Source organism: Heloderma suspectum, chromosome 7 (genome assembly GCF_057233095.1).
Source record: "Heloderma suspectum isolate Gila_16-S chromosome 7, 16-S_ref, whole genome shotgun sequence".
Taxonomy (NCBI): Eukaryota; Metazoa; Chordata; class Lepidosauria; order Squamata; family Helodermatidae; genus Heloderma; species Heloderma suspectum.
In genome coordinates this window covers 19690334-19762422 of record NC_139464.1, presented here as the reverse complement: position 1 = coordinate 19762422, position 72089 = coordinate 19690334, and the positions used below count along the sequence as shown (strand labels likewise).

General features: G+C 47.5%; 1 protein-coding gene across 1 annotated transcript; it reads right to left on the bottom strand.

Moving 5' to 3' along the window:
* Nucleotides 1-36675: 36675 nt before the first annotated feature.
* Nucleotides 36676-49515, bottom strand: RERGL (RERG like). The gene is made up of 5 exons (XM_084811702.1): nucleotides 49255-49515; nucleotides 44971-45027; nucleotides 42688-42761; nucleotides 40790-40938; nucleotides 36676-37776 (listed from the first exon to the last, which is right to left on the bottom strand). Exons 1-5 carry the CDS (start codon nucleotides 49304-49306, stop codon nucleotides 37494-37496), a joined length of 615 nt encoding a protein of 204 aa, XP_084667828.1. The 5' UTR covers nucleotides 49307-49515; the 3' UTR covers nucleotides 36676-37493.
* Nucleotides 49516-72089: the final 22574 nt, after the last annotated feature.

Here is a 72089-nt window from a genome sequence, read left to right as displayed (position 1 = left end):
CTCATATAGTTTGGGAGGCAGAAAATGTGGCATCTTCCAAGCACATCCTAAAAACACACCTTTTCACCCCGCCTTTCCCTGGCTTTTTACTGCTGTTGGGTTTTATTTTGGTTTTACATGGTACTTTAAAATTGTTACAGTCTTACATTATGTTTTATCATGTTGGATTTTATGGTTTTAATTGTTGTGAACTGCCTCAAGAGCCTGGGCTGTTGGGCAGTATATAAATGTAATAAACTAATTAATGAGATGCCATCTAATGTAAGGGTCAGGATTTTGCTCAAATGGATTCCATTTTAGGTTGCAGGATTTCTATGATGGTCCAGGAGACAGCTATGTGGGATGATGATGATGATGATGATGATGATGATGATGATTTACATTTCTATATGTTGGGAGAGACTCACCAGTGACCTTTTGCCTTGACCATCCCAACCAGAAGTAAGCATGGCTGGACCAGAAGTGATGAGGGAATGGAAATGCCAGTGGCAGGCTGTGATGTCCTCAGCATGCAACCCTGGCCTGCTAAGGTAGGACAGGGAAGAAAAAGCAGGAGTCTTGGGAAATGGGAAGACAATGCCAGGAGATATAGGACACCTGGCTTTTTCTCTCCTTAACCAACAGCGCCAGCCCAAGACATTTTGCTGCCTGAGGACGAGATGGCACCCCCTTCTCATTCCATGTATAAAAGTTGACTGGACTGGTCGTTGAATCTTTCCTCAACACTGGCAGTGGGAGAGCATCCTGCACCACACCTGAAGGCAACAGGCTAGCTTAGGTGGTACAGGGCAGGCCATGTGGCCCACAACTCTATCTTCCCAAAGCCTTGCTGCCGCCTCCCAGCAACTGCCACCTGAGGCAGCTGCCTAATGGCAGGGCCAGCCCTGTTAGCCAACCAGTGAGAAAGGGGGCACATCACCTCCTGTTCTTTCCTCCAACACACTTAAGAGACTGCTATAGGCAATTCCCTGTATAGGGGTCCCTTCAGGTTCTTGTGAAGTAATGGCAGCAGGACTGGGACATCATGGTAAGCAAGAAGAAGCCCAAGCCAAGTGCTAAGGGAAATTTTCACCTCCTAGGAAAGTAGCCCCAGGTGCTCAGGGACTAAAGCCAGACCAAGACTCAGGGCAGTCTCTTGCAATGGAGTAAACACCTTATTTGCATCTACCTGATTATTTGCAGCTCTGCAGGCTCTCTGCAGGTCTCCAGCTGATTTGGCCAATGCAGATTCTGTGGAATGAAATCCCTTCCTGGCATTACAGGCCCTGAAAGCATCCTTTTTGTTAAATGAGGTTGTTCATCAATGCTACCTATTGCCCCACTATTATTCTATATAACTGACAGTCATTGGAACGCCCACCCCACCCCCTTTCAAGGGGATATAAATTACAGTGCATATCAAACAGAAGTGAAATGGGACAACACTGCAAGATGCAAAGGCCAGGAAGGCTGCAGTTGGAGCTAATGTGGATGGCCACAATGGGAATATGTTCCTGAATAAGTGCACTGAAATTGGTACTCAGGTGATCACATTGTTACAAAGAGGGAGAGAGAGAGAGAGAGAGAGTTGTACTAAGGGCCATTCACTTAAACCTTTTTAGCATGGGCTCAGTCTTGTGCACAACAAGTACATTGGATTGAGCGCACTAGAAACACGTTCGCCACAGCAGAAGTGTTCTTTAAACAAGGATCATCTTGAACTGCTTAAAGCATGTACTCCTGAAGTGGCCAGTATACTGATGTAATGCATGATGCATATCGAGTGGAAGCTGGTACATCTTTCCAATGAACTTACATAAAAATAAACAAAAATGAAGCCACCTGGGTTAGGTATTGCCGGTAATGAAGCTCCCACAATTTGGGGAATGATAAGGGAATCCAATGCATTGTTTGACCTGACCCATACATTTTTCACAGCATCCTGCATGGAGGCTCTGAGTCAGCATGGCCCAGCCAGTGCATATGAGGGGGATGACAATGTATGGAGGGTGCAGCAGTGCAGCATATATATCATACATACATGCAAACAAACTAAATAGATACAGTACTGAAGGCCACCTTTTTACATCCCTTTATTACCTTGATTGCAACTGCCTCTTCAGGTATTCCTTCATCTTTCTATGTACGCTGATTGGAGACAAGAGATTTCCCAGACTGGAGGGAGAGGGGATGGGCCTGGGGGAGATGTTGGTGGGCCAGATAAGGACTCCCCCATGGGCCATATGTGGCCTACAAGCCAGAGGTTCCCCATCCCTGTTGTACATAGGGATGGATGGGTGCCCCCCCATCTGGGTTCTCCAGGTGGCCACCCAGCCCCTGCCCCTGCTCGTTTGCCCCTGGACCCATGCTTGAGCTCCCTGCTGCTCCCTGAGCTGCCTGCACTCACCTGGGACCTATCCTTCAGCACCACAATCTCCATTTTGCAAAAGAAGCCTACAAAAAACATGGCAATTGTGAATATATGCACATCGAGTTGCACACAAAATGACACCATGAATCGTCCATATACGCAAGATTACATGGCTCAGGGGTGCGGGGACTCCACCGGACTCCCGAACCCAATTGGGTGCCCACACCATCCTTAGTTGTACATTTTAAATTAATTGTATGTATATTACTTTTAGAATGCTTAATAGACTAAAATCTCTAAGCAGTTCACAATATCCTTGGTGTAAACACTTCTACCCACATGATTTGACTTGTACACTGACATAATACACACAAATGATGCCCAGACTCTTGGGAAGCATGCTGCTTTAGGACTGTGTAAACATGCAAGGAACACAAAGCAGGTGAGAAACTGCTGAGGCCGTGACAGGCAGTGACATGGGAAGCTTCCGTCTACCGAGTCACACCGTTGGCTCATCTGACTCAGGATTATCTGTATTCACTGGCAGAAGTTTCCGGACCATTTTCAAAGGTAGCCTCACGTATAACGCATTGCAGTAATTCAGACGAGAAGATATCAGAGCATGGATAACTGTAGCTAGGCTATCTCTGTCCAGATAAGGGTGTAGTTGGTATACCAGCCTAAGCTGATACAAAATGCTCCATGCCACTGAGTTCACCTGTGCCTCAAGTGACAGTTCTGGGTCCAAGAGCACCCCCAAACTACAAGCGTGATCCTTTAGGGGGAGTGCAACCCCCTCCAGATCAGGTTGAATATCACCTAGCCGGGCAGATGAACCACCCACTGTGAATGATGTGCATTCATTATTGTAATATTTGTGAACTGTGTACCATTCTTCATCTAACTTTCAGCTTTGCCTACACATTTATTTATGTGGCTTAAAAAAAAAAAAAAGACCACATGTCCACGGAATCCACCAGACCCACAGATGCCAGGCCGACATGGAATCTGCAGACCAGATTAGAAGAAATCCAAACTCATTTCAATCCATTTTGGATTTTTCCAACATCCCTACTTAGGATAACAGATTCATTTGTATATTCTATACACAAAAGTGGTTTAGTGACAACCTCATCCTAAGGGAAACTGCATCAGAGAACCATCTCAGAGGAAAGAGCAGCTCTGCTTAAAATTTAGTTCCAGATGATCTACGTATGTGGGCAATATATGATTTAGGACAGGGGTAGGCAAACTGCTGCCCTCCATGTTTTGGAGTACAACTCCTAGCAGCCCCAGCCAACATGGCCAATAGTCGAGATTATGGGAGTTGTAGTCTAAAAGATCTGGAGGGCACCACATTGCCTACCCCTGATTTAAGATTTGATTAAGAAATAATTTGATTAACCAGTTGGCTAGCCACAAATACCATTCACAGAGAAAAATAAAATCTAATGAAAGGTTTGACTTAACTGAGTTTATTGAAACATTCAGAGTATTGCATCTTTTATCTTTACAAAACTTCCTTAAATACAGTGATCTTGGTGTAAACTCCACGGCAGCCACTATAACGTTCTTAGTTGTGGCCCATCAATAACTTGAATCTTGAGGTTTGCCAATGAGCTCACATGATTCATGGTTAGGGATGGCAGAGAATTCCACCACAGACCCCAGTGAGGCCGGATTCTAAAGAATCCGGCCCCGTCAGAGTCCATGGTGGAATGGAGCACTTACCTCCGCCTCCCTGCGGAATCTTCTTCGGCCGGCTCCTCTGGCTCTGGACCACCAGCGATATGGCCACCATGCCATATCGCTGGCTGAGGGGGACTGACTGCAGATGCAAATGGCATCCAGTATGCCATTTGTGGCCGTAAAGGTCTTTACAGCTGCAAATGATGTAGTGGACGCCATTTGCATCCCTGCTTTTTTTTTCACGCGATAGGCTATGCAAATATTTTGAATTCTCCTTGGCCGGCTCTGGATATATTTGCGTAGCCTATCATGTGAAAAAAAAGCAGGGATGCAAATGGCGTCCAGTACGCCATGTGCGGCCATAAAGGTCTTAGCTTAAGCTAAATGCAGCCATTTACCTTCCCCCATGGGCGGATTCCCAAGCGGAAGAACAGGCAGGGATGTACAAAAGTTACTTACCATTTCGCGGATCTGCTTCATGGTGGGGGGGAGGCACTCTGTCCTTCCCCCAGAATCCTCGATGGGGGGCAGGCGCTCCATCCCTCCCGCCAGAGTCCTGCCTGGCCGGCTCCGCTCCGCAGGGTTTCTGCGGAGCCACCGGCCGGCTCCGCCAGCAGCCAGACATCCGGCCGCTGGGTAGCAGGGACGCAAATGGAGGCTGCCATAGCCGCCACCGTTTGCATCCCTGTTTTCAACCATGATAGGCTATGTAAAGACTTACGTAGCCTACCACATCTGGGTTAAAAAAAAAAAAAAAGTGTACGCGAATGGTGGCGGCTACGGCAGCCGCCAATTTGCGTTCCTTATTTTTGGCCGTCTTAGTCTACGTAAATATTTACATAGACTATTATGGCGAAAATAAAGGGGAATGCAAATAGAGTAGTGGGCGCTATTTGCGTTCCTTTTTGTTTCACCATTTTAGCCTATGTAAATATTTATGTAGGCTAAAAAGGCGAATCAAAAAGAATTCCCCTTTATTTTCACCATAATAGTCTATGTAAATATTTACGTAGACTAAGACGGCCAAAAATAAGGAACGCAAATGGCGGCCACCGTAGCCGCCAACATTTGCATACGCGGTTGTTGTTGTTGTTGTTTTAAACCCAGACGTGATAGGCTACGTAAGTCTTTACGTAGCCTATCACATCTATGTAAAAAAAAAAAAGACGAGACTGCAAATGGCGACGGCGGCAGCTGGTCGGAAGACCAGCTGCTGCCACCGCTGCTGCCAAAGTCGCCGCTGGAGCCTCCACCATCCAGAACATCCGCCCCAGGTAAGTCTCATCCTGGGCGGGATCCGTGGGGGGCAGGGGGGCAGGCCGTTCTGCCACGGATTTCGGGGGGCCGAATGCCAGTGCATTCGGCCTCACTGAAATCCATGGCGGAATTCTTCTCCATCCCTAAGAACAGGTAGGGATGTCAGAGAATTCTACCATGGATCTCAGGGAGGCCAAATGCCAGCGCATTCGGCCCCCCGAAATCAGTGGCGGAACGCTCTGCCCCCCCACCCCGGGATGAGACTTACCTGGGGCAGATATTCCTGGTGGCGGCGGCTCCGGCGGCGGCTCCGGCGCCGGTTTGGCAGCGGCGGCGGCCGGTTTTCTGACCGGCTGCTGCCACCACCATTTCCACTTAAAAAAAAAAAGACGTGATAGGCTACGTAAAGATTTACGTAGCCTATTACGGCTAGGTTTTTTAAAAAAAACATGATAGCCTATGTAAATGTTTACATAGCCTATCACGGCTGACTTTAAAAAAAACAAGCAACATGCGTACGCAAATGGTGGCGGCCATGGCCGCCACCATTTGCATTCCTTATTTTGGCACGTCTTAGTCTACGTCAAGATTTACGTAGACTAAGACAGCGAAAATAAGGGGAACACAAATAACGTAGCATCCGCTGCACTATTTGCGTTCCCCTTATTTTCGCCGTCTTAGTCTACGTAAATCTCGACGTAGACTAAGACGTGCCAAAATAAGGAACACAAATGGCGGTGGCCGTGGCATTTGCATACGCGCGTTGTTTTGTTTTGTTTTTTAAGTCTGTCGTGATAGGCTACGTAAACATTTACAAAGCCTATCACGGTTGACTGCAGGGACGCAAACGGCAGTGGCTATGGCCGCCGCCATTTGCGTCTCTGCTAGTCAGCGGCTGGATGTCTGCCTGCTGGCTGAGCCGGCCGGCGGCTCCACAGAATCCCTGCGGAGCACAGCCAGCTGGCCAGGATTCCGGGGGGGGGGGGAGGAACGGAGCGCCTCCCCCCCCACCATCAACATAATCCGCGAAAGGTAAGTAACTTTCGTACATCCCTAAGAACAGGTAGGGAACCCGCTCATCCCTACTCATGGTAACATAGATCCCTTCATGATTTGTTTACAGGCTGTATGTTACTGGCATATCTTTGTACTTTGGCCTGAACCTGTGTTTATAAAGGTGTACAGAGACTTTTTGTGTTTATATTTCATTTTACTCCAATTTGCAATTCATTATGTTGGTTTAATTATACCTGACATTTTTATGATATTAAAAATAAAACTTTATAGTGCATTGTTATATAAGATTCTTATATAATTCTATAATTCTATAATTCTTAATTCTTAAGAATGCCTAATTCTTCAAAAAAAAAAAAAGCTTTATGGACATAAAGAGACTCCCAGTTTTGAATTATAGTGAAAAAGTTTTTATTAATGGAATCTGCATGTCAAGAGCTTTCCAGTGAAGTGTGTTTCATGAGAATTGGTCAATGGGAAGGCAGTCAAAAAGGGATGACCAACTAACTCCTGACTTTGAATTTTCTTTCTTTCTTTCTTTCTTTCTTTCTTTCTTTCTTTCTTTCTTTCTTTCTATGAATGAATGAATGAATGATAAGATTGAAGAATGAATGACCAGCCCGAATAATGGCCCCTCAGTGTCTCAGTTGTCTGAGTCACTGTATGGAAGTATGAGGAAAAATTATTCAGCTGGTTCACCTGTGGGCTTTCCACTAACCAGTCAGTTCATATTTTTGGGTTCATGTATTTGACATTGCATGCCATCAAGGTGTATGCCTTTAGAAAGTGTCTATTTCTGAATTTCTTTATGTCCTAAAGCCAGGGTGTTGAACTCTTTCAGCTTGTGGGCCAAATTCCATTTCAGAGAAGCTCTTGGGTGCCAGATACTAGTGAGGCAGGGAGGTGGGGAGGCAGAGACTGCATGGCCAAATAGCATAGTTTAGCTTAAAGCTCTTACTATCAGCAACTAAACCTTAGGAGAGGCATTCCAACCTTTCAGAATGGGGAAAAACTGCACAAAACATGGGAAACATCCAGACAATTGTTGGTCGGGGAAAGGGCCAGCGGAAGAGGGAATGGCCATCTAGGGAACCTCAGAAGGCTGGATTGTGACCTCAGGAGGGCTGGATTTAGCCCCTTGGCCTGAGGTTCTTTGCCCCTTGCATAAAGAGACAACGATGGATTGTACCCCATAATTCCAGTTGTGTAGGCTTGTGTATCTAAGAGAATTGTTCTATACAATTGCTTTCCTGAACAGAAGCGGCACGTTCTAGGGGAGTCTTCCCCAACTTGTGGGCAAGCTGGGGAAAACTGTTCTAGGGTTCTGTTCTTCAGTTAGTGCCCCTGAATCACATCAGGCCCCATCTTGCCTCTCATTTCTGCTCCTGTCTCCAATGGCCCCACATCTTCCTCAGATATTTGCTGTGGTTGCTAGTCCCTCGGTCCTGGTTACTATGTTACGATACACTCCAGGTGAATTTGTGTAACTATGAAAACCCTCCCTGATGCCCAAACGAACAAACAAGCAAGCAAAAATCTTAAAGTGCACTTTAAGCTTCCAAGAAGAGAAAAGGGGATACACTCGAGCTGTACATGACTAGTAGACTCCACCTTCTAAGGTACACATTAGCAGATTATTATTTTTGTGAGACAAGCAACTGATAGACATAAAGGGTTTTTGTGGTGCTTGGTTAGGCCCTGAACAATTTGATATTTATTTATTTATGTGCACTTCCTTCCAGTATTTCTCTGCCCCTTTCAGGGCCAAAGAAAGCCCTCCCAAGGCTGTTTACATACCAAGGTAAAACATACAGATAAAACCAATTTTTTAAAGATTATAAAACTAAAGCAGCAGTCTAGGAAACATTCTGTAGTCCAGCACAGGAAGTCCAAGGAAGCCACTGAAAACAATTTAAAACAGAGATGGCAATATAGGAGATCCAGCAGCAGCGCACCTTAAACTAAAGGGGTTGGACTCGATGGCCTTGTAGGCCCCTTCCAACCCTACTATTCTATGATTCTATGATTCTATTCTAAAAGCAGAGCAAAATGAAAGGGGTTTCAAGGCCCATTTAAAAGCTGATAAAGAAAGGGTCAAACTTTAGTGTAGCCACACGCAACACGAGGAGGGGAGGAAGTGCATCACCAGAAAAAAGGATAAAAGTGTACATACATTTGTATTAAATGGGCATATCCTGGTTATAAGTATATATGAAGATTTAGACATTATTATTACAATTTAAATAGAAACAATCAGTCTCAGATAATGTTGAAGACTGTGACCGGCTGACCTGTCTGCCACTGCCTGCCTGTTCAGTCTGCTGTCCAGGTGTGAACTACTGATGGGCAACAGTTCTTACAGATCTTTACCTTTAACCTGGAATTGGACAGGAGTGCCCCTCAAATAGAGGATGCCTTCATTCGGAGGATGGTCCTCCTGCAGCCCTTAAAATAGAGGGCTGCCCTCACTTGCCCAAGGCTATCCCCATGGGTTTCCTGCAGCCAGACTTAAACCTCTATCCAGCAAAGGCTCTCTTCTTGACCAGGCCTCCCATTTATATCTAGCATTTTCTATTCCCCGATTTCTGCTATGAGCTCTGCCTGTTGCAGCTTGCCACATGGGTAAATTTGCTCCTGGTTCTGTCTCAGCTTGGTATTCACGGACCCCTTTCTGTGCTGAAGCTCTGGACATCTTTCTGCATCCCTGAGAAAGGTTGATGAAGCTATTCTGTTCCATCAAAACTCTGGTGTGGATTGCAGAATCTGAAATGGATTCTACAAAGTACTATGTGCCTGCTCCAAGTCCTCCCATACAGAGAGGATTTTGGGTCATCACCACCCCTTTGCTAGGCCAGAAGCTGCCTGGGATGCAAGGTGGCATCCTAGGGTAGCCCCTGCATGGTCAGACTATGCTAGGCCTCATCTCAAATGCCCCAAAACCTCCAGTGCGTCAAGAACTTGATTGGCATCTAGGGTGGCCGCTTGTGAATCACCAAAAAAAAGGACATGTATCACCATAAAAGAGAGCATAAGATGACAGAGGTGCGCATAGAATTTGCATATGCTGATTTATACATAAAGATGCAAAATTAGAAATAATTATTGTAATTTAAATATAAATGCAGTACATCGTACCATAGTTTGGAGGGCTGTGACCAGGTGGCCTGTGTGTCTTGCTTAGTCTGCTGTCCAGGTGCTGTTGAAGGGCAACTTCTAGTCTCCTGCTCTCCTTTCTTATGGTTCTTTATCTTTAAATCAGACTTGGACTGGACGACTGTTAGGATACCTTCAAAATAGAGGACAATTCTCTGGCAATCCTTCAAACAGAGGACTGTCCTTTGTAAGAGAAGTCACATGGCCACCATATCACCACCATACTGGATTCCTCAGAGCATATAAGATGAGGTCCAGTGTGGCTTGGGAACATTCTGAAGTTACACTCCACCTGAGTTATGCCATTTCCGGAATGGGCCCAGAGAGAAACCACGGGAAAACAGCATTTCCTGAGTACATACCAGAAATTAGGGATGGCGGAGAATTTTTCCCCGAATCTTCGGGAGGCCGAATGCCAACGCATTCGGCCCTCCGAAATTGGTGGGGAAATTCTCCGCCAGCCCCCCGCCCCCCCCGGGATGGGACTTACCTCCTGCGAATGTCCCTCCCGGCAGCGGGTCCCGGCGGCGGGTCCCGGCGGCAGTTCAGCGGCGGGTCCCGGTGGCGGTTCAGCGGCATTTCGTCGGGGGCGGGGGCGGTGGCCGGTCTTCCGACCGGCTGCCGCCGCCACCATTGCAAAAAAAAGAAGTGCGGTAAAAAAAAAGCACACACCCGTGATAGGCTACGTAACGATTTACGTAGCCTATCATGGCTAGATTTCCAAAGTCAGCTGTGATAGGCTACGTAAATCGTCACGTAGCCTATCACGGGTGACTTTGGGGGAAAAAAAAGCGCGTACGCAAATGGCGGCGGCCCATGGGCGCCGCCATTTGCGTTCCTTATTTTGGCACGTCTAGTCTACATAAAGAGTTACGTAGACTACAGTGAAAATAAGGGCAACAGAAATAGCGTAGACGCTACGCTATTTGCGTTGCCCTTATTTTCGCCGTAGTCTACGTAAATCTTTACGTAGACTAGACATGCCAAAATAAGGAACGCAAATGGCGGCGCCCATGGGCCACCGCCATTTGCGTACATGCTTTTTTTTTCCCCCAAAGTCACCCGTGATAGGCTACGTGACGATTTATGTAGCCTATCACGGCTGACTTTGGAAATCTAGCCGTGATAGGCTATGTAAATCGTTACGTAGCCTATCACAGGTGTGTGTGTTTTGTTTTTTACTTTTTTTTCGCGGCTGGGTAGACGGGGCGCTTCTACCCGGCCTGAATTTCGCCGGCGAGGGATGGGGCGCCTCCTCCCCAGCCTGAATTTCGGCTGGGTGAGGTGGGGCACCTCCCCCCCCTTGCCTGAACTTCGGGGGGAGAACCGAAGCGCCTCCCCCCCACCGCGAAGCAATTTTCGAGAACAGGTAAGGGACTTTCGTCCATCCCTACCAGAAATGCTTCTGCTACAAGCAGAAACTGGGGTTTCTATCCAGATTTGGACAGGATGGAACTTTGCCACATACCCAATTAACACCATAAGACCTTAGAGGCCACAGTGACTAGCAGGCCCTTAGAGGCCACAAAATGGGTTGTGCACCTGTGCTCTATATACATGTCTGCTACTGCCATTGTGAATAGTATCAAACCTTATTTTTTTTATCAAAGGGACAACTTAATATTAGTTTATTACACCCCCCTCCCCTCAATTTACCTTCAACATTTGTCTATTTCAGAAGAACTGATGTCTTTAATAGCAATATTAGCAAACACATTATTGATCTACAGTAAAGTTCCCCCCCCCTCTTATGCTTGGAAAAGGTAGTCTTTAAGTGGTGAAGTTTTTCTTTCTTTTTGTTCAGAATTGCAGGCTATCACTGATAAACTGCTTTTAGAATTCCTAATAGCTAAATTACAATTATTATGCAAAGCCCTACAATAGACAGCTATATGGCTTGTTAAATGACTTTGCCTCCCCCCCCTTTTTTTTTTTTTGCAAAGCATAATCATTTTCCTTTATTAGCTGAAGGATTTCATAATTTAAGGAAGATGAGAACCTATAAGTCACACTTTCAAATAAGGAACATGGATATTGCAAACATTAAATTCCCCCATAAAAATGTTAAGGCATCATTAAACTAGGATCAGATTAATACAATCCAGTCAACTCTAGATAGATATCGCCTGTAATAGGCTGAAGCAATACCTAGTGATATAGGATGTATAAGATTTTACTACAACCAATTTATGCACCTATAAAACATACAGGTATCACTCAGAACCGTCATTAACCATGCATGCCTTGTATTAAATCAAGTGAGTTTGATAAAGAGAAGAAGGAAAAAAAGTTCCCTCCCTTCTTGTGCCTCTTATCTCTATTATCTGTCACCAAGCATCTCATTTCTAATTTGAGACAAATAAGCACTCCATTCTAGTAACAGTTGACCTGGGAACACTTGACTTATCAATCTGTTTAGATGTCTGGCGGATTTATGTGAGCATGCTAAGATCACAACTCTATCTTATTACTTTCCCATACAGCCACTGAGACTCAGCAGGGCTCCTCTTCTAATAGAAGTAAAGGGAAAAACTAGACATTATCTCAGCAAATGCATGTTCCTGAACTTATTTGACTAAATAATGGGAATGTGGGAGTGGGGCAGACTTAAAAGGGAGAATCAGCCAGTGGAAGGGAAGGGACATTAAATCCCTCCCCCGTCTTCTCCCCTGCAAATACTTCTGATTTCAGAGCAAACACTTCTGGTTCCAGGGGAAAAAAAATAACTGAAACAGCTGGGGTGGGCATATACAGAGTTAAATGCAGGTCGAGGTGGGGTGGGAAGGGTTAAGCTACTTGGGACAGGATCTTTCCTGTCATGGCACCCAGATGATGAAACTCCCTCCCCAGGCATATTTACCAGTCTGCTGTGTTATTTCCTTTTTGGTGCTAATTAGAAGCATTTTTATTCATGGAAGCTTTTTAGCAGTACTTAATTTCCATGTGTGTGTCCATGTGTGTGTTTAAAGCATTGTGATGATTCTTATTGAGCTGCTCTTTTTTCAGCTGCTGCTTCTGTTATTGTTGCTGTTGTGCTTTTCAGTTTTGTTTTGGACTCTTAGTTGTGAGCTGCCTTTAGGGGGGCCATGTGTCACCTACTTCACAGGGGACAGTCCCATGCTTGACAGCATCCTCTATTTCAAGGGTGCAAAACTTTACAGCCCTGAGGACCACCTATGATGCTGGCCCAGTGGTTGGGAGCTGCATGCCTGCACACCTGTATGGATGTACATGCACACAGTGAAGAAATCCCTGTATATAAGTGTTGTTATTCTGCAATGTTTACTTTGTGTGGCCTCTGTGAATCAATTAGGGGTGTACGAAACCCGACTTACCTGGCTCCGCTGGGTTCCACATGTGGGGGGAGATAATCTGTTCCTCCACCCCGGAATCCTCAACGTAGGGGGAGGTGATCCATTCCTCCCTCCCGGAATCCTGCCCAGCCAGCTCCGCTCTGCGGCCAGGCCGCAGAGCCGCCAGCTGGGACAACCCGCAGCGGGGCCTCCAGCCGCTGCCAGGCTGCTGCGGACGCAAATGGCGTCCTGTGTAGGGCCAAATAAATATTTACGTAGCCTATCACGGCTAAAGCAGGAATGCAAATGGCGTAGGGGACGTCCCTGCTTTAGCCGCATCCCTGCTTTAGCTGTGATAGGCTACATAAATATATACGTAGCCTATCATGGGCCAGTGTAGGGACACAAATGGTGGCCGCTACAACGGCCACCATTTGCGGCCGCAGCAGCCTGGCAGCGGCTGGAGCCGCCGCCACCGCCACTGCCGCCGCCAGCGGAGCCAGAGATTCAGCCAGGTAGGCTCAGTTTCATGAGGCTTTCATGGGGTGATGGGATTGGAGGCTCCATCCTGCCATGGATTCCAGGGGGGCAAATTCACTGAAACTCGCCCCCTGGGATCCGTGGCAGAATTCTCTAACATCCCTAGAATCAATAGGGATCTACGAAACACCTACCTGGCTCCACGCTGGGCAATCCGCAGTGGGGGGGAGGCGCTCTGTCCCTCCCCCCGGAATCCTCGATGGGGGGGAGGTGCTCCGTCCCTCCCCCCGGAATCCTGCCCGGCCGGCTCCACTCCGCAGTCAAGCCGCGGAGCCGCCGGCCAGCTCCGGCCAGCCGCAGCAAGACATCCAGCCGCTGGGCAACCCTGCAGGGACGCAAATGGCTGTTGTCATAGCCACCACCATTTGCATCCCTGTATTGAGCCATGATAGGCTGTATTGAGCCATGATAGGAAAAAAACCCAGCGTTGGCAAATGGCGGTAGCCGCCGCCATTTGCATACGCTGGGGTTTTTTCCCCTCTGCCGTGATAGGCTATATAAATACTTATGTAGCCTATCATGGCAGGGGGGGGAAACCCAGCGTACACAAATGGCGGTAGCCGCTGCCATTTGCGTATGTTGGGTTTCCCCCCCCACCGTGATAGGCTACGTAAATACTTACGTAGCCTATCACTGCCTCCGCAGGGATGCAAATGGCATCCATTAGCCCTCCATCCACAGGGATGCAAATGGCCCTCCATTAGCCATGATAGGCTATGTAAGTATTTATGTAGCCTATCACGGCTACATAGAGGAGGAAGTGAATGGCGGCCGCAGGACGGCCGCCATTTGCAAAGCAGCGCGGACGGGAGCAGGTAAGTGCTCCGTTTCCCCTGCCTTTCATGGGGTGGGAGCGGTGGGGACTTCGTCCCGTGCACCTTTCGTGGGGGGGGGCTTCATTCTGCAATGGATTTCAGGGGGCCGAATGCACTGGCATTCGACCTCACCAAGATCCATCGTGGAATTCTCTGACATCCCTAAGAATCAATAAAGTATCTGAGTAAGCTTGAGGCCTTGTTTTGTACTGTCAAAGGCCTGTGTAGTAGTTGCTTATAGGGATGGCAGAGAATTCCGCCACAGACCCCAATGAGGCTGGCTTCTAAAGAATACGGCCTCCAGAGTCCGTGGCAGAACAGCACAACTCACCTCCGCCACCCTCCAGGTTTCTCCTCTGCTGGATCCTCCCCACGGCAATCATGTGGAGCTGCCGGCCGGCTCTGTAGCGCCAGCAATACGGCCACCATTGCCATGCTGTATCGCTGGCTGAGGGCTCACTCCGGATGCAAATGGCATCTGCTACACCATTTGCAGCCGTAAAGCTCTTAGATTAAGCTAAATGCAGCTGTAAATGGCTGCATTTAGCTTTAACTAAGGGCTTTACGGCCGCAAATGGCATGTGCTACGCCATTTACGTCTGTGGTTTTTCACGCGATAGGCTAGCCATTTACGGCTGCATTTAGCTTATTTTAAGAGGTTTACAGCCGCAGATGACACAGTGGATGCCATTTGCATCTGGAGTGAGCCCTAGGGATGTCAGAGAATTCCACCCGAATTTTAAATGTGATCAAATTCTATCAAATCCAGTCTGCGGAATCCTCCTCGGAACAGGGTGACCCGGTCGACCTGGACTGGAGCTCATGCAGACCCTTTTTTTTTTGTCCACCGAATGGCAGATTTTATGAAAATAATTAAGAAAATAAATCCATAAATCAGAAATGGAGGAAGAAGAATGCCAACGGCTTTACCCTTTTTATGAGGCATTTTCCTGAGGCTTTCTTTCGCTGGGGCTGAGTCGCGAAGTCCACAGAAATCCTCCATCTTTTCTGTTTATTGTCTGTGGAGGTCAGGTGAGGTCAGGTGAGGTGAGGTCAGGTGACCAGAAGTTACGTGGGGAATCCCTGCGAAGGGCTTTACTCTTACGGAGACCGATGGCGGGTGCACAAAAAGCATTTATCGGCAGTACTTACAGAATTATTTACGTAAGTTCGGGGAGCCAAAAAAAAAATGGGGGAATCCAGGGCATGAGGTTGGCGGAACGGGGTGGCCCTCGGCTCTGTGGAATCCTCGTGGAGTGGAGCCACTCCGCAATGATTCCAGAGGGGAGGAACGGATCACCCCCCCACGGATTCCCCACCGGAATGGACAGTGGGGAATCCGTACATCCCTAGCCCTCAGCCAGCAATATGGCACAGCAATAGCGGCCCTATTGCTGGTGCTACGGAGCCAGCTGGCAGCTCTGTGGAATTGCTGCGGAGCAGAGCCATCCAAGGAGGATTTTGGGGGGAGGACCGGATCGACTCCCCTCCTTGCAGAACCCGCCCCCCCTGGAACAAAAGGTAGGGGTTCCACACATCCCTAGTTGCTTAGTGACGTTCTGAAGGAGGAGAGAGAGAGAACTACTTTGAATATTGTTAGGTGGGGCCTGGATCAGGTAAATTCAATTCTGATTGGCTGGGGATTCTAGCTAAGTGGAAAAGAGCAGTTGGGAAATGACAGTTAAGGTATGGCAGTTGAGAATTTATTTATTTATTTATTTATTTATTTATTTCTATACCGTCCAATAGCCGAAGCTCTCTTGGCAGTTCACAAAAATGAAAAACAAACAGCACACAATAAAACCATTTAAAATATATAGAACCTTAAAACGACAGTATAACAATACGACAACAATAAAACCTAGCAGCAGTGCAGAAATTTAAAATACAGATTTAAAACAGCAAAGCTAAAAGTCTAAAGAGCTAAAATGCTAAAATGCCTGGGAAAATAAAAAGGTCTTCACCTGGCGCCGAAAGGAATACAATGTCGATGCTAGGTGAACCTCACTAGGGAGCTCATTCCACAGCCGGGGTGCTGAGAATTGGGAGAATTGCCTAGGGATGTACGAAAATCACTTACCTGTTCGTGGATTATGCTGATGGTGGGGGGGAGGTGTTCTGTCCCTCCCCCTGGAATCCTGGACGGGGGGGAGGCACTCCGTTCCTCCTCCCCCCCAGAATCCTCCTTGGCCGGCTGTGCTCTGCAGCGGCTCCGCGGAGCAGCCGGCCAGGCCCAGCCAGGCCAGTGTCAAGGGCTCCTTGGAGGCCTCTCTCAGTCTAATCCAGTAGCCAAGTCCAGACACAGACAAAGGGATTCTTTTCAAAGCTTTATTCCTCTTTTACAACGTAACAACTCTACTGTTAGCAACTAGATATGAGCAGCAGAGTACCTATGCCCTAAGTTGGAACAGTTGGTCCCTGTTTTGAAAGGGAATTACTGGCAGACCACTGAACTGAAGGACTAGGGAGAGTCCCTCCCCTTTTCCCTTGGATCCTCTGGGCACAGCTATTGTTTGAGCGCCAACTGGGCACTACGCCTCCTTTCTGCGCCCTTCATTTGTCGCCGCTCTCTGCGTCGGCGTCGTGCGTCCATCAAGTCTGCTTCCCACGCTCTGTCACTCCCAGGACTGCTATCTAAGCTAGGAATGCTGGTGGGAGGAATCTCCATCAGCTGTTGGCCCTGGGAAAAAGGAGCGCGCTCCTCTCCCAGGAGCGACTGCTCTTCCCCAGAATCAGAACTACTCTGGGATTCTATGGGCTCAGTGTCCACCCTGACAGCCAGAGCTGTCCGCAGCCGGATTTCCGGCCGCAGAGGGCTCTGGGAAAAAAACAACAACAACCGCGTACGCAAATGGCGGTGGCTATGGCCGCCACCATTTGTGTTCCTTATTTTTGATGTCTTAATCTACATAAATATTTACGTAGACTAAGATGGCGAAAATAAGGGGAATGCAAATAGCATAGTGGACGCTACGCCGCCGCCATTTGCATATGCCTTTTTTTTTTACCCAGATGTTTTAGGCTACATAAAAACTTACGTAGCCTATCACGTCAGTGTAAACAAACAAACAAACAAACAAACCTGCAAATGGCAGCGGCGTCAGCCGGTCGGAAGACCAGCTCCTGCTGCTGCCGCCGCCGCCGCCGCCACCACCCTGAAGATCCACCCCAGGTAAGTCTTGTCCCGGGGGGATCCGTGGGGGGGAGGGGGGGCAGGCCATTCCACCACAGATTTCAGGGGGCTGAATGCACTGGCATTCAGCCTCCCCTAGATCCGTGGCGGAATTCTTTGCCATCCCTAGAATTGCCACAGTCAGTCTGTGGCAGTCAGGGAGGGAGAAGGTCTGCTGGTTGGTGTGTGGTGTTGTAGAAGGACTAAGAGAAAGCTCAGGGGAAAGTGAATAGCCAAGGCCTGAACATTAAGCTGCTTTTTCTCTGTAGGATAACCTTATGTGGCTGGTGAAGATCAGGAGTGGGGAGTAGGTGGCTGTGTTATGCCAGGAGGCTGCCTTACGTTTTTTCTAGAAGAAGGTTAAACAAGCAGGAAGTAAAAACCTAATAAACTGTCCATGCAGCCAGTAGCACAACAGGAGGAGCTTTGGAGTCAAAGGAAGACTGTACCCAAGAGCTTGACCTGGTTGTGAGGGTATTTGGCTGGGGTGGACGTTTAGGGAATTTGACCTGAGGTAAAAGAAGTCATTAAGTGGTGTGTAATACCAACAGTGACTCTTGAGTCCTTAAGAATTGTCACTAAGCTCTCTTGAAACCCTCAAAGTAAATATTAGTAATCCCTTGTGTAGAAAATATCCATTTAATAAATTACTTGCATAATAGTTTATCTTGTCTCTAGTGCTAGTGACCATCTCATGCCTAAGTCTACCCGCCACTAGGAGGTTTTAAAGTATTCTAACAGAATTGATGGCAGTGGAAAAGGGTCAGTTTGTTGATCTGAGCTATAGTGGCAGAGAGTTTCTTAGGCCCAGAAAAATAAGTATTTGCTATAAATAAGAAACTGGGATTGCCCAGTGAAGGAGAAGTAACCCCATATCAGGTTGGGCAAGAACCATAATGCCCTTTTATGATCCATTAGACTAAATCTTGTGTATGAGGTAAAGCACTGTTATGGTAGGCCATGTTTCAAGCAATGATGTTTTTAAACGGGAGAAATGTTATTTCCCCCTGGAGTTTACCTGAACCTCATCCACTTCTGTGATGCTCTTGTACAGTTTGGGGTGGGGTGGGGGTTCTCTCAGTGGCAAAGTTTTTTTTTTCTCTATTGTATGAAAGAAGATGAAAGAAGATACCAACAGTGAACAAATGCCATGTGTTGAACTCATGCGCCACTTGCAAAATTCCCCTGAGAGGCAGACATTCGAATTTGCTCAACACTCACTAGTGTCAAGATGCTAAACTGACAGGGAAGATACCTTACATGTTACATAACATTTAAACATGAGATATGCAGTCCTCAAATTCTGGAATTAAAGAGTCAATGACTCAGTTCCAAAATGTTGTTTCTACAATAACTCAACAATAAATGGATGTATCTATTGAAAGTGGCTAACGACAATGATAATAAAGTTCAATAAAAGGCAACAAAGCATAAGAACAGCAACAATAAGAAGTCAGCAATAAAAACAATTAAAAACAGCAGCGGTAAAAACATCATAAAAACCAGAAGGATTGCATATCTATTATGGCAAGGCCAAGCAATATAAACCAGCCTCTAAATGCCAAATGGAAAGGTCTTAACACTGCAAAAAGCCAATAAAGGAGAGGGCATGGGAATACTGGGGCCAACACCATTTTCCTTTTTCTTTCATTAAAAACACATGCCCAAAACACCTTTTTTAGAGCGTGAGCACACTGAACAGCGAAACTCCAATTCTGCCCACCATATTCATTTGCCCCAAGTGCCTCTAGGCCTATGTACACCCAGAGGCATTCTGGGAAAATGAAGGTGGTGGGTGAGACTGGAGATTCACTGTGCAGCATGCCTGACCTCTCTAAAGGGTTTTGTTTTTACAGGGAAAGAAAAAGGGTCCCGTCCCTTCCACCCACCACCTGGCAAAGCTGGGCGGGGGAGTGCAAGTGATCAGATGGTACAGGATAGAAGGCAGTGGACTGGCTAAGGAGGGGCAGGTGGCAAGGAAAAATGCACAGCAGAGGAAGCAGGGAGGAGGAAAGGACACAGTGGCCAGGGGGACATCAGGGTTTGCAGAGGGCACCTTGCCCTGTTTCCCTCAAGTCGGGCTTTGTTCATAGATCTTGAGCTTCTGCTTTCTGGTGGAAGCAGCCCATTGAATCATTGCAGTATGTGAACCACTTGGAGATTTTTAAAATATTAAGAAGTATATAAATATTATTAAGGAAGGAAGGAAGAAAAACAGAATAGAGAGGGATGCCAATGGATCTGTTGAGCCTGTTGTTGTTTTAAGGGTGATAAGTTTCCGATAGGGCTGTGCACCGCCTCATTACAAAGCTAGGGATGTCAGAGAATTCCGTGACGGATCTCGGTGACGCCGAATGCCAGTGCATTTGGACCCCCGAAATCCATTGCAGAACGAAGCCCCCGCCCCCCACCCCACGAAAGGCACGCAGGACGAAGTCCCCGCCACTCCCACCCCAGGAAAGGCATGCGAAATGGAGCACTTGCCTGCTTGCATCTGTGCTGCTTTGTGAATGGCGGCCGTCGTGCGACCGCCATTCGCTTCATCTTCACAGCTGTGATAGGCTACGTAAATACTTACGTAGCCTATCAAGGCTAACGCAGGGAAGCCATTTGCGTCCCTGTGGAGGCTGTGATAGGCTATGTAAGTATTTACGTAGCCTATCACAGCAGGGGGGGAAAAACCCAGCGTATGCAAATGGCAGCGGCTACCGCCATTTGCGAACGCTGGGGTTTTCCCCCCTGCTATGATAGGCTACGTAAATATTTACGTAGCCTATCATGGCTCAATACAGGAACGCAAATGGTGGCGGCAATGACAGCCACTATTTGTGTCCCTGCAGGGCTGCCCAGCGGCCGGATGTCCGGCTGCAGGTGGCTGGAGCCGGCTGGCGGCTTTGAGGCTTGGCCGCGGAGCAGAGCCAGCTGGGCAGGATTCCGGGGGGGAGGACCGGATCGCCTTGCCCCCCATTGAGGATTCCGGGGGGAGGGACGGAGCGCCTCCCCCCAACCGTGGATTGCCCAGCGCGGAGCCAGGTAGGTGTTTCGTACATCCCTATACAAAGCCTGAAAAACAAACCGAAGTGGCCTTATTTGGAGTAAAATCCTTGTGATACGAAACAGGTCAGAGCAGTAACGAGGTGCCCTGGGGCGAAGCCCCCCCCCACACACACACACACATGAAGTGCCTCCTCGCCCTGTATATTTGGAGCTCTGCTTAAAGCCTGAGCAGTCCAGACAGGCTGTCTCCAAAATGTATCCACTTCTGAATGCTCACATGGAGGAGGAGGAGGAGGGAGGGAGGGAGGTGAGTGCAGGAGGAGGAAGGAGTGTGCTTTGGCGAATAGGAACTCTCAACCAGAACCGATGCCAGCAGTCTCCTATCAGAGAGAGTGGTGGTGGAAGGGGGTATATATACTTTGGTAAAAGGCTGTGTTTGGTTATTGTGCTAGCTGTGTCTTTGGGAGAGGTCTGGTGTGGGTAGATGATCATGTGTGTGTGTGTGTGTGCACGTGTGTGTGTGTGTGCATTCCTAGGAGTGGTTTCTTCAGTTTATTCTATTTTGATCACCATTAGGCTTTCCTCAAAATTTAAATGAAAAGGAAACAGCTTGGTTGTACTGGGAGTGTTCCCTTCCCTTGCTCCTTGATCGTCTGACCCCTTTGGGACAGTGTCTTTTGCAGCACCTCTTCCAGCCACCTTCTCCTATTTCTTTCTACCTCCGACTCATTTGTTATTTGTATTTGATTAGATTCATCTCTCCACATTTTTTCAAACTAACGTAACTTAGCTTTTCCTCGCAAATTGCTGCTGCTCTCTCCCCTCCTCTGCGGCCATTCCTGTGTTTGTTTATCTCGATTTTGGACTCCAGAAAAGGCTGTGTTTGTTGTGTACTGTCGACCCTTACTTCTGCTTTCTCCATTCATCTCATTCTGGGATGAGACTTACCTGGGGCGGTTGTTTTGGACAGTGGCGGCTCCGGCGGCGGTGGCTGTTCTTCCGACCGGCTGCCGCTGCCGCCATTTCTAGTCTGTGTGTGTGTCTTCCCCCCCCCCCATAGACGTGATAGGCTACGTAAAGACTTACGTAGCCTATCTCGTCTGGGTAAAAGCCTATCACGTCTGGGTAAAAAAAAAAAAAAGCGTACGCAAATGGCGGCGGTATTTGCATCCCAGTTCCAGTCCCAGTATGCTATTTCCGTTCCCCTTTCTTTTCTTCTTCTTAATCTACATAAATATTTACGTAGACTAAGACGGCAAAAAATAAGGAACGCATATGGTGGCAGCCGTAGCCACCGCCATTTGCGTACACATTTTTTTTTTTTTTTTACCCAGAGCCCTCCGTGGCCGGAAACCCGGCTGCGGACGGCCCTGGCCTGGGCCTGGCCGGCTGCTCCGTGGAGCTGCCGCGGAGCACAGCCAGCCGTCGAGGATTCTGGGGGGGAGGACCGGATCGTCTCCCCCCGTCGAGGATTCCGGGGGGAGGGACGGAACGCCTCCCCCCCACCATGAACAGAATCCGCAAAAAGGTAAGTGACTTTCGTACATCCCTACTATGGATGTCAGAGAATTCTGCCACGGATCTCAGTGAGGCCAAATGCCAGTGCATTCAGCCCTCCGAAATCCGTGGCAGAACGAAGCCCCCCGCCCCACCACCCCGCAAAAGGTGCGCGAAATGGAACACTTGCCTGGTGCCGTTTGCGCTGCTTTGCGAATGGCGGCCGCGTCTTCAGCCACCATTCACTTCCCCATTTAGGCCGTGATAGGCTATGTAAATACTTACGTAACCTATCACGGCTAACGCAGGGATGCCATTTGCATCCCTTTGGAGGACGTGATAGGCTACGTAAATACTTACATAGCCTATCACGGCTAACGCAGGGACGCCATTTGCCTATCACAGCTATCGTAGCCTATCACAGTAAAAAAAAACCAGGGGCACAAATGGCATAGCGGCCACCATTTGCATCCCTGTCTTTCGCCATGATAGGCTACATACATATTTAAGTAGCCTATCATGGCCAAAAACATGAACGCAAATGGCGGCCGCCGCAGCCACCGCCATTTGCGTCCGCAGGCTCCACACGCCTGCGAATGCACCCGGCCGGCGGCTCCATGGAGTTGCTGCGGAGCAGAGCCGGCTGGGTTAGGATTTTGGGGTGAGGTGTGGAGCACCTCCCCCCCACCGCGAATCACCCCTGCGAAAAGGTAAGTGACTTTCGTACATCCCTAGTACTGACCGTGTTCATTCAAGATACATTCAAAATACTCATTTAGTGTGTGCTAGAAATGAACAAAAGCAGATAAAAAAAATAACCTCTTCCAGCCTGCCTGCCAGGTAATGTATGTATTCCCTCAGCCATAGAGAGGCTGAGCTGGTGATTCTTCTGTATAAGGGTTGTTTTGCACTTCAAACAAACCTGCAGCAGAGATTAGGGACAGCGACCTCTGCTGCAACACATTGTCCCTCCTGAGTTTGGTCTGAGTTTCTGGAAATATCAAATTCAACCTGCACCTAGCACACAAGCCTGTAGGCCAAACTGCCTGGACTTCAGCGGGTGGGATGCCCTCGAGGGGGCTGGGAGGGGCACAGTTGTCACACATGTCCATGGAAACAGGGATTAGTTATAGCTCTTTGCTTCGGGAGTTTTGAAAATATCAAATTTCACCTGCGCCTAGCACACAAGCCAGTAGGCCAAACTGACTGGGCTTTGTGGTTAGTGATGTACGAAAGTCACTTACCTGGTCCCGTAGCTTGCTTCGCGGTGGGGGGGAGGCACTTTGGTTCTCCCCCCAAAGTTCAGGCCGGGGTGGGTGCCCTGCTTCACCCGGCCGAAATTCAGGCTGGGGAGAAGCGCCCCGTCTCCCCGGCCGCGAAATACAAAAGTGAAAAGAAAAAAAAACACCCGTGATAGGCTACGTAACGATTAACGTAGCCTATCACGGCTAGATTTCCAAAGTCAGCCGTGATAGGCTACATTAATCGTTACGTAGCCTATCACGGCTGACTTTGGAAATCTAGCCGTGATAGGCTACATTAATCGTTACGTAGCCTATCACGGGTGTTTTTTTTTTTCATTCACTTTGTAATGGCGGTGGCAGTGGTGGCCGGTCTTCCGACCGGCCGCCACCCCCGCCCCCGCTGAAACGCCGCCGAAACACCGCTGGGACCCGCCGCCGAGAGGGACATTCGAGGGAGGTAAGTCCCATCCCGGGGTGGTGGCAGGGGGGTGGCGGGGAATTTCACCAACAATTTTGGGGGGCCGAATGTGTTGGCATTTGGCCTCCCTGAGATTCATGGAGAAATTCACGGCCATCCCTATTTGTGGTGTGCAATGTCCTTGAGGAGGCTGGGAGAGGCCAAGGTGTCATGGGCACGTGTGGTTGGAAGCAGGGACAAGTGACAGCAGTTTGCTTTGAGAGTTTCTGTAGAAAACTTCAGATTTTAACTCCACCTAGCACAAAAACCACAGGGCCAAACTGTCTGAAATGTTGCATGTGGCCTCCTCTCCAGGGGCATGGAGAAGTCTCCAAAATCCATGCCTGAATCCTAGAAACTTAAGAAGTTATAACCATTTGTTTTTTCCCATGCAAGTCAAAGGGAAAACACCAAAAACAGGTGATCCGGATATCTGAATCTCGCTTCGGATTCAGATCCGAGTTGGGGTGGGGGGGGGGTCCAAATCAGTCCAAAGTGGATAGGAGTCACTTCAGAGGATCCAAAGCAGCATCCAAAGCGGATCGGAGGGTCCGTGCACAGCCCTAGTTTATTTCCTGATACCTAATCAGTTCACCATCATTCAATCCTGCCCAGCCTCAAGGCAAGCACTTGGGATCCTGTGATTCCAAAGATGGTGGCAGTCTGGGCATTCATATGGGAGTTGTAGTCATGAGCCTTCTAGCTTCTCTTTGAGTGGTACACAGTGAAGGTCCAGCTGGGCAGGCAAAAAAACAAGAAAGAGCCAGTTTTGAACACACAAATTAGCTGTTGTGCCTCTATATAGTCATATATTATGTCCTAACAAGTTTCAGTTGCATTGTGTGTTGATTCACATATGCATGAAGAATGTACAGAAAACATTATTTAGGGTGCAATCCTATGCATGTTTAGACAGAAAAAAGTCCTATATCTCCCAGCATTCCCTAGCTGGGGCATGCTGGGAGTTGTAAGACTTTTTTCTGTCTAAACTAGGGGTGGACAAAAGTCACTTACCTGTCCTCGAAGCTTGTTCGCGGTGGGGGGGAGGCACTTCGCTGCTCCCCCCGCGAAGTTCAGGCTGGGGGGGGAGGCTTCCCGCCTCACCCGGCCAAAATTCAGGCCAGGGGGGAGGCTTCCCGCCTCGCCCTGCCGCGAACTCCAAAGTTTTTTTTTTTAAAAAAAACGCCCCTGTGATAGGCTACGTGACGATTAACGTAGCCTATCACGGCTAGATCTGCAAAGTCAGCCGTGATAGGCTACGTAAATCGTCATGTAGCCTATCACGGCTGACTTTAAAAAAAAAAGCACGTACGCAAATGGCGGCCCCCATAGGGAGCCGCCATTCACGTTCCTTATTTGGTCGCTGTAGTCTACGTAAATCTTTACGTAGACTACGGCGAAAATAAGGGCAACACAGCGTTGCCCTTATTTTCGCCATAGTCTACGTAAAGATTTACGTAGACTACAGCGACCAAATAAGGAACAGGAATGGCGGCTCCCTTTGGGGGCCGCCATTATCCATATGCGCTTTTTTTTTTTTTTTTAAAGTCACCCGTGATAGGCTACATGACGATTTACGTAGCCTATCATGGCTGACTTTGCAGATCTAGCCATGATAGGCTACGTTAACTGTCATGTAGCCTATCACAGGGGTGTGTTTTTTTTTCTTTTATTGCAATGGCGGCGGCGGCAGCCGGTCAAAAGACCGGCTGCTGCTCCCGCCCCACACAAACACCCGCTGAACTGCCGGCCAGACCCGCCGCCGGGAGGGACATTCGGCAAAGGTATGTCCCTTCCCGGGGGGGTCGGGGGCGGGGGGGGTGGAGAATTTCTCCCCGAAACTTGTTCGGGGGGCCAAACACGTTGGCGCTTGGCCCCCCGAAGTTTCAGGGAGAAATTCTCTGCCATCCCTAGTCTAAACACACATAGGATTGTGCCCTTAGTACTTGTTCTCCATAACATGGGTAACTGTATCTCTTTATGTTTGACATTCACAGCTCTAAGGGAGAAGTGAGGGATGGATGCTAAGAGCAGGAGGTTTGCATTTCAAAGGTACAAGAATAATAGGGCCAGTTTAACCTACTCACATTTTATCTGGATTTCTTCTTGTGTTCAGATATAGAGATGAGTAATATGCCTGAGTATTTTTTTAGACACATTGGGGGGGGGGGGAAACCTTGGTTTTTTATTATTTTTTTAAAAAAATCAGCTATGATTTTGCACAGAATGGCAAATATCCAGCTTGTTCAACATTTCTGCATGTTAATCAGGCTTTGCTAGAGAGAACATTAGGTAGGCTGTAGGAAAGCATGAATTGCTCTGCTTTGATAGTAATGTAATGTATTAAAGTTAGCAGTAATCAGTAACCGCCCTGTGTGCTCAGTTTACAGTGGAGAAAGAGAAGCTTAAAAGGAGGATAATATTCTCCATGCGAAACATGAAATCCCACTCTAGGAAGAATGATGCTAGCTCAGAATGCAAAGCAAGCTGATGGCCAGGATCTTGCACCAACCACATGCAGTCAAGGGAGAGAAACATCTCTTGACAAGCTAAACTGGAGGAGATGAAAAGGCAGGCTTTTGGCCCAAGAGTACTTAAGTAAAGGACTTGATTGAAACATTGAAAGCAAAGAAGGATCAAGGAGATGCTAAATGGGAGGGGGCATTTTTTGTGGACATTTTCTTTCCACCCTGAGCATGGATGTATTCAGTTACCATTGGCCGTTCAATAGCACTTTGCAGATGCTGCTGATGGGAAACCCTGGATGTAGAAATGGCTGCAGATTATGAAAAGAGGGGGGGTGTAAAGTGGCACAACAGCAAAGTAACAAGAAGGGTCTGGATCCGCTATGGATGCAGTCAGTCTTACATAAAAAATACATCACGAAGATAGGGAGTCTTAACAACAGAACAATTTCAAAATATATTTAGTGCTAAACATGGAGACTTCCTGGTGCTGGAGAAGACTCTTACGAGTCCCCTGGACTGCAAGGAGGTCAAATCAGTCCATCCTAAAGGAAATCAATGCTGACTGCTCATTGGAAGGACAGATACTGAAGCTGAAGCTCAAATATTTTGGCCACCTAATGCGAAGAGAAAACTCCCTGGAAAAGACCCTGATGCTGGGAAAGACTGAAGGCAAAAGAAGAAGGGGATGGCAGAGGATGAGACGATAGCATCACCGATGCAATTAATATGGACTTGAGCACACTCTGGGAGACAGCACAGGACAAGAAGGCCTGGCGTGCTATGATCCATGGGGTCACGAAGAGTTGGATACGACTTAATGACTGAACAACAACAACAATGGAGACTTCCACCCTCATCAGTAACTGTGATAAATGGATACCAAGAGTGGAAGTTTGGCCCCCTGAGAGATGAAAATTTGTAAGAAGAAAAAAAACAGAGGTTGAGAGGTAGAAACCATATGAATTGTCTTCCAGGTTAAGGCCATATGGACTAAGTGTCCTGAGTCTGTAGATCTAGGAGTTTTCCTTTCTGTCAAGCATGCCAGTGTCTTTTGTTTGTTCAGTTGGAAGCAACCCTATGTGCAGGTAAGTTAAAATGCCTTGCAACTAGGGATGGCGGAGAATTCCGCCATGGATTTCAGTGAGGCCAAATGCACTGGCATTCAGCCCCCCGAAATCCATGGTGGAACGGCCCGCCCCCCACCCCCCTGCGAATTTCCCCCGGGATGGCAATTACCTGGGGCGGATGTGATGGATTTGGCAGCGGATTCAGCAGTGGCAGCAGCGGTTCCAGCAGCAGTGGCGGCGGCTTCAGCGGCTGGTCTCCTGGCCGGCCGTGGCCGGGCTGCTGCTGCTGCCATTGCCATCCTTGCAGCCATGATAGGCTACGTAAGAATTTGCATAGCTGCCTTTACCGTGATAGGCTACATAAATACTTACGTAGCATTGTAGCCTATCACAGAAAGAGTAGTGGCTGTTTGCGCCCCTGCTCTTTGCCGTGATAGGCTACGTAAATACTTATGTAGCCTATCACAGCAGCCTGGCAGGAAGCAAATGGCAGCTGCTACGGTGGCCGCCATTTGCAACCGCAGCAGCCCAGCCACGGCCGGAACTCCGACTGCGGACGGCCCTGGCCAGCGGCTCCATGGAGCCACCATGGAGCACAGCCAGCCAGGGAGGATTCCAGGGGGAGGGACAGAGTGCCTCACCCCCCCACAAATCACACCTGCAAAAAGGTAAGTGACTTTCATACATCCCAGGAACTCTAGTCTTCCAGCCCCTGCATAAAAGATGGCACAGAGGCAAAGGAGGTTTGTGGGTACCATGTCACAGCTACCAAACATACCTTTGCTTGGACTACTCCTGAACCCTGATTTATTGTATACCTTGAATCCCATACCTTAGGGCCCTGACTTTAACACCCTGTTTCTGGGACCTGTTTGGATTATCTGAGTTCATTTGAACTTGGGCTCAGTACAGACTCTAATCCATGGATTCTTGTGAGATGCCTGTTTTTGCATCCTGCTGTAATAAAGGAGTTCACTGTTTCTTTAACATATGTTTGGTTGCTGATGTTGCAAGGGAGCCAGGCCTGACAGTTATCTTTAAGCTTTCATATTTTATATTGTTTTATGCTGTGCTTTGTGGTTTTAGTTTTTGTGACCCACCCAGAGAGCTTCGGCTATTGGGTAGTCAGCAATCAAGCAATTAAAAAAATCAAACATTACCATTTATTGATGCATTTATTACATTTCTATACTGCCCAATAGGGATAGTGCGGGTGCCTGGTTGGGGATCAGAGCCTGGGGAGATATCACTGGCTAGGCCCCCAGATGCCAGTCCACAGAACCCAGTGCTTGCTCAGCTCGGCATGCACTGACCTGGGCAAACGCTCAGGCATCTGTTTCCTTGCCAAGTGCCATTTTCCACTCAAATGGCTGTTCGTGCTTTTCTGTAACTATCCCATGTATGCAAAAGGGAGCCTTAAAGGGGCCATGTCCACAACAATACAGGCGTTTATGCCTGTAATGTGCTGACATGGCCCATTTAAGTCTCCCCACCCTGCCACCTCCCACCGAGCAACTGCACCTTCCTCTGCTGGTGCCCAGCAGAGAGAAGCATGGATGCTCAGTAGTGGCGGCGGCAGGATGGGAACCAAGCAAGAAGTGCCATGAGGTTTCCCTCTTGGCTCCCATCCTGCTTCCTCCACCACCGCGATCCTGCAACCAGCCACCATTGTGCGTATAATGGTGGCTTGTTGGGGAAGTGGGGACTGGCTTGACAGATGCCCATGGACCTCTGGGCGGCTCACACCCTGGAATGAGCAGGGGTGGGCAGGTGGCAGGTGTCTGACAAGCAGAGGGCAAGGTGGCAGCGGGTGAGTTCATCCATCCCTGCTGCCCAATAGCTAACGCTCTTGGAGAGGGGAATCTAGGGATGTCAGAGAATTCCGCCATGGATCACGGTGAGGCCGAATACCAGTGCATTCAGCCCCCCGAACTCCGTGGCGGAACGGCCTGCCACCCCCCGCCCCCCATGGATCCCCCCCGGGATGAGACTTACCTGGGGCAGATATTCCGGACAGCGGCGGCTCCAGCACCAGCTTCGGCAGAGGCAGCGTCGTCGTCTGGTCTTCTGAACAGCTGCCGCCGCCGCCACCATTTGCAGTCTCCCCCCCCCCCATTCATGATAGGCTATGTAAAGACTTACGTAGCCTATCACGTCTGGGTAAAAAAAAACAAAAAAAACACGCGTACACAAATGGCCATTTGCGTTCCCTATTTTTGGATGACTTAGTCTACATAATTTTTCTTCCCACTACGCTATTTGTGTTCCCCCTTAGTTTCGCCATCTTAGACTACGTAAATATTTACGTAGACTAAGACAACCAAAAATAGGGAACACAAATGGCGGCGGCCATAGCCACCGCCATTTGCATATGCGTTTTTTTTTTTTAACCTAGACGTGATAGGCTACGTAAGTCTTTATGTAGCCTATCACGGCTGACTACAGGGACGCAAACGGCGGCAGCTATGGGCGCCGCCATTTGCGTCCCTGCTAGCTAGCGGCCGGATGTCTGGCTGCTGGCGGAGCCGGCCGGCAGCTCTGTGGAATCCCCACGGAGCGGAGCCGGCCGGCCAGGATTCCGGGGGGAGGGATGGAGAGCCTCCCCCCCCCAGCAGAACCCAGTGGAGCCAGGTAAGGGGGGTTTCGTACATCCCTAGGGGAATCTTTGTTTTGTTATTGGCTGTTTTCACTGGAGGATAATCTGTTGGTGGCCATGTTCCAGCAGTGGGTGGGGCCAAAACCTGCAGGGGGGGGGCAGAGCAAAAACTGAGCAATGCCACCCCTTTTCTTGCTCTCTGCCACCCCTTCTTTCTCTCCCCTTTGCCCTGTTCAGTCATTCACCTAAACACATCAGGGCTAATTGTGGTTTTTTTTGGGGGGGGGGGAGATTCAATTGGGGGATTTTTTTCCAAAATTGCAGCTGAGGAGGGAAAGGTGAAACCTCCCCTCTCTGCTTATAACAGTCCCAATAAGAATTGCTCCCCCCTTTCACACCTATTGCTATTTAAAGAAAAAGAAAAGATAGACATGGTTGCTAACCATGCTATTAAAGAATCATCTGGTTTATCCTTATGTCTATCCTACAACTACGACCATTTATTCTTACAGTTACACAATCATAAGTTGTAGTCTGATAGACTGACTCTTCTGATGTTCTTCTATTTTGTTCCAGTCAATCCTATGCTTGTGTTCCACTAATTACATTTCAGGTTGGTTCCATGTATGGTGATAAAGAGCACAATTAATTAAAATTAAGGAGAACTCTGATATCTTGTGCAGTTTGTACATTTCACGCACTAACAAAGTAATTTTGTTGAAAAAAGCTCGCCCTCTGTGATAACGGAATGGAGCATAAGGAGCACAATGGTAGAGAGAGTTTTCTGGCCATGGAAGGGCATTGCTAAGGCATAACTCACAGCCACATCACATCCACGTGTTGGTTGGGTAAGTGGGTGGCCCACTTCTCAATCATCTCAATCTCAATTAGCTCAATAAGGTGACTGACAAGGGAAGGAGGAGGTCAAAATGAAGAAGCTACAGGAGAACTCACACACTTAAAAAAACAAAAACAGAAAACCTACCACCTTACCAGATTCCACAAAGGAGAAATAAGAATACATGACAGTAGATATGTGTGAAATCAAAACCATGCATATATAGATCAGGCCTAACAATGCCTTAGCAAACAGCAAAATGGGAAGAGATATAGCCACCAGTTCTCCTTGCAAGCAAGAACATGGCCAACTAGGAAAAGACACTGAAATCTAAACCCACACTGTGGTAGGGATGTCAGACAATTTCTCCACGAATCTCCGGGAGACTGAATGCCAACGCATTCGGCCCCCCGAAATTGGTGGAGAAATGGTCTGCCCCCCCAGCCCCCCCCCCCCCGGGATGGGACTTACCTTGGTCGAATGTCCCTGGCGGCGATGGCTCCCAGCGGTGGTTCGGCAGCGGCGGCCGGTCTTCCGACCGGCTGCCACCGCCACCATTTCCAAGTGTAAAACAACAACAACAACAACAAACATGATAGGCTACGTAAAGATTTACGTAGCCTATCACAGCTAGATTTTAAAAGAACACCGTGATAGGCTACGTAAATCATTACGTAGCCTATCACAGCTGATTTTGGGGGGGGGGAAGCGCGTACACAAATGGCGGCGCTATTTGCGTTGCCCTTATTTTCGCCATAGTCTACGTAAATGTCTACGTAGACTACATGTGCCCAAACAAGGAACGCAAATGGCGGCGCCCATGGGTGCCGCCATTTGTGTATGCGCTTTTTTTTCCCCCACAAAGTCAGCTGTGATAGGCTACGTAAACATTTACGTAGCCTATCATGGCTGACTGCAGGGACGCAAACGGCGGCAGCTACGGCCGCCCCCATTTGCGACCCGGCAGGAGAAGACGATTCGCGGCTGGAGGGACGGGGCGCCTCCCCCCCGGCCAGAATTTCAGCCGGAGGGACGGGGCGCCTCCCCCCCAGCCAGAATTTCAGCAGGGAGGGATGGGGCGCCTCCCCGCCTGCCAAGAATTTCGGGGGGAGGAACGGAGCACCTCCCCCCCCACCGTGAAGCAAGCTGCGGGACCAGGTAAGGGACTTCCGTCCATCCCTACACTGTGGGGTTTATTTAGTTTTACCCACTCAAGGAGATGCCATCCAAATTACTCTGCAATCAAGTCGGTTTAGGGCACAATCCTATGCATGTTTAGACTGAGAAAAAGCCTACAACTCCCAGCATTCCCCAGCTAGCGAGGCTGGCTGGGGCATGCTGGGAGTTGTAGGCCTTTTCTCGGTCTAAACATGCATAGGATTGCACCCTTAGTGGTTGTTGTGTGCTTAGCTTTAGTTAAGCTGCCAACAATGACTTACTACAAGTGATTCAAGTGATACCCCAGATTATGCAAACCAGGTTAACTTTTCTGCCACATGGAGACAAGAAATTGTATGTTGGTGAGCTTGCAGAGACAGAAGGTGGGGGCGGGGCGATGCCATATGGAAAGGCCGCTGCAATGATCCCTTTTCTGGCCCCACAGAACACAGCAAGGTGAACACTTCGATCTCAACTCAAGCAATCATGGACCAGGAGTAATCTGGTCTTGTTAGCAGGGAGGAACAGGTGCCAGCTAGGGACTGTGAAATGAGCCACTAGGCATTTGAGATCCTAATTACATTCCATAGCTGAAGCTCTAGAGGCTACTAGTCTTCCATTTGGAGCCAAACAGGGTGAGAGGTAAGCATTGCACATAGCTCATGGCATACCAGAGTGAGCACTACTAATGACGTTGTTGTTTTAAGCATAAGGAAAAGCCGTCCATACTCTGCCTTGGGGTGGAATCGGTCCTTTCCCTGCCACATGTTCTGATCTTGCCAGCGATGGAAGGAGAGGTTCTGGCAGAAGTGCTGTGCACCATGCATCCCACAGTGTGGCACATGGCTCATCAGCAAGGCCACCACTTCTGATGGTGCACATGCCTGACAAAAGCCATTGCACTAATGATCGTGCAGGGCTGAAGGTGTCAGATCAAACTCCTGTCAAACTAGGGAGGGGGGAGGTTGGGCTGTGACTGTAAATTCATTGAGTTATCCAAGTAAGGTAGCAACCCTGGTCTGGATAGGAGCCCTTCTACGAAAGCATATGACTCTAGGGATGTACGAAACACCTACCTGGCTCCACGCCGGGCAATCCGCGGTGGGAGGGAGGCACTCTGTCCCTCCCCTTGGAATCCTCGATGAGGGGGGAGGCGATCTGGTCCTCCCCCCTGGAATCCTGCCCAGCCGGCTCCACTCCGCGGCCAAGCCACAGAGCCACTGGCTGGCTCCGGCCACCCGCAGCCGGACATCCGGCCACTGGGCAGCCCTGCAGGGACGCAAATGGTGGCTGTCGTAGCCGCCGCCATTTGTGTACCTGTATTGAGCCATGATAGGCTATGAAAATATTTAGGTAGCCTATCACGGCAGGGGGAAAAACTCCAGCGTATGCAAATGGCGGTAGCCGCCACCATTTGCGTACGCTGGGTTTTTTCCCCCTGCCGTGATAGGCTACGTAAATACTTATGTAGCCTAACATGGCCTCCGCAGGGATGCAAATGGCATCCCTGTGTTAGCCGTGATAGGCTATGTAAGTATTTACGTATTTAAGTATTTATGTATTTAAGTATTTACGTAGCCTATCACGGCTATGAAGACGAAGCGAATGGTGGCTGCAGGACGGCCGTCATTTGCAAAGCAGCACAGACGGGAGCAGGTAAGTGCTCCATTTCACATGCCTTTTATGGGTTGGGGGCAGCGGGGACTTTGTCCTGCATGCCTTTTGTGGGTTGGGGGGGCAGGGGCTTCATTCCATGATGGATTTCAGGGGGCCGAATGCACTGGCATTCGGCCTCACCGAGATCCATTGCGGAATTCTCTGACATCCTTATATGACTCGCTCTGGCCTACTGCTGGTCAGAAGCTCTGTTGGCTGGTATGGCTAGTCAGGATGGGTTAAATTTTCATTCGACATCTCCCTGAGTTTAGTTTCAGGAAACACTAGGGGCTTGAGTCCTAGCAGAAGACTAGCTCCCATGATCCAGTTTGAAATGGGCAGACAATGAATGGATCAGTGACATGATTTGTTGGCTGATGGATGTTTAACCCAACCATGGTTTTCTCAGTGATTCAGACACAACTGAAGCTTCATGTCTCAAATCATTCTGGGATTGAACATAACAATGATGATAATGTAAGGAGAAATTACTACAACACAAAGGGAATCCCTTCTGTAAATCTGTATCACACCATATTTCAGTGGATATCATTCCTTCTATTTCTGCTGTTCAGGCTGTGAGTGTTGTCAATTACATAGCAAAATGGCACCACCAATATACAGGAGGGAGGCATCTGTAGGCTTGGAAGAACTCCCAAAGTTTTGAAGAAGTAGAAACATCTAAAAAAAAAAAAAACTTAAAGGGGGAGGGACCCCAAACAGGTCAATGAGGACTGGACATACTCAGTGGCCAGAGAATGCTGACCAACTGAAAACTGTCAACCCAAACAGAGGCACACCATGCTGCAACATTTTGTTACAGGTCCCACATTGGCGTTATTTATATTTTCCATCCTGTGTGAAAGATGCTGTAGTCTTTTTCTCAAAGAGTTGTGAGCAACAGACCACAAGAGGGTACTGGTGGAAGCAATGAAGATGGCATACTCCCCACACACATCCCACCCCCTGGAAGAAACCCACAAATGCAAGCAGAAAAAAGTATTGCCTATGAAAGATATCCTTTTCAGAAAGGCTGCAAAAGAACTGCAATGTATTTAAGTCTCTCCAAAGAAAGACATGAAGAATTTCATACCTAGCATCTTGAAAAAATATATCCATTACCATTTATCCAGCAGCCATACACAACTAGCAAACTTTCTGTCACTGATACAAGCAGAGAGAGAGTGCGTGCATGCATGCGTGTGTGTAGGATGGGCTTGAATATATCAAGGATCATTGAGGGGTGTACTGTATCTCTGCACAGGAGACACTTCAGCTTCCCATGGAATCCCTGCTAATGAAGACAAGGCCACTTTGCATCAGGAATGGAGGCCAAATCTGTCCTTATGAACCACCAAAAAAAGAGGACAAAAAGGGGGGCACCTATTAGCATAAATGCATGCTAATTTATATATATCTATGCAAATTTAGAAATCACTACAATAATTTAATTTAAATAAAAATTCAGTTAATCTCACTGTAGTGTGGAAGACTGTGACCCGGTGACCCGTGTGTCTGCCCCTGTTTTTGTTATGGATTTGAAATAGATATACTTTGCTAACTCCTGTTGAAGCAGCGGTGTACTTTCACAGACACAGACCACAAGTCGGCACGCCATCTAAAGCTGGACCTCACCGGGGTAGCTTTGCATTTTTCAGAAGTGATGAACGGTGCACATTCCAAATGCATTTGACATCTTACTGTGGTGATGCACAAGGCTTTCCTTTTCATGTTACCCAGAAGCATGAAAGAGGAAGATATAAGTCACTTGTGGATCTATGTTTTACTACTTTGGAGCATTTGCTAAGCAACCCCAACTCTAAATAGAAAGCTATTTGTAAGTAGGGATGGCGGAGAATTCCACCACGGATTTCAGTGAGGCCGAATGCACTGGCATTCGGCCCCCCGAAACCCATGGCAGAATGGCCTCCCACCCCCTGCCACCCCGCGGAATCCCTCCGGGATGAGACCTACCTGGGGCGGATGTTCTGGACGGCGGCGGCTCCATCGGCAACTTTGGCAGCAGCGGTGGCGGCGGCTGGTCTTCTGACCGGCTGCTGCCGTCGCCAATTGCAGTCTCGTCTTTTTTCCTTTTTTTTTTACATAGACGTGATAGGCTACGTAAAGACTTACATAGCCTATCACGTCTGGGCTTAAAACAACAACAACAACAACCACGGAAACCCATGGCAGAACAGCCTCCCACCCCCTGCCACCGCGCGGAATCCCTCCAGAACGAAACTTACCTGGGGCGGTGGCAGCGGCTCCAGCGGCAGCTGGTCTTTCAGCCACCATTTGCGTCTTGCCAGGCTGCCGTGATAGGCCATGTAGGTATTTACCTAGCGTATCACAGCAAAGAGTAGGGATGCAAACAGCAGCCGCTATGCCATTTGCGCCGCTGCTCTTTCCGTGATAGGCTACGTAAGTATTTACGTAGCCTATCACGATAAAGGCAGTCACGCAAATGGCGGCCACTACGCCATTTGCATGGCTGCCTTTACCATGATAGGCTATGTAAATACTTACATAGCCTATCACAGCAGCCTGGATGTGGCCGGAACTCCGGCTGCAGATCACCCTGGCTGGCGGCTCCGCGGAGCTGCCGCAGAGCAGAGCTGGCCAGGGAAGATTCCGGGGGGAGGGACAGCGTGCCTCCCCCCCCACCGTGAATCGCACCTGTGAAAAGGTAAGTCACTTTCGTACATCCCTATTTGTAAGTAAGGTACTACATTAATTATCTCCCTGCCACCCTTCCCATGGTCCTGCTTGTGCGCACTCACCAGGGATGGCAGAGAATTTCTCCACGAATCTTCGGGAGGCCGAGTGCCAATGCATTCGGCCCCCCAAAAGTGTTGGGGAAATTCTCCGCCGGCCCCCCGCCCCCCCCCGGGATGGGACTTACCTTCGGCAAATGTCCCTCCCAGCGGCGGGTCCCGGCGGCGTTTCGGCGGTGTTTCAGCGAGGGCGGCGGCCGGTCTCCCGACCGGCTGCCACCGCCGCCATTACAAAATAAAAAAGTACAGTAAAAAAAAAAAAAAAACACCCGTGATAGGCTACGTGACGATTTACGTAGCCTGTCATGGCTGACTTTGGAAATCTAGCCGTGATAGGCTACGCAAATCATTACGTAGCCTATCACGGGTGTGTGTGTGTTTGTTTTTTTACTTTTTTTTTTACGGCCGGGGAGACGGGGCGCTCCTCCCCAGCCTGAATTTCGCCGGCGAGGGATGGGGCGCCTCCCCCCCGGCCTGAATTTCGGCCGGGCGAGGCGGGGCGCCTCCCCCCCTCGCCTGAACTTCGGTGGGAGAACCGAAGCGCCTTCCCCCCACCGCGAAGCAAGCTGCGGGACCAGGTAAGTCCCTTTCGTCCACCCCTAGCGCTCACACACAGAGAGTTTACTTACAAGCATGCTATCCGACCCTTAACAATATTTGGCTTTATTTAGTGCAAGGCTTGGATTACCAATAACTCCTTGGGTCTGCAATCACAATGATGCACAAAAGGCACTAAAACGTGTTATAAGGAAACAAATTACTGCTGATAATACAGAATAGCTGGAACCTTTAGCTGGAATATAGCTCTTGCCAGACTTAAGACAGCCTCTGCCCCAAGTGTCTTACAATCTGTAACATGATCGAAGGAAAATGGGAGGGGAGGCATAGAAAGCTGCTTGCTTAAATTCATAGAGCAGGTCAATTTTAGACCTAGAACAGGCCCTAAACGTTTTAAGTCCTTGTGACCCACTGCCCAGTGCAACTTTCTCTGCCTTCTTCATACATGCTGTTCCTGATCCAACTCAAGTTAGTTCTGATGATTAACTTAGGTCCCATTGCTTTCAGTGGGACTTTAGTCATGACTAAACTTAGGTTGATTAAGGCAGCCAGGTGGGTGTAGTAGCAAAACTTGCTTGTGTGGATCTGCCCTCATGGATTAATCACCACAGACAGAACTTTAGCATTGCCTGATATCAACTCTTAACACAACACTTTTCAAAGGAGAGTGAAGAGTGAAGAGAGTCAAGAGAGTGAAGAAAGGAGAGTCCATCTTTCCTTGAGGCTCATTAATCAAAGAGACCTCAAGTGACAAATCTGTGAATAATTCAATATTGTTCTATAGCTCCCTCTCAAATGGAGTTCTGCAACACAGAGAAATGTTGATAAGGTATCCGTGTGGATTATGTTCCTTCTGTGCACATCTTCTTTCTGCCCAGAGCATGGCTATAGGACCTGCCACTAAACAGACTTCCTCCTCTTCCCAAACATGTTGTTGATCAGTTTGGCCATGGATTTTGACCCACTGGGCCGTCTCTTCTCCTTCCCTTTGGAACTAAAGGTGACATTCTTCAGGACTTTCGTGAACATGGCTGCCACTTCCTGACAATGCTCCGCCGCAGACAGTTCGCAAAATTGGCATTTGTAATCCAGGGCCAACTGCTGCCCTTCTTCCCAGCCAACTTTTCGCATGTGGCACAGGTCTTGCTTGTTCCCAACCAAAATGACAGTGGACTCAGAAGCTCTGAGGGAAAGTGGAGCAGAGGAAAGGTTTGTAAAGACTATTTGTATATCCATTTGATTCTGACGATTCTGACATTTTTTACACCATTTTTCTGGCTGTGCTGTTTTTTATTTTTTACATGTGTTATTTATTTACTGGTCTTTTTTTGAAAATTATTGTGGGCCACCCTAATCATCTGGTTGAAGGGCAGGCAGCATATAAATCACAAACACACACACACACACACACTATATATATATATATATATATATATATATATATATATATATATATATATATATGCAAAACACAGGTTGAAACAGGTAGAGTTTAGGGGGCCCTGTATCTAAACTGCAAACCTAGATCTCAGCTTTATCCCATCCTGCATCAAGTGTCAGGGCTTAAATAATCTTGGGAATTGTAGTTTGATAAAATGCTAAAATTTATTTGTTAGGAGGATCCCTGTCCCCTTCACCAATGGTGTAGTGGAGGGGGAACATGGGGGAGTGCAGCTCTGGGACATTTTTCAGAGCAGGAGCTGTGACATTGTCTGTCCGAATGCCAGGGTCCTTGCTGTGTCAAGTGATTGGGGTAATAATGGGGCTTTCAGGTTTTACTGTTCACAGGTTCACACAAAAGAAGTCAGAGAATGAGGAAAATAATCCAGCAGAGGCTGGATTTACATATTTCCTTTTCTTTCAGAGAGCTCCAACTTCACACTAGCTGTTTAAATTAGAGCTGTGCACAAAATGGCCTCTCAAAATTCTGCACTCTACTTGTGGGCAGAGAAATTGGGGTGACAACTTTTCCAAATTTATCCAACAGTTTCACACAGGTAGGGCTCACCATTGGCAGGGGTAGCACAGCTTATTTCTCCTCTTGTGGACCCATTATACATCCTCCACAATGTCCCACACCTAGTGCCATTCCGGGGCATTGCGGGGAAAGAGAGGGAAGGAGGCCACCATATAAAATTAATTGAAGTGCGGGAAGCCAAGGAGCCTACAGGCTTCCAGAAAGATGATTGTACAACAAAAGAACCCCAAACCCAGCCCATGAGAATTTCTCCAAAATTCTTCTCCTTTGAATATGTTTTCGGTAGGGATGTCGGAGAAATCCACCACGGACTCCAATGAGGCCAGAAAGAATCCAGCCCCCCGGAGTCCATAGCAGAACGGACTACACCCCCACCACCACCACCTGAAATCCTCCCTGGACGGACCCTACCTGCTGCCGGCTGGTCCAGGTCCGTCAGCTGCTGCCATCCATCCACTGCCCCGGACTGCAGCCGCAAATGGCGTCCAGCGTAGCAGACACCATTTGTGTCCCTGCTCTTTGCCATGATAGGCTAAATATGTACATAGCCTATCACTGAAAAGAGCAGGGACACAAAAGGCATCCCCTATGCCAGACGCCATTTGCGGCCGCAGCCCAGCAGCGGATGGAAGTCCGGCCGCGGATGGGCCTGGCTGGCAGCTCTGCAGACTTGCTGCGGAGCGGAGCCGACCGGGTAGGATTCCAGGGGGAGGGACAGATTGCCTCCCCGCCACCTGTAGAAGCCCAGACCAGAACAGGGTGAGTGTTCCGTACACCCCTAGTTTTCGGAAGCAATTTCTTTTCCATCAAATTGAGTGAGAATGCTCGAAAAAAATGTGGGGAAAAAATTTGGCACAGCATTAGTTTGAATGGTAACATTTCATTGCAAGATGGTTTGCGTTGTAATTAAAAGGTAAAGGTCGAATTTCAGCTGGCTGAAGCTCTTTCATTAAAGCTCAATGTATTTTATGAGTTGAACCTCTGCAGTCAAACTCAGTACCACAGAATTCAGTGGAGCTTTCTCCCAGGTAATTGTGCACGGGATTGCAGTGATCCTGATAAATTGGCTATTACGTGCTCAGGGTGTGTGTGTGTCTGTGTTTACCACTATACCAGAGCCCCTCACTGAACTCCAGTTCCCACCATTCCCTGGAAAGAAGGAATAACTCAAACTATATTAAAGATCTGTAGTATATATATGTTATTGAACTTCCCAATGTTCTTTTGTAATCCATTTGGATGGGCATTTAGCCATGGGCTAAATCCAGATTTAGTCATACTTTAAGTGGACTTGTTGAATCGATGGGACCTACCTAGGGATAAGGCAGGTGCACAATTGTATCTGGGAATCTGGTGAACCCCCACACACACCTGTACCCCCAAGCCCCGCTTCCCGAGCCCCTGCCCCCGCTCTCCCCTTGCCCGCACTCGGCGAGCGACCCATACTCACATTGGCAGCCTCATCGAACTCCGCAGTCAACATTTTTTTAAAAAGGAAATGATGATCACAAAACTGTGCATTTTTGCGCATATGCAAATATGCACATTTTTTCAATCACCATTTTATTTTTCAAAAAATGGCGACCGCGGAGCTTGACAAGGCCACCGAGGTGAGCGTGGGCTGCTCGCCAAGCACAGGAGGGGCTCGAGCGCAGTCTGGGGACTTGCAAGCGGGGGCAGGGACTGGGAAGGCGCCCACAGAACACAGACAGGGGTGGGCTCACACATCCTTAGACCTATCTCAAGTTCCTTGGATTGCAGTGGGTCTACTCATAAGTATGACCAAATCTGGAAAAAGCTGTAATTCTCTGATCATCACCATGCTTTGAGACAGGGGTGCTGTATCTCTTGGAGGCCAAGGGCCAAATTCCATTTTGGAAAAGGTCTTAGGGGGCACATTCCAGTGGTGGGTGGGGCTGAAGGCAAAAGGGGGTGGGGCCAAAGACAAAAGAGGCAGGACAAAAAATACCAGCATATTTGAGCTTAAAACTAAGCCTTAGGAGAGGCATTTCAGCCTTTTAAAGTGGGGAAGAAACTTCATGAAAACTGGGAAACCTCCAAAGAATTAGTGGTTGGGAGAAAGGGGGCGGGGGCACAACTGTCTGGGGAACCCTAGTGGGCCTGATTGGGCTCCTAGGCAAGCTGGATTTGGCCCTGGGCCTGAGGCTCTGCACCCTTGCTTTTCAGCCTTCCTAATCACAGTCATGTGCTATCTTGCCTTTTGCAAGCTCCCGCGTGGCACTCTTGTATCCTGTAGAGCAACGCTTTTGCAAAAGCGAAGGAGGTCCTGTTGCTGATGTCGTACACAATGACAAACCCATCTGCCCAGTGGAGCTCATCCGTGAGGGACAGCTTTCCTCGCTGAGGCTGGAAGGCAAGAGAACAAACTGGATGGGACCCTGTGCACGAGACACTGGGTCAGCATGGCATTAAGAGCATCCTAGTAACTGCCGGTGCATCATTCTCCCAAATCAGAAGTGTTGGATACTCCCTGAAAACCTGTGCCTTCTATTAGTTATTGCCTTGTTTTCTCACTTTTTTTTTCTCCAAAGGGCGAAAGGGAGCAAGTGTGGTTCTGCCAATTTTATCTTCATAGCAATCCAGCAAGGCAGCTTAAGCTGAGAGATAGTGACTGCCCCAAGGTCACCCAGTAAGCTTTGCAGCTGAGCAGGGATTTGAACTCAGCTCTTCCCCAGTCTAAACCCAGCTTTCTAGTCAGAACTGTGCATGCATAAAGAAAGAAAAGAAAAAAGGAGTCTAAATCATACACCAAGGTGACCCAAATTCTGCAACACCAAAAACTGAATTCTGCAATCTGCTTACATTATATAAATTAATCCCGAGTCATGTGAATTCTGAATTTGCATATTTTGTTCACTGTTTAACCATTTTGTATAATTTATTCTGATTCTTTTAGGTACAGGCTGGAGTAAAGAGCTATACAGTACACCACATCACAGATACTGACCACGGGAAATCTTATTCTTGCTTCTCCTCTCATTTCTGAGATCTCACCAAGCATACCTATGCAATGAGAGCTAGGAACTTGTTTCTTCTTTATTTCCCCTTTCTTCTTCTTTTTAAATGAAAGCTGAGATTTTCAAGAGACTGAATGTTTTTCTTCATTCAGTACTACATTTTGTGACATTTCTATGTTACCAACAAAATTGCATTGTACAGACACCCTTGCTGCCTGTGTTAATCCCAGTCGTAGAGAACTAGTTGTACTGGGCTCAGTGGGGAGGGAAAAGCACTTTGCACATGTTCTTATTTGACTTCAATCCTGCACATACTTGTGATCAATGAGATTCTTTCAGCTGAATAAGACTCCAGCATTGCTAACTTCAATACTTTAAATTCTCCAGAGCTCTATTCTTGTTGCTTGTGCTGTCTTTTTACTTGTTGATTCTAGCATTTGATCATATTTTTAATTTCTATTTTAACTGTTTCTCACTCCGAGAACATTTTGTTAGAGTGACTCATAAATATAATCAATCTTGGCACTGCAAGGAGTTCATTGAGCTAATCTTTGGCTCGTCCAAGCTTTGCAAAAAACAGTCCTTGAAAGAACACACACACACGTATACACACACACTATACTATAGTGTGTTAACAAATATTATTAACAATATAATGCTCTTTTACAAAACAGCAATAGGATTGCCAATAGGATTGTTACTTAAACTTATTATGTTTCATCATGTTGTGAACCACTCAGTGAGCTTTGGCTATTGGGCAGTGTAATAAATGAAAATGAATGAAAATGGGGGACAAAAACACAGCCAATTTCTGTTACATTGACTGCACTGAAGCCACAGTTGCTGAAGAGAGACTTTACTATCCTTGTGGGATTTTGAACTTTGTGTAGGTTTTGCCAGGCAGTAGGAGTAATCAGGAGACAATTAAGCAGCTGCTGAAATTAGTGCCACTATTCAGATCAAGTTCGGTTTAAAGCTGAGGAATTCCTCTGAACTGGAGTGCAATTCAGGCTCTAAATGATCCCCCCCCCCCGCCCACACACACACGTCTTTTGACACAATTTCCTTAAAGAACTTTGGGAATGATCTGACACAAAACCAGAGGAGAGTACACTATCAACAGTATTCTTTAACTTACTTGTGAACAAGGATCATATATTTCCAGGTTAATTTGCTTTCCATCCAGACACATATGTTTTGTATAGATGCACTCTGTGAGAAAGGGAGGAATACATATGATCATTGGGGCTTATGTACCAATAAAGCAGGGGTGCAGAACCTCAGGTACCAACTCCCATTATCGATTGAGTGACAGGTTAGCATTGTAAGGCACTAAGCATAAGGGGACAGATCTCTGCCCCTAAGGGCTTACAAACTATAATTTGTTCAACACAGGGAGACAGAGGAAAGACATGCAGTGTTTCAGCTATACATAATTAGGCTTAGGCTTCAATCCCATACGTGGGAATATCAGGGTATATCTTTGGGATAGTTGCCCAGGGCCCCACTCAGTAGTATAAGCAGGAGGGTCCCCAAAAGTGGGTAGGCTGGCTTGCCATATTTTGAAGTAAAATAATACATATTGCCACCTGGGGTGGGGGCTCTAAGACCACTAAGTCTAGAGTCTAATATTACCTAACTGCACCACTGAATCCTATACACACTTATCTGTGTAAGTAAGTCTCACTGAAATCACTGTCTACTTCTGAGTAGACATGACTTGGATGGCATTTTTAATTACCCTAGGGAAGGGGTAGGTATCCTGGTGCCCTCCAGATGTTTTGGACTATATCTCTAACCTACCCATACACTACAATCTTCAGCTGAGGCCTTCCTCAAAGTGCCTCCTCCAAGGGAAGTTCTGAGGATGGCAACAAGGGAGAGGGCCTTCTCAGTGGTGGCTCCCCAACAGGTCTGCCTGGCACCAACATTGCCATCTTTCTGGTACCAGCTTAAGACTTTCCTCTACTCCCAGACATTTGATAGCATATGAAAAGGGTTTTTTTAACAGATCCTGGGATTTTTATCATTGATTGTGCAAAACTGTATTTTATATACTTTTGTAGGCAAATGGCTTTATATTATAGAATCATAGGATAGTAGGGTTGGAAGGGGCCTACAAGGCCATGAGTCCAACCCCCAACATATATTATGTTATTATATTGTATTTTTAGGGGTTTAATCTTTGTAAACTGCCCAGAGAGCTTTGGCTATTGGGCGCTATAGAAATGTAATAAATGAACTGAAATCTTCCACAATTCCTGACTATTAGCCATGCTGGCTGGGGCTGATGAAATTAGTAGCCCCCGAATTTGGAAGGCACCAGGTAGCCTACCCCAGTTCTAGGTCAAGCTGTGCACAAATGGCCTCCCAAAATTCTCCAGCCTGTTTGTGGGCAAAGAAATTGGAGGAACAATTTCACCTAATTTCTCCAGGGGGAGGAGAAATTCTTGAACAGTTTGTCCCAGGCAGGTCTCACCATTGGCAGGGATTGCAGCACAGCTTCTTCTTTTTTTTTTCCTAAAGGTTTTTGTTTCTTTGTGCTGCCACTACAAGTGATAACAGCCTGAACTGTAGTGGCAGCTTGGCCCCTATTTTGTATCCTCCACAATGCAGGTGTGTGTGTGTGTGTGTGTGTGTGTGTGTGAACAGTGCTGTGTAGGTCCAAGGAAGGGGTGGATGTAGTGCTGTGCCAAAATCTGTCCTCCAATTTCCTGAAAGTTTTCTTCCCCCCTGAAAGAGGCTTCCATTGTTCTGCCTCTTTCTCAGGGTGTTTTAGAACTGATTTCGGATTTCTTTTGGTGGTGTTTTTCAGCTTACGTAATCACAGCAAGTTGGCTGAGGGCGCTGTGCATTTTTCTTTCTCTTAAACATCTCTCCATTGCTCTGCAGCCTTCCAGGCTGCCTGCACTTCCTAATCTGAAAAAGTATTAAGACCTCATGATGTCTCCCCCTGGGCTTTAACTGCAGCATGGAAAGCTGCCAGAGATGACTGCACAACGAAAGACGGGACACTTGTGAACACTCCTTGGCCACCTTCTAAGTAATGTAAGTGCAAGAAACCCAAATCCACCCATGAGAATTGCTCCAAAATTTTCTTTGCCACTGCTTTTTAAAATTTTTTTTAAGGCAATTTCTTTTCTATCTAATTGAATGCAAATGGCCAAAAAAAGGGGGGGGGAGAATGTGATGCACAGCACTAGTCCTATGGTTTTTGGACCAGGGGGTGATGCCAAAGGCTTCATGGAAAAGGTGGGGACAGATTTTAAGGAAGTGGTGTGTTTCTTCACTCATATGGCCAGGATTTGAGAGAGTCTGAACTGAGTCATCATCAACATACGGGCTGCTTAAGAGATCCAACATATAGAGATTGTCCAAGATGCAACGCAGATGCATACTCCCAAAGTTAATGGGGGCTTACCAGAATCGGAGGCATATTCTCCGATGAAACGCCTGGTTAGGAAACGCACTGTAAGGGCTGCAATGACAGAACAAAAATTGAACATGAGAAAAGATCAGCCTGTGGAGACGATCACGCTTTTGATTTTATTACTTTCAAGTCATCTCTTTCAACTGCCATATTTGGTTCTAGATCCCCAAGCTGTCTGCCCAATAGGAAGGATACAGCTTGATCAACCAATAATGCAATGTTCCATGGGACCCATAGATGCAAACAGAAGATAGAGTACTACCCCTGGGGATGGGATAATGAGGACAGCATCATAAACGGTGCTTTTAAGGTATGTTTGCAGTGCATATTCTAATACTAACCCTGGATTCAGTGAGTCTGAATTAAGACAGTATTAATGTGCTCCTCCAGCTTTATTTGTAAGCATACTTTCCAGAAGAATGTAAACCAGGAGTGCCCCCTTTTTTCCCCCTCCAAGATACATGGTCCCCGATCCAGCTAAAGTCAGGCGTGACTCAGGCTGCAATCCAACACATGCTTACCCCTGGGAGTAAGTCATATTGAACCTATGGGACTTGCTTCCAAGTAGATATGCACAGGATTGCACTGTAAGTCTCATTGTCGGAAGAAGGTAGTTGTGACTAACAAGTCCCTTGCTTTCAATGGGGCTTAGTCATGACTAGGTTTGCTGGGTCGTGGCCACAGAATGCTGTGACATTTCCATACATCCTGGAAAAGGAGACAAAAGCCAGAAGCTGTACCCCTAAATCTGTCCTCCTTGGACTAATTGGTCCCTATTTTTGGATCCCTAGTGCTGAAGCACTCAATGTATACACAGCAAGAAAGGGAGAAGAATAGAGGGGCAGGGAAGGATAACTAACTCAATCTGCATGTTCCAGCAATGAAAAACACACTTTTTAAGTACTCTGTTAATTGTGTTTCACTTTTCAGGTGGCAGACATAGAGTTCTCAGGCAATCTTCCATCCAGGCACTGATCTGACTCAAACCTGCTTAGCTTCAACAAGGTTGTTGCATCACCAACCTCCAGACTATGCCCTGGGCCCTTCCAAGCTCTCTAGGAGAAGAACTGCATTTCACTGCCAAAATGGAACAGTAAAAATAGATCTCAAGTTAGAAGACAGACAGTGTGGTATAGTGGGTGGACTACAAGTCTTGGACCAATGAGACCAGGGTTCAAATCCTTGCTCAGCCATGAATGAAATTCACTGACTGACCCTGGACCAGTCACCATCTTTAGGCCTAACCTAACCTACCTCACGGGGTTGTCTGGCATTCCTGAACTCTTTGAAGAAGAATGGGAAATGTAACGAATGAAAAAACCAAAGGCTAGTCTTTTTAAGTCAGCTGTACTGCAGATTCAGCTTTATGGCATGTCTATCACATCCACTCATTCAGAAAAAAACTGATACACCTTATGCCTGGCCAACTGGGACAATAGCAAGGCTCATGAGCGTACAAGGACGGCACAACCCAAGCTGGTGATATCAGCACAGGGGTTTCCCACACAACATCACACCTCCTTTTTCTTCTCTTAGGAGACTTCTCAATACTTTTCTAATTTATTGCTAAAGCTTAATTTAACAATTTTAATGGCAGAAAGCGAAGAGGATCTAAAGAGCCTCTTGTTGAGGGTGAAAGAGGAGAGTGCAAAAGCTGGTTTGAAACTCAACATTAAAAAAACTAAGATCATGGCATCTGCCCCCATCACTTCCTGGCATATGGAAGGGGAAGAAGTGGAAGCAGTGACAGATTTTATTTTCTTGGGCTCCAAGATCACCGCAGATGATGACTGTAGCCATGAAATTACAAGATGCTTGCTCCTTGGGAGGAAAGCTATGGCAAACCTAGACAGCATAGTAAGAAGCAGACACATCACCTTGCCAACAAAGGTCCGCATAATCAAAGCTATGGTTTTCCCAGTAGTAATGTATGGCTGTGAGAGCTGGACTATAAGGAGGGCTGAGTGCCGAAGAATTGATGCTTTCGAACTGTGGTGCTGGAGAAGACTCTTACGAGTCCCCTGGACTGCAAGGAGGTCAAATCAGTCAATCCTAAAGGAAATCAACCCTGAGTGCTCATTGGAGGGACAGATAATGAAGTTGAAGCTCAAATATGTTGGCCACCTAATGCAAAGAGAAAACTCCCTGGAAAAGACCCTGATGCTGGGAAAGACTGAAGGCAAAAGGAGAAGGGGACGGCAGAGGATGAGATGGCTAGATAGCATCACTGATGCAATGAATAGACTTGAGCACACTCCAGGAGAGAGTGCAGGACAGGAAGGCCTGGCGTGCTATGGTCCATGGGGTCACGAAGAGTCGGACACGACTAAACGACTGAACAACAACAACAATTTAACAATTTACTGCTTAAGTTGAGGAGGTGCCTGTATGAATACTTAAAGAACTCCTACAGCAGCTTTCTCCAACCTGATACCTCCACATGTGCTGGACTGGGAATTGCTGTCTGGGGATGATAGAAGTTGTAGTCCAGCAGATCTGGAGGACGTCAGGTTGGAGAAGCAACCTAGGCTACTGAGCCCAGATATTAGTTTTGGGGAAGGGAGGTTATCTTATATCACAAGTATTTGTGGAAATCAAATTTAGGGCACAATCCTATGGGGATAGGCAGCTGCCTCCAAACTCTGAGGCAACCGCTTATCCAATGCAGGACTGGAGAAGCATGGAGGGGATCATTCCGTCCATGAAGGGGGGAAGGTCAGTTCTCTGGGAACCGAACTCAGAGTGGGGTCTCCGAGGTCGCTTCGCAGAAAACCACATATCCTATGGCCATCTAGCTGCTGATTAGCAGCCATAGGATTGCTCCCTTATGGACTCCAAATTCATTTTCTGTTGCCACTACACTGTGAGTGTGCTGTTGGAATCAGGGCCAACCCTAGAATAAATAGCACCTTGGGCGAGGACTGGATTTGATCCCCCTGCCCAGCATGGTCAGTTTTGCAAGGCTATTTGGCATGAGCCAGTCATAAGCCTGTTTGATCAATCTTCTGGGTGGACATCCTCCCTGGAAAATGTGTAGAATCTAGAAATGTAAGTCTTCAGTGTTATGCAGAACATCAACGTGCTCTGAAATCCCTTAGCACTGAGCTCAGCTTGGCATCATCCTTAGCTCACCTTGGTAACCCCTCAGCTCAGCGCTATGGGCAACTGACCAGCTCGCTCACCCCTAAGGCCAGCCCTGGTTGGAACTGCAGGTAGGGTGGGGTGATATCACATATGGAAAGGGGATGATAGTTATCACTGTTCCCTTAAGATCTGCAGCCAGTGCCTATACCTGTTTACTCAGAAGTAAGCCTGGTTAGTTAAAATTGGTTTATTCTCAAGTTAATCTGCCTAGGACTGCAGTGGTAGAGAGTTATTGTGCATGTGTTTTGTTGAAGGATCATTCAAGTCAAAAATCACATTTCCACTTTGAAGTTTCAGAATGCAAATTCAGCTTTTGGAATCCCGAACACTTTCAAACATTGCTTTGGAAATTTAATTTCCAAATTTAAAAAGAGAAAAATCCAGTATGCCACAGAATTCCAAAACTTGGATTCAAATTTTGAAATTCAGCCAAATCTATATCAGCTCCTATTCTGAACTCCTTTTCACTGACGCCATACAGTCCCACATGTGTCATCCTGCTAAGTTAGGTTTGCCAAAAAAAACAAAAATAAAACAACAACAACACCTGGCTCTGCTCCTGTACCTTAAACAGAAGAATGTCATTCAGAATTTAAGCAGGCAAAGCTTTTCTAGCCACTGCAGGTATATGTTGGGAGAAGCGTCATCTGTTTAATTGATTGCTATATGTTAAAGCACTGTTGGAGGGGCAGGCCTGTAAAAAAAAGTTGGCAACTATAATTGGGTATTTAGAATGAAGTGCATTTGTTTAAAGAAAATGTATAAATATAATATAAAAATGCAATTTCTAGACACCTAGTAGATAGATAGATCATATTTCAGCAGACTAGAAAATGAATTTGTAAGTAACAGGCATATAGATTTTTATTATATATATATATATATATATATGACATTAAAATATATGTTAACACACAAAGAAAACACAAACCAGTCTGCCCTACACACCTGTAAAAATAATAGTAAAAGGAAACCTAGAGAACTCTACTAGTTTAGCTTTTTATTAAGCTATCAAAAAGTGCCTATAAATCAATTTGGGCAGCAAGAAAAAAGAGATCCTTTCCCCACCAGAGGGATAATAGATCTCTCCTACACTAATTCGTTGTTGAATCAAATTGCAGGGAGTCTTACCAGATTTGCCTGTTCCTTCGCTGCCCAGAACTGCGACTTTCATCTCATTCATCTTTGAAGTAGCTTTGGGCACTAAAGTGATCCAAACTGGAAACTTCCACGCAGGAGAGGGGGGAGAATTATCTGCCTTTCCCGGGTTCGGTTCGGTGTGTTTCTGTCCCCGCCTTTACACATACACACTTCTTCCTCCCTTCCAATCCCTAGAGAGCAATTCTGAGCTACCTGCCCACCGTCTGCAACTTCTATATAGCCTCCTGTGCTGAGGACGTCAAGGGAGAAGTGGTTGCATTCCATGGCGACGCAGTTCAAGGATCCGCCCAACCTTGGGTGGCCCCCACGCCACCCCACCCCACCCCCGGGAAAGGAGTTACTGAGAAAGATCGCTCCCTCCCCTCTCCAAGCCTGTGATCGTGGCTAGGACGAAGGATATTCATTCTTTCTTCTTCGCAAACCAAACCAAACTAGTCACAAATCCAGAATCGAGGTTACTTGAACTAGTCAATTTCCTTCCTGGGTCTTCAGCGCCTGGACAGATTTTTCGTCCCAGGAGGACATGGGTCGGGGGCGAGAGAGAAGTGAAATTGACTTGCATTCTGCGAAATTGACCTCCCTTGTTTGGAAACTCTCTTGTAATGCATTTGTTAGAGTCTCCTCCAGAAAACGTCTTTGCTAACCCTCCCCTCACTCACCCCGTGGTTTTAAAGGGGAGTAGTAGGACAAATTTATAGAGGACAGGTCTGTCAGTGGCTCAGTCCAATCCATGTCTACTTACAAGTAAGCCCCATTGAAATCAATGGGACTTAACTCCCAGGTATGTATTTATATAGGACTACAGGTTCAGAGGTAATATACCATTGAACTCCCGTTGCTAGGCTATTGACTTCATGCCCTATAGGCTTTCCAAGGGAATCTCATTAGCTGCTTGGGAAATTGGATGCTGCAATAACTGTGCAATCCTATGCATGTTTACTCGGAAGTAACTCTCACTGGGGCTTCCTCAGTAGTATGTTGGTTTGGAAAGCAGCCTCAATGGATCTCAGATCTGAGCCAGCAAGGCTCTCCTTGTGTTTTTAACACATATACTTAAAATCTGTAGGAGTCCTCCTTCCTTTTGTATTTTATTTGTATTTGTTTTACTTCATTTTATGTTTATTCCACTTTTTTTAAAACAAAAGTGAGGTCAAAGCAGCACACAATGAAGGAGTTAATACAAATAGTTTAAAAAGATACTGTCAGAAAACAACAAAGCAAAAGCAGTCCTCCTGGCTGGGGAATGCTGGGAGTTGTAGGACTTTTTTTTTCTGTCTCAACATGCATGGGATTGCACCTTAAAAGTGGGAAGGGTAGGAAGAGAGGAAGCCTGTCACTCTTGGGAGGGCATTCCAGAGTTGTGGTGCCACCACAAAGAAGGCTGTATCCTTGGTACCTTGAGAGCCAGTATGGTGCAGTGGTTAGAGTATTGGACTGGGACTCAGGAGATCCGGGTTCTAGTCCTCATTTGGCCATGAAGCTCCCTGGGTGACTTTGGGCCAGTCACTGACTCTCAGCCTAAGCTAACTCACAGGGTTATTGTGAGGATGAAATGGCGAGGAAGAGGGCCATGTAATCCATCTTGGGTTCCTTAAAGAGGGAAAAAGGTGAAATATAAATGCAGTAATAATAATAACAATAACAACAACTGCAACAACAACAACAACAACAACAGGTGAGCTCCTTTGCTAGGTGAAACCACCAGTGGCCACTGCTGGTGAGCAAATAGGGAGGGAGATCATCACCTCTGGGTGTGGTGGGAGGAGTTGGGGGTACCACAGCCAACCCCATACATGTGCATAGTTGCTGAGTGGACAGTTGCCTCTGCTGATGTCAGCAGTCTGCAAGGGTGACCATTTGCTGAGCAAAGAAATATGCATAGCCCTAAGGACACTGCATAAGGGGGCAGTCAGTGGCGCCATCTTCAGCACTACCACACAGAATGCCTTGGAAGGCCACAGCTCCTCCACTTTGTGGAGAGGCAGTGACTTGATGCTGGTTTGGGGTCCACGTGCCAAAGAGAAGTGCATTGTTGTCCCACAATGCAGCCATAACTTATGGAGTTTGCTTCCGCACACATTGTGGGGAACTGATGGTTTAAAGCTTAGATGGCTTTAACAAGGGATTTGGGGTAGGCCACATGGAACCCTCCAGATATTCTGGACTACAAACTCCTATAAGCTCCAGCTAGTACAGCCAATGGTCAGCGATTGTAGGAGTTGTAGTCCAAAACATCTGGAGGGCACCAGGTCACCCACCCCTAACTGTTAGACAAATTCTTGGAGGATACGGCTATCAAGGGCTTCTAGTTATGAATAATGTAAAGCTCCCTGTTTAGAGGCAGTAAACTATGGAACAGCACCAGTTGCTGGAGGGCAACTGTAGGAGAGGGCTCTTGCCTTCACGGTCCTATTTTTGGCTTCCCAAAGGCCTCTGGTTGCCACTGTGGCAAATAATCTTCTGGTCTACATGATCTGACCCAGCAATACTCTTCTTACATTATTATTATTATTATTATTATTATTATTATTATTATTATTATTATTATACTTATGTTCACTGGCAGTATCATGGCCCAGCTGGAGAAAATCAATAGCATTGGAATCTATGTCCTCAATCTATGATCGAACTCAGTTCCATGTATCTTAGGACCATAAATCTGAAGAATCAGGCCTAGATAACTACATTTTGGGTACAAAAGTTCCTACTCAGGAATTGACTTCTTAGACTATAAATGAAGGCATTGTGTGCATATTGTTGCCATGGGGCTTATTTTTAGTATCGAATGCTAACTCCCTTTTTCTTTTTTAGCTCCTGTGTTTATATTGCACTAAAGACAGACCACAGAGTGGGGGCATTGCCTGGAAATTTAACTTTTGCCCTTTGCTTTAGCAAGCTAAACATTGTGATTCTCACCACAAAGGAACCATTTAATGAACTCCAAAAGGAAAAGAGTGAAGATGGCACTTGATGGGAATTTTATTTTTCTTCACATTCCAACCATGATTTTTTAAGGGACACAAATAAAGGGTTGTTTCAAAGTTTTGTAATTAGCTTCAGAAACAGAGAGGAAAATGCTCCTTGGAGATGCATACTAGGTGAGCTGGGCATAGTTAAGCATGAAATGTCAGCCTCTGGCACAGAAGTGTGCTGTTCTGAATCAATTGTCAACCAGCATGCAAGGGAATGGAAGACACTGGTTATTACTGGCCAAGCCATTCCTGACTACAAGTGCTATCACAGTAGAGCCCTTTAACACTCCAGAAGCACTGCTCTTCCACCATTAACTAGAAGTGAATTAAAGGTGTGGCTCCATATGCATATATATATATATATATATATATATATATATATATCCTGTGCAAGCACCAAGTCATTGCTGACTCCTAGGGACACCACTTTCACTGGCGTTTTCATTGTAGACTATAGCGGGATGGTTTGCCATTGCCTTCCCCAGTCATGACTACCTTTCCCCTGCAAGCTGGGTACTCATTTTACTGACCTCGGAAGGGTGGAGGGCTGAGTCGACCTGAGCCAGCTACCCGAGACCTGGCTTCCACTGGGATCGAACTCAGGTCGTGGGGAGAGTTTTGGTTGCAATACTGCTGCCTACCACTCTGCGCCACATGAGGCTCAGATAGATAGATAGATAGATAGATAGATAGATAGATAGATTCTCCACATAACAGCCCAGCAATGCCTTCTCCTATGGGCAAGATTTTAATATATGTTTGCTCAGAACTATTAATTAATAATATCCTTCCTCCTTGGTTGACATATTTTTGTCAGTCTCCCATTTCTCCTTTCTCTTGGCCCTTGAATTATTCATTTCCTGGTACTTCCCCTGGTCACAATCTGTCCTTTAATGAGTTGAACAGGAGGTATCAGGAAATTACTAATTCAAGGGCCAATAGCTGGGAGAAGCATCAACAGCATTTTGTCAGCCCAGCCTGAAGAGGCTAATGCTGCTAAACTGCAATTATATTTCCTTTTAAGGGGGGCAGGGAATCACTGCAAATCAGATCAGCAAAGAGATGGGAAGAGAAAACTGGAATGCAATGGAATGGATGGAATAAAAACAGAATGAACCAATGATGTCCATTGTAAAGAAAATAGCTACTGTGGAAGCAAACAACCTTTTATGTTCAGAAATAAACATGAAAACTCAGATTTTGAACCATGAGGTCCAGCATAGCTTTTTCTCTCCAGGTTTGCTTGATGCTGGAGCTATTGTTTAAAATAAACACAAGATAAAATTTCAACACCATGTTGAGTTCTCCCTGCCACCTCTGAAACATGTAGTAACATGCACATGCCTTGAAGCTTTCATGTTGTGTATTGTACCACACCAACCCCACTTCAATGGCTGTCATTGGTGGGGACAGGAAAATGATGATACAGGGCAAATGCTGTCCAGATATTATTGAAGGGGGTGGAGAACCAAGTTGGGAGTGGGCTGATAAAACAGGAACCTGAGGAAACAATGGATGATGGAGGCATGAGCCCTCTTCAGGCATTCTTAAAGCTCAGAACGTCTACCTGTGTGGACGTTCAGAATCCTTATTGGACTATTATTTATCCTGGTTTAGAATCCTGGTTTAGAATCCTTATTGGACTATTATTTATTTATTACATTTATATCCCACCTTTTTTCCTCCTAAGGAACCCGAAGTGGCATGCACAGTTTTCTTCCTCTCCATTTTATCCTCACAACAACAACCCTGACAGTCTGTGACTGGCCCAAAGTCAGTTAACTTTCCTGGCTGCATGGGGACTTCAACCCAGATCTCCTGACTTTTCAGTCCAGCACTCTAGCCACTACACCACACTGGCTCTCTAGATCAGCCTTCCCCAACTTGGGATCCTGTTCTGCCAATAGGCAAAGGTTTTTTGGGGGGGATTCATAAACAATTAGCACACAGGTGGACAGAAGTCAAGGATTTTATTAAAGAGCATGCAAAATGATGCATAATAGCATAAAATACTGATACTGAACAAGATAGCTTACCTCCCCATTCAGTGGTCGGGCACTCCAGGTGAACGACAATGGTGAGACCCCAGTCAAACCGCCAGCATGCAGTACCTCCATGGTCCCAGTCTGCATTAAAGTTCACTGTGGGCAAGTTTCTGGTGACTTTCATACCTGAGTTCTCCTGTTGCTATGTGCAGGTTTGAGGAGCACCCTAATTAATCACACCTGGGTGATGGTCAGAGTCTGAGGTCTCATGATGTTCATACATTCCTGCACCATCCAAAAAAAAGATAAGGTAAAGTGAGTGGACAGTGGCCAACCTAATTGATTCAAGGTTGTACGCTCCCAAGCAGACAATTGCCCTTGAAAAGTAAAGCTTCCAGCCCAGAGGGGGGCAGGTTTTTAAGGTTCTCCAGGAGATTCAGGCATGCAAGGAACAATTGTGGCATGCCACTCTCCTATCTCCTCGAAATACAATGGGCTTTCCTCTACAGGTCCTCCAGATGTTTTGGACTACAACTTTCAGGATTCCTGGCCTTTAGCTATGCTGGTTTCTCAGTCATTGAATTTGTTCTCTTCAGTTTACATGTCAAATGTCCCAGGTGACGTTCCAGATTTGTAACATGTCATCAGCCTTCCATTTAGAAAGAGTGGAGCTTCTATTTTGGACATCTGTGCCCTGTCTAGCAGAGGGAACACTCCTGACGTTTTGATGCATGATACTGTCCAGCTTGCCTTTATGTAGTTATTCTGACTCAGTTAGCTGCCCATGTTCCTTAAGGCAGGCCATCAATCAGAAATGCGGTAGTAAAGAGTTGTGAGCGTGTGTGTGTGTATTGCAAGTTAGCACACCTTGGATCATCTATCCTGTATGTTCAGAACAAGGGACCATGAGAAAAACTGCAACTCAGAATAAGGTTATTGAAGGTATTTATTTGCCAGTGTATATGAATCACTCTCTTAAAAAGAAATTTCTAAATCAGATACAAACAAAAGAGTATATAGAGCCATAATAAAATATTGCATAAATCTTAGGAAAGACATTACCAGGACAACAATCACAATTCTAGGAAAGCTTGCTGGACCAAGTAAGTTTTCAGTAGGCAGCAAAAACTCAAAAGGGTTGGTGCCTGCCTAATTTATAGTGGTAGGGAGTTCCAGGCACTAAAGACCCTGTTCTGAGTCATGATGGACCAGACCTCTGAAATCTTATGGGTACTAAAGGCCCTATTCCAAGTCATGATGGACCAGAGACCTCTGAAATTTGGGTACAGGAGGGGATCTCCTGACTAGCGCACCAGCAGCTGAGCAGGCTGGTAGGGGGTCAGGTGATCTTTAAGGTATCCTGGTCCTGAGTTGTTTAGGGCTTTGTAAAGTAGAAGCTGTAATGGCCCCAGGCCTATAACCAAGTCACCAGTAGTTTTAGAGGGGCCTAGAGATCCATAATGCTTTCTCCTTTGGTTCATTATTAGTGCAATTCTCTTGCAAGGTGGGCCTCTTGGCTGGTAAGATGAATCAAAGGCTGATATCGCTGCCTCAGCACATTCCATGCTAATGAGCTCTGAATCATTTATCTTATCAGGGCTTAGGGTGCACCTAGGAAGTGAGGCTCTATTTATGCTAAGCTACAGGTGTCTGTGCTGGGAAAGTTCTGATTGTTTTCCTTCTGAACAAGCACTGTTAGTCTATGCTGGGAAAGTTGCAAATGAACGCTGATTAGTGCTTGCTTCTCTGATGCTGCCTCATTGCTAACATGTATGGTATAAAACCCATCGTACCCCATGGCTCTGGGTTCAGAGAAGCTGTCAGATCCAACCATTGGGTATGCCTGTGTGCTGTAAGTACTCAATAAAGTATCCTTGTAAATAAACCTGGATCTGGCTTATCACTTCCACTGCACCTCCAAACCTTAGCAGCACATGGCTGGGGCATACAGAAGCAAATCTTAAACTTGACCCAGTAGGGTCTAGGTTGCAGTGCAGTTCCCACAGCACAGTTGTCATATCCTGGCACTAAGCCACTGCCATTCCCAACCCAGCTGCAGCATTCTGCACCCACCGCAGCTTCCAGACCAACCTTCAGGGCAGCCCTTAAAGCATACTGCAGCAATCCAGTTTTCTTGCATGTCTGGCAAAACTGTGCTAAGCCTCTGTCTCTTTCTGTTCCTCCATTCCACAAATAGGGTAGGGCATGTCTGTCTCGATCAGACATTGTTCTTCTTCTTCTTCTTCTTCTTCTTCTTCTTCTTCTTCATCATCATCATCATCATAATTTCAAAGTGCTGGTTCTGACCTTTAAAGCCTTCAATGGTTTGGGACTGCATCCCTGCAGTCAGCCGTGATAGGCTACGTAAATGTTTACATAGCCTATCATGGCTGACTGCAGGGATGCAAACGGCGGCGGCTACGGCTGCCGCCATTTGCTCACCCAGCCGGCCAGGATTCGGGGGGGGGGATGGAGCGCCTCCCCCCCCGGCCAGAATTTCGGGGGGAGGGACGGATCACCTCCCCCCGCCACAATTTGGGGGGGGAGGGATGGAGCACCTCCCCCCGCCACAATTTGGGGGGGGAGGGACGGAGCGCCTCCCCCCCACCTCGAATCAAATTTCGTTAAAGGTAAGTCACTTTCGTACATCCCTAGACTCACTGCAGACTTTTAAGAAGGCCTTGAAAATGTATTATTTTACCTTGGCCTTCTCTGGATATGACTGCTATAGTTGCAGTTACTGCTGTTTACATTGTTGCTGGTTTTGGTGTTGGCTTTTATGGCTGTTTTTATTGTTTTTATGCTTTTATCACTTTTAATATTTTAACTGTTTTTATGTATTTCATTGCTGTGAACCGCATTGGGACGGCTTCGGCCTTGAAAGGCCGCCAAGAAATATTTTAAATAAATAAATAAATCAGTCATCCTCCTCATCCTCATCCTTGTATGTAAAAACAAAACAAACAAACCCTAGGATGTCATGGAGAAAAGTTCAGTCCAGTTTTCTCCCAGAGAGGCTAGCTTTTTATGTGCATGGATTTGTTTAAAAAAAATTGAGAGTAATCTAGCATGCAAATCCCCCACTGCCCCAACCACCACCACAAGCAGCTTGAAATGTTATTTTCCAGGATGGACCCAATATCAACATATAGCACCCATGGGCAGCTGTCAACCCAGAAAGCCCAACTAGGGTTGTTGACTGTCCGAGGCTGCACATGTTTTGTGGCAGGCAGCTTGCAGCTGCCATTTTAAAATCCCCACAATGCCCATAAGTGAGCAAAGGGCTGGATATGCCTGATCCCATCTCGGAAGCTAAGCAGGGTTCAGCCCTGGTTAGTACTTGGATGGGAGACCGCCTGGGAATCAGGCTTCCTGCACTGAGCAGGGGGTTGGACTCGATGGTCTTGTAGGCCCCTTCCAACTCTATGATGCTATGCTATGCTATGCTTGCAAAACAAACGATTGGGAAATCGCTATGATTCTATGATATTTTATTCTACCACATGGCAGCCCTCCAGTGTATTGTGGGATATTATAGTAATGACTTCAAGTGGGCTGCCATTGGGGTTGACGTTTTAATTTCCCACAGTACCCCAGAATGATTATGTCAAGCACCCCCAGGACACTGCAAGAGTTTTTAAACTGTGGGGATGCCTGCCTGTGGTCCTGTCAAAATGCGGGATTTTTGCCCACTGAATTGGGGGCCCATCTGACATGGGATGTCATCAGAGAGCTCTACACCAAATGGCCTCATCAAACTGGGAACCTGCCCTGACCCAGGACAACTTTTCCACATGCAAAGCAACATCAACATTTAAAGTTCACTTCTAAAGTTCTAAACCATTCCCTGTGGCTCACTTTAAAAGAGCTCCACCAGTTGAAAGCCATCTTTCATAAGCAAGAAGCTTATGTCCGATTTAAGCAATCGCACAAAATGCCATTCTTATTTTTGGCTCTTGCCAATCATCCTTCTAAGACAAAGTGCTTCATCATCCTACATGCCACAACTAACCCAGTTAATTTTGGCCATAAGGTGTGTTTTTTTTTTTTAAATGGCACAGCACAGTGATGCTAATATGGTTTCACATGCGGCCTGCCAAAATTCTGCTTTTATGACCAGATCCCAGCCACACAAAGGCACCATTTATTGCTGCAGTTAACAATAAAGATGAACGCTTTTGAGCATCCTCCAGAAAGACAGCCGAAATCTCAGAGGCAAGAGAGAGTTGACATAATTCAAATGGCAGCATACCCTTTTTCTGCAACTTGTATGACATGGCCTTGGAGTCAGACATTTTCTTAAAATAAGAAAGAAGAGGAGGGGTGTGTGAATCCCATTTATATAACACTAACAAACAAGACATGATAAATGGCATTTATATCTATGTCAGCCTTCCACATCAAGCCAAATGCAGCCTAATAACCATATAATTGTGCCTTTCCAGGAGTGTCACTATTCCAGAAACAGTGTCTGAAATAACTCAATCTTATGAGATGGATCAGCCAATCAAAGCTGATATTTTTGTATGCTCAGTATGGTCCCTTGGGTCACAACTAGGTCAGGGTAGTGACAGCCATATAAAGAATCAAAGCTGGAACTTGTTCAGTTCTACAGTGCAGGGTTCTGGGACCTGCCTGGAGCCAAAGGGTTCAATCCAACACCTCACAAGCAGACTTCTGCTTGTGTATTGGAACATCCCTGTGGTCTCCTTCCTGTGCAGTCCTCTCATGCACCCAAATCTATACTGGAGGGTCCTCATCCCCTTAAGAGCAGATTTGGGGGGGGCAAGGGGGGCTGCAGGGGAGGGGAATCCATTTTGCCAACAGTTTCCATTCCAGTGGCAGAGAGCCAGCATTGGATCCAACCCATAGAATGGATAACTGAGGGAAGAAGTCTGTTGACCAACTGTCCAGGAGCCCCCACCCCTCCCCAGCTCCGTATTGCTGGCTAGGGAGGCCAGATGAAATAGAGAGGACATGCACCAGTGAATAGGGATAGGGGTTACTGAGAGGGCCAGGAACATGCTGGGAGTTTCTGTTTATGAGCACTTTCCTTGAGGGCTGGGTGAAAAAGCATTTTAGCATTTTAGCTTCCTAGTCTTTTAGCTTTGGTGTTTTAAATCTGTATTTTAAATCTAGGGATGTACGAAAGTCACTTACCTTTTCGCGGATTCTGTTCATGGGGGGAGGCGCTCCCTCCCTCCCCCCGGAATCCTCGATGGGAGGGGAGGCGATCTGGTCCTCCCCCCTGGATAGGGATGTACGAAAGGGACTTACCTTGTCCCGCAGCTTTTTTCGCGGTGGGGTGGAGGCGCTTCGCTTCTCCCCCCGAAGTTCAGGCGATGGGGGGGTGTCTTCCCGCCTCGCCCGGCCGAAATTCAGGCCGGTGGGGAGGCTTCCCGCCTCGCCCGGCCGAAATTCAGGCCGGTGGGGTGTCTTCCCGCCTCGCCCGGCCGAAATTCAGGCCGGTGGGGAGGCTTCCCGCCTCGCCCGGCCAAAATTCAGGCCGGGGAGAAGCGCCCTGTCTCCCCAGCCGCGAACTTCAAAAGAAAAGTAAAAAAAAAAAAAAAGCCCCGTGATAGGCTACATAATGATTTACATAGCCTATCACAGCTAGATCTGCAAAGTCAGCCATGATAGGCTACGTTAATCGTCACGTAGCCTATCACAGGTGACTTTGAAAAACAAAAAAAAAGCGCGTACGCTAATGTAATGTAATAGCGTTCCCTTATTGTAATGTAATGTAATGTAATAGCGTTCCCTTATTTTCGCCGTAGTCTACGTAAATCTTTATGTAGACTACAGGGACCAAATAAGGAACGCAAATGGCGGCTCCCTATGGGGGCTGCCATTTGCGTACGCACTTTTTTTTTTCTTTTTTCAAAGTCATCCGTGATAGGCTACGTGACGATTAATGTAGCCTATCACTGCTGACTTTGGAAATCTAGCCGTGATAGGGTACGTTAATCATTACGTAGCCTATCACAGGGGCGTTGGTTTTTTTTTCACTTTTCTTGTAATGGCGGCGGCGGCAGCCGGTCGAAAGACCGGCTGCCACCCCCGCCCCTGACAAAGACCTGACGAAGACCTGCCGAACCACTGCCGGGACCTGCCGCCGGGAGCGACATTCTTAAAAGGTAAGTCCCATCCCGGGGGGGGCGGGGGCAGGGGGGAGAATTTCTCCCCGAACCTTCGGAGGACCGAATGCGTTGGCACTCAGCCCCCCAAAGTTTCGGGGAGAAATTCTCCCCCATCTCTACCTCTGGAATCCTTGACGGTTGGCTCTGCTTTGCAGCGGCTCTGCAGAGCAGCCAGCCAGGCAGCCAGGGCTGTCCACAGCCGGATTTCCGGCCGCAGACTTGCTGGTGTGGACGCAAATGGCGGCCTATCAAGTAGCCTATCATGACTAGACCCCCCCCAAAAAAACACACAACGTATGCAAATGGCAGCGGCTAAGGCAGCCGCCATTTGCGTTCGCTATTTTTCACCATTCTAGCCTACGTAAATATTTACGTAGGCTAGAACGGCGAAAAATAGTGAACTCAAATGACGTCCGCCATAGCCGCCGCCATTTGCATACGCTGCGCCCGGCCGCGGCCGGCCAGGAGACCAGCTGCTGCCGCCGCCGCACCCGCCACCGCACCCGCCGCCACCACCGCACCCACCCACCACCACACCTGCCGCCGCTACCGCACCCACCCGCCACCGTACCCACCGCTGCCACACCCACCGCCGCCGCCGCACCCGCCGCACCCGCCGCACCCACCGCCATTGCCGGAGCCGCCACCGAATCTGCTGCATCTGCCCCAGGTAAGTGCCATCCCGGTAGATTCCACAGGGTGGGTGGGCAGGAGGCCGTTCCGCCACGGATTCTGGGGGACCGGATTCTACAGAATCTGGCCTCACTGGAATCCATGGCGGAATTCTCCGCCATCTGTATTTAAATCTCTACATGCATGGCTGCTAGGTTTTATTCTGGTTGTATTGTTATATTGTGGTTTTAATGCTTTCATACTTTATATTGTTTTATCCTGCGTTTTTTGATTTTAATTTTTGTCAACCGCCCAGAGAGCCTTGGCTATTGGGTGGTATAGAAATGAAATAGATAAAATAAAAGTAAATAAATAAAAGGTCAAAGAGGAGAATGCCCACAGTTTGGCTGCCACTGCCAGTTCTAGAGCCAAACATGGGAAGCTGAAAGATTCCAAACCATCTTAACCAGTGCCGGCTATGGGTTTTGTGGAGCCCTTTGGTGAGATGTTCTCAGAGCCCCTCCCCATACTCTTCCCTGAGTGGGATTCCTCCTTCCCACTGCCCATTCAGTTCTCTCCTCCCTCTAGGTCCCGTCCACAACACTACCCAGAAGGAGAGGGCAAGGTGAGTGGCTGTGGCAGCTTCTTTCCATTTCTCTTTTCACTGCTGACATACTTGAAGAGGGCAGGTGGACAGGCAGAGACATCAAGCAAGGAGAGGAGCAGGGCCAGATGGCTGGCAGTGGTCCCCCGAATGGGTTGTGAGCCTTGGCAGGGGCCCAGTGGTGCCAACTGCTGACACTGGCCTTGCTCATAAATGGGGATGTACAGACTGTAAAATCCACTCTGTCTATGTTTTGTGGATTATCAGGAGCCTTTGGTTCCATCATCTGCTCACTGACAGATGTGAATATTTTTTTTTTTTCATTGTGCAGAAAAATACACAGATAACTGCATACGGAGTTTCATAAGAACTTGCATAATGTACCGTAGTAAATTATAGCGCCCTTTAACATATTGTCCCCCATTCCATTCAACTTTTCCTCAGCAGAAACTTGCATATTTTCATATAAAGAAATATGCATAAATTTCAGGAAAGTAAAAAATTAGGGATGTACGAAAGGGACTTACCTTGTCCCGCAGCTTGCTTCACGGTGGGGGGGAGGTGCTTCGCTTCTCCCCCCGAAGTTCAGGCAAGTGGGGGGAGGCGCCCCTCCTCGCCCAGCTGAAATTCAGGCTGGGGGGGAGGCGTCCCACCTCGCCCGGCTGAAATTCTGGCTGGGGAGAAGCGCCCCATGTCCCCGGCCGCGAAAGAAAAAGTGAAAAAAAAAAAAAACCCGTGATAGGCTACATAATGATTAACGTAGCCTATCACGGCTAGATTTCCAAAGCCAGCCATGATAGGCTACATTAATCGTCACGTAGCCTATCACGGGTGACTTTGGGGGAAAAAAAAGCGCGTATGCAAATGGCGGCGGCCCATGGGCGCCGCCATTTGTGTTCCTTATTTTGGCACGTCTAGTCTATGTAAAGATTTACGTAGACTACGGTGAAAATAAGGGCAACGGAAATAGCGTAGATGCTACGCTATTTGCGTTGCCCTTATTTTCGCCGTAGTCTACGTAAATCTTTACATAGACTAGATGTGCCAAAATAAGGAACGCAAATGGCGGCGCCCATGGGACGCCGCCATTTGCTTACGCGCTTTTTTTTCCCCCAAAGTCACCCATCATAGGCTACGTGAAGAATTACATAGCTTATCATGGCTGACTTTGGAAATCTAGCCGTGATAGGCTACGTAAATCGTCACGTAGCCTATCATGAGTGTGTGTGTGTGTGTGTGTTTCTACTTTTTTATTTTGTAATGGCGGCTGCGGCAGCCAGTCGGGAGACCGGCCGCTGCCCCTGCCCCCACCAAACGCCACCGAAATGCCGCCGGGACCCGCCGCCGAGAGGGATATTCGGCCACGGTAAGTCCCATCCTGGGGGGGGCGGGGGGCCGGCAGAGAATTTCCCCAACACTTTCAGGGGGCCGAATGCCTCGGCGCTCAGCCTCACGAAGATTCATGGAGAAATTCTCCGCCATCCCTATAAAAAATAAATCCAAGAGTCCACGGATTCCGTGTGGCCTGAGGGGGGACTCCTAAGTGGATTCGGTAAGTCAGATTCTCAGAAATCCAAGCTCATTTTAGTTCATCTCTGATTTCTCCAGCATCCCTACTCATTGTAGGGATGTACGAAAGGTACTTACTTTTCCGCGGATTATGCTGATGCTGGGGGGGAGGCGTTCCATTCCTCCCCCCCGGAATCCTGGCTGGCTGGCTCCGCTCCGCAGAGAAAATATTTAAGTAGGCTAAAACGGCGAATCAAAAAGGAACGCAAATAGTGCCCACTACGCTATTTGCGTTCCCCTTTATTTTTGTCATAATAGTCTATGTAAATATTTACATAGACTAAGACAGCGAAAAATAAGGAACGCTAATGGTGGTCGCCATAGCCGCCGCCATTTGCGTACGCTTTTTTTTTTTTAACCCAGATGTGATAGGCTATGTAAGTCCTTACATAGCCTTTCACGTCTATGTAAAACAACAACAACACACAAACGACCAGACTACAAATGGCGGCGGCGGTAAGTCTCGTCCCGGGGAGGATCTGCGGGGGGGGCGGGGGGCAGAGTGTTCTGACACGGATTTTGGGGGGCTGAATGCCAGTGCATTCGGCCTCACTGAAATCCGTGGCGGAGTTCTCTGCCATCCCTAAGCACAGCACCCCAGTGCTCCAGGGACTGCATCTGTCTCTGTTCTACAGCAATGAGTTTTGAGCGATGGCTTCTGCAACTTCCTTTCCACCCAGGACCATGGCCTGTGTCATGTCGACATTATAGTGCTTCTGGTGCTTCTGTGATGTGGCAACTATGGCTGGAGACAGACCACTCCTTTAAGAGACCCCAAAGTGGTTTAATACCAGCTCACCCATTAAAGACTTCCTGTAGGCTCAAGCCAGGACTAAGGTTGCCACTTCCCCATCGCCCCCAAATAGGAAATGCAGCACCAAAACAGAAGGCAAAAGAGGGGCACGGAGGAGCATAAAATCTACATATGTTAACGTTGTAATGTTGTATGCATAGATGCAAACTTAGAAGTAATTACTATCGTGACGACTCTGACTAGGTGACCTGTGTGTGCTCAGTCTGCTGCCCAGCGGCTAAGCGTGGATAGGTATCTTCAAGCTCCCCTTCTGATGGTACTTTATCTTTAAAGTGGATTTGAAGTGGACAGTCCTTGAAATAGAGGATGCCTTCAAAAAGAACACTGTCCCCTGTAAAGTCAGACATACAGCTGCACTAGCCATGAGAGTCTGAGTGACAGACGTCCACTTTTCACATTGTGTGGGGCTCTCAATGCCCCTTAAAGGGTGGTTCAAAAAGACAGCACACATATCAACAAGCTTGAGTTTCTATAGCATCCAGATTCCTGTTAAGTATTAACAAAAAGCCCTGCTTCTAATTGAGAATACCAGGTCATTAAATATGGAAGGCTGTTTTGTGTGTCCTAATGCGCTAGTTTATCGCCTCTGAGCGGCTTTCCTTTTTATTCCCAGCAATATCTCAGCAATTAACAAAATTACCCTGACCCATTTAAAATCCACATGCCTCCTTCGTAGGCATTGTTTTTTGAAGAGCATTCGAAACGTCATTGACATTCAGTAATGTTGAGGTGTGTTATGTTACTAATTATTCCCAGCATGAATGCCTCCTGGTATTTATGATTTATCATGAATACTTACGATTTGATACTCATTCTATTTCACATGCGTGCACACACACATGCACGCGCGCAGACACACACACACACACACACACACACACGATCTTTTTTAGTTGAGACAGAGAGAGAGAGAGATTTATTGTTTCCAAAGCTGTAGAATAACCCACTGGTTTGGAAATAGTAGCTAATTCATACCACCTACTGGTAATAATTATATTTAATGTTTTTACCCCTTATTGAGTATTAATACCAGGCTAAAGGTGAGCCCTCATTCCTAATTCACTGGTGGCAGTTCCCGGTTCCTTATTCCTAAGAACATAAGAGCCCTGCTGGATCAGACCAAGCGTCCATCTAGTCCAGCATTCTGTTCACACAGTGGCCAACCAGCTGTCGACTGGGAACCCACAAGCAGGGCATGAGCACAACAGCACCCTCCCACGCATGTTCCCCAGTAGCTGGTGTTCCTAGGCTCACTGCCTCTGGTACTGAGGTAGCACATAGCCATCAAGACTAGTAGCCACTGTTACCCTAGGAATTTGTCCAACCACCTTTTAAAGCCATCCAAATTGGTGGCTGTCACTATATCCTGTGGTAGCGAATTCCATAGTTTAACTCTGTGTTGTGTGAAGAAGGACTCCCTTTTATCTGTCCTGAATCTCCCATCAATCAGCTTCATAGGATGACCCCAGGTTCTAGTATTTTGAGAGAGGGAGAAAAATGTATCCACATTCTCCACACCATGCATAATTTTGTGGACCTCTATCATGTCTCCCCTTACCCTCCTTTTTTCCAAGCTAAACAATCCCAGCTGTTGTAACCTTCTCTCATAGGGGAGATCCTCCAGCCCCTTGATCATTTTAGTTGCCCTTTTCTGTACTTTTTCCAGTTCAGTACAGAGACTCATGTATAAAGAGGTTTCCGAAATAAATATCAATAGAAGTGAATCCATGTAAAAGTTTACATTAACTTATAGCATTCAATTTACCTGTAAAAAGCAATGGTTCAGTTAGGAAATGTTAGTCTCTCCTCTTAATGGTCTTACACCCTGCTCTCTTTAATGGTAATGTGTATTACTAGTAGGGATGTCAGAGAATTCCGCCACAGATCTCGGTGAGGCTGAATGCCAGTACATTCGGCCCCCTGAAATCCAAGGTGGAGCAGCCTGCCCCCCTGCCCCCCTGCCCCCCCGCGGATCCCCCCTGGGACGAGACTTACCTGGGGCAGATGTTCCGGGCGGCAGCGGCTCCGGCGGCAGCGGCTGGTCTTCCGACCAGCTGCTGTCGCCGCCATTTGCAATCTAGTCATTTGTGTGTTGTTGTTTTTTACATAGACATGATAAGCTATGTAAAGACTTATGTAGCCTATCACGTCTGGGTTAAAAAAAAAAACGCATATGCAAATGGCGGCGGCTACGGCCGCAGCCATTTGCATTCCTTATTATTCGCCATCTTAATCTACGTAAATATTTACGTAGACTCTTACGGCGAAAATAAAGGGGAATGCAAATAGCGTAGTAGGCGCTATTTGCGTTCCTTTTTGATTCGCCGTTTTAGCCTACGTAAATGTTTACGTAGGCTAAAACGGCGAATCAAAAAGGGACACAAATAGCGCCCACTACACTATTTGTGTTCCCCTTTATTTTTGCTGTAATAGTCTATGTAAATATTTACGTAGACTAATATGGCGAAAAATAAGGAACACAAATGGTGGCGGCTGTAGCCACCGCCATTTGCGTATGCCTTTGTTGTTGTTTTTTACCCAGCAGCCAGTCTGCGGCCAGAAATCCAGCTGTGGACGGCCCTGGCCTGGCCAGCTGCTCCATGGAGCTGCCGCGGAGCAGAGCCAGCCGTAGAGGATTCTGGGGGGGAGGACCGGATCGCCTCCCTCCCCGTCGAGGATTACGGGGGGAAGGACGGAGTGCCTCACCCCTCCATCGGTCGCCGCCACTGGAACAAGGTAAGGGATTTGTACATCCCTAATTACTAGTTCACTTATGTGCGTTACATGTAGAGATGGATGGACTCACCTCCTTCTGGAACTGTTGGTCAGTCACCGAGCTGCTTCCTGCACCTCCTTGCCATGCTAGCCCCTCAACGGCTCAGTGAGTGACCGACAAGCACCGTGGGCCTGCCCACTCCTTCCTTGAGCTGCCATTTTGTGGAACAGTGGTGGCTCGGGCATTTCCGGGAAGGGAAAGTTGCATAGATTGCAGCTATAAAGGGCAATCTATGCAACATTACAGACGTGAATGGCCAGGTGGGGTGGAGTCCGTTGGACTCCACCCCCTGCTCAGACTCCCGCACTATCCCTAACAATGCTAGAGTCTAATCCCTCTCTGATTAGGAATCAGACCCAGACTCCTCAATGTTAGGCCCTCTGTGATGCTTAGGCCAGTCTCCACACCAGATGACCATGCCCCCTTCCTCTGGGCCTGCCCCCTTCCTCCAACCACTGATCTTTTGGTGGTTTCCCAAATTCAGGGCAGTTTCCCCCCATTCTAAAAGTTGAACTGCCTCTCCTAAAGCAGTAAGAGCTTTAAGCTAAATATTTTTGTTCCCTCCCTTTTTGCCTTCAGCTCCACCCACCACTGAAATGCTTCCAAGAGTTTCTCCAAGATAGAATTCAGCTTTTGGGCTCAAAGAGGTTCAACACCCCAACTCTATAGACCATGTCCCTTGAGAGTTTTCAGCTACTCCCATCAACACCTGCTGTAAATCTGACACCCTGTCAAACTCACCATGTTTCGCTTGCACTGCACAGTGATATAACCAGGCCTTCCTAATTAAAAAGACAATGTCACCATCAATTCTCCTCCTAAAGGAACTCAAGGACACAGGGGAAGGAGTCTCTCAATAAATGAACTTAAAATGATCCTTTTTTATGATTCTGGTTTATGGCTACTTACATGATCTTCTTCCTTTTGTGGTGGTGGGGGGGAGGTGGCTAATTGAATTCAGGGGACAAAGCTTCAGTTCCTGTTATAATTGTCCAAGTCCTATATATTTGATGACAAGATGCAATGAAATGTGCAAGGAGGCTAAACGAAGGAATAAAGGATACAGTGACATCTTGCCCAAATCATGAAACTCTGGGAAAGAAGTAGGAAAAAGAGAGTTATATATCCTACCCAGTATTTGCATACTTTAATTTTATAATCGGGAGATAAAGTCCACACTGGGTTGACCTTGAAAGTCACTTCAAGATTACAGCTCACAGCTTTTGAATTTCACTTCAGTTTACACAGAGAAAACTCTTCCCAGTTTTATCACTTCTTCAGCACGCTACACGTAGGGATGGCGGAGAATTCCGCCACGGACTACAATGAGGCCAGATTCTAAAGAATCCCCCCCCACTGGAGTCTGTGGCGGAACAGAAGACTTACCTCTGCCTCCCTGCAGAATCATCTTCAGCCAGATCCTCCGTCTTCGGATTGCCAACGATACGGCCACCATGCTGTTTTTCTGGCTGAAAGGACTGACTGCAGCCGCAAATGACATCCAGGACATCATTTGCGGCTGTAAAGGCCTTAGTTTAAGGTAAATGCAGCCATAAATGGCTGCATTTACCTTAAACTAAGGACTTTACAAAAAGCCTCATGTGGCACAGTGTGGTATGCGGCAGTAGTGCAACCGAAACTCTCCCCATGTCCTGAGTTCGATCTAAGGATGGACGAAAGTCCCTTACCTGGTCCCGCAGCTTTTTTCAGTGGGGGGGGAAGCGCTCCGTTTCTCCCCCCGAAATTCTTGGTGGGGGGGAGGTGCCCCGCCCCTCCCCGCCGAAATTCTGGCCTGAGGGGAGTGCCCCGCCTCTCCGGCTGCGAAAGAAAAAAGTAAAGTAAAAAAAAAAAATGTGATAGGCTACGTAAAGATTTACATAGCCTATCATGGCTAGATTTTCAAAGTCAGCCGTGATAGGCTATGTAAATCTTTACGTAGCCTATCACAGCTGACTTTGAAAAAAAAAAAGTGCGTACGCAAATGGCGGCGCCCATGGGCGCCGCCATTTGGGTTCCTTATTTGGGAACGGGTAGTCTACATAAAGATTTCAGTAGACTACGGTGAAAATAAGGGCAACGCAGAGCGTAAAATCTTTACGTAGACTACCGGGACCAAATAAGGAACGCAAATGTTTTTTTTGCATACGCGCTTTTTTTTTTTTTTCAAAGTCACCCGTGATAGGCTACATAACGATTTACGTAGCCTATCACGGCTGACTTTGGAAATCTAGCCATGATAGGCTACGTTAATTGTTACGTAGCCTATCACGGGTTTTGTGTTTTTTTTACACTTTGTAATGGCGGTGACGTCTTTTTCAGAAGACCGGCTGCCGCCCCCGCCACCAACGAAAGGCCGCCGAACCGCCGCCGGGACCTGCCGCCAGGAGGGACATTCGCCAAAGGTAAGTCCCATCCTGGGGGGGTGGGGGGCGGAGAATTTCACCGCCGATTTCAGGGGGCCGAATGCATTGGCGCTCAGCCCCCCAAAGATTCGGGGAGAAATTCTCCACCATCCCTACTATCACATTTTGTTTTGTTTTTTTACTTTACTTGGAAATGGCGGCAGCGGCAGCCGGTCAGAAGACCGGCCTTCGCCGCCGAACCACCGCCGAACCGCCGCCGGGACCCGCTGCCGCGAGGGACATTCACACGAGGTAAGTCCCATCCTGGGGGGGACGGGGGGGTGTCAGAGAATTTCCCCACCAATTTCAGGGGGCCGAATGTGTTGGCATTCGGCCTCCCGGAGATTCGTGGAGAAATTCTCCAACATCCCTAGTTTGATCCCAGCGGAAGCTGGGTCCTGAGTGGCCGGCTCAGGTCGACTCAGCCTTCCATCCTTCTGATGTCGGTAAAATGAGGACCCACCTTGCTGGGGGAAAGGTAGTCATGACTGGGGAAAGCAATGGCAAACCACCCCGCTCCAGTCTGCCATGAAAACGCCAGCAAAAGCGGCATCCCTCTAGGAGTCAGTAATGACTCACTTGCACAGTAAGAACCTTTCCTTCAAGGCCTTGACAGCCGCAAATGGCGTCCCAGACTCCATTTGCGGCCACAGTCAGTAGTCCCCTTCAGCCAGCGATATGGCATGGTGGCCGTATTGCTGGCACTTGGGAGCTGGCTGGTGGCTCCACAGAATCGCCGCGGAGCAGAGCCGGATGAAGAGGATTCTGGGGGGAGGAACAGATCGCCTCTCCCCCCCCGTGGGCCTCCCCCCCAGACTGGCAGGTAGGGGATTCATACATCCCTAACCACGCGCAGGATTTTTGGTTTATTTTTTTATCTGTGTTTTATCCGTCATCACAACTGGCATCAAGACATGGATCTAATTTAGTGTTTCAAGCCACTAAAATCAGCAAAAGCCATTTGCTGATGTTCAACAATGCCTGCGCATATTATATATCATGGCATATTATTTGTTCACTGTTTTTTTATGCTGCCCTTCTCAGGGTGGTGTACATAGGGATGTCAGAGAATTCCGCGATGGATCTCGGTGAGGCCAAATGCCAGTGCATTTGGCCCCCTGAAATCCATTGCGGAATGAAGCCCCTGCCCCCCCAAGAAAGGCGCATGAAACGGAGCACTTACGTGCTCCCGTCTGCACTGCTTTGCGAATGGCGGCCGTCCTGCAGCCGCCATTCGCTTCCTCCTCTTCATAGCTGTGATAGGCTACGTAAATACTTACGTTGCCTATCACGGCTGACACAGGGAGCAAAAATGCATTTGCATCCCTGCGGAGGCTGTGATAGGCTACATAAGTATTTACATAGCCTATCACAGCAGGGGGAAAAAAAAAACCCAGCATGCTGAGGTTTTTCCCCCTGCCATGATAGGCTACGTAAATATTTACGTAGCCTATCACGGCTCAATACAGGGATGCAAATGGTGGCGGCTAAGACAGCTGCCATTTGCGTCCCTGCAGGGCTGCCCCACAGCCGGATGTCTGGGCAGGATTCCGGGGGGGAGGACCGGATCACCTGCACCCCCCGTTGAGGATTCCGAGGGGAGGGACGGAGCGCCTCCTCCCCACCACGTATTGCCTGGCGCGGAGCCAAGTAGGTGTTTCGTACATCCCTAGGTGTACATGGATCTCCAACCACTTCTTTCCTCCTCACCACAACCTTGTGAGGTAGGTTAAGCTGGAAGTTGGTCACTGGCCCAAATTCATCCATTGCGCTTCATGGCTGAGCAGGGATTTGAACTTCAGCCTCCCCAGTCTTAGTTAGTGATGTATGAACTGGCTGGTCTGGGCAGGGCCTGTGGAGGGGCCTTCCGTGCCACCCGGGGCCCCATGGAATCCTCAGAAGCCCAACCTCATCTGCTGCAGTTCTCAGAGCAGCTCTCTAGCTCCCTGTATGGCGTGATACACTAATGGTGGCTGATATTAGCCTATGTCTGGAAAAAAATACAGCCGTAAATGGTGTATGGTATGCCAATTGCGGCCACAAAGCACTGACTTGACCTAAATGCACCCACAAACAGCTGGAATTTAGGTCAAAGTCAATGCCTTACAGCCGCAAATGTTGTAGAATACGCCATTTAGAGCTGTATTTTTTCCTCAATAGGAAAATTACCGTACTGTGTCTTCTAGGGAGCCAGACAGCCCCCCCCCCCCATGGGAAATCCTCCAGAGTTGGAGGTAAGTGTATCCGCTCCGCCACAGACTCCAGAGGTCAGATTCTTTGGAATCTGGCCTCACTGGAGTCCATAGCGGAATTCTCTGACATCCCTAGTTCTAGTTTGATATTCTAGCCACTACACCCTACTGTCATAGCATCGTCCCATTTGCCATGTGTTTTCATGATCTTATGAAGGACAATAGTGCATAGCACTTCCTGCCATGTCCCTAGCTCTAAATAGCAAGTGGGACACTGAGGCAGAGGAAGTAACACAAGGAACGCACATATCCTTGGGAGAAACTAAAGCCCCATCTGAGGAGGTGTGGATGCTGGACCCATTAAATAGGATGGCTGTGTGTTCCCTTTTATATTTATTTATTTATTTATTTATTTATTGCATTTATACCCCGCCTTTCTCCCTCTCGCAAGGAACTCAAGGCGGCTTACATTATCCTCCTCCTCACCGTTGTATCCTCACAACAACAACCCTGTGAGGTAGGTTGGGCTGAGAGTCTGTGACTGGCCCAAAGTCACCCAGTGAGCTTCCATGGCCAAGTGGGGACTAGAACCCGGATCTCCCGGTTCCCAGTCCGTCACTCTCACCACTACACTACACTGGCTCTCTATAGAGCCTTTATAGAGGACAGTGTCCTTTATAGAGGACAACCCTCTACTTGAAGGGCAGCCAAAGGACTGTCCTCTACTTTGAAGGTGTCA

What these genes read in the sequence shown, in the direction of transcription:
- RERGL (XM_084811702.1), bottom strand. Translation starts at nt 49,306, where the DNA reads ATGAATGAGATGAAAGTCGCAGTTCTGGGCAGCGAAGGAACAGGCAAA. An exon ending in CGAAGGAACAGGCAAATCTG is followed by an intron (nt 45,028 to 49,254) that starts GTAAGACTCCCT and finishes CTGTCATTGCAG; the next exon opens with CCCTTACAGTGCGTTTCCTA. An exon ending in TATATGATCCTTGTTCACAA is followed by an intron (nt 40,939 to 42,687) that starts GTAAGTTAAAGA and finishes CTTGCCTTCCAG; the next exon opens with CCTCAGCGAGGAAAGCTGTC.